This window comes from Amblyomma maculatum, chromosome 3, assembly GCF_055883805.1.
Source record: "Amblyomma maculatum isolate TAMU_Amacu chromosome 3, ASM5588380v1, whole genome shotgun sequence".
NCBI classification, from domain to species: Eukaryota; Metazoa; Arthropoda; class Arachnida; order Ixodida; family Ixodidae; genus Amblyomma; species Amblyomma maculatum.
The window spans coordinates 136,323,083-136,395,171 of NC_139346.1; positions in this window are offsets into that span (position 1 = coordinate 136,323,083).

Below are 72,089 nucleotides of genomic sequence, written 5' to 3' on the forward strand. Positions count from 1 at the left end.
ACAACATAGAAGAGCAAAGCAAAGAAAACAAGATTGAAGAGCACTTAATAAATGTGCAGTAAAGTTCGAAATCTTTAAACTTGCCACAAGTGATAACGGAGCGCAATTGTAAAGGTGAACATTTTCATATTTCTTTTTTTTGCATCAATGCAATTCATTTCCTTCAAGTTTCTCATGAACCAGATTTTAAGATTGAAATGCTCAACATCTGAGTGAACAAGTCAGTTGTACGTTTGGTTATAGAACCAATGGATGCCGCCAAGGCCATGCGAGCAGCAACAGAGATGCTTTGGGCATGCAAGAGCCATATCATCACCTTAAACGTCAACCCGGAATTTGTGAAAGTAAGCCTTCTTGCTTTGTTCTAATTATTCAGATTAAATAAACTAGCTGCAATTTATTCACGAAGAGAACCATCAGGCGACAGCATAATGTATGATTATAGAAAACCTAAGGCCTTTACTTTGACAGGCCGATTTCGCGCTTTCTTGGCAATAAACAAGCGGTATAAAATGCAAAGGTTTTCTTAGAATTCATAAGCAATAAGATTGCGTACGGAAGCCATCCTCGTGTTAATATTAAGCGCTTTCGATCTAAGTACGAAAAAGTTCTTTATTTTCCAGTTTCCCGCGGGGAATTGTGATCTCTAGGCAGCAGGTCTGTCGCTAAATGAATTAAAGTGCCATTCAAGGTGATCCTCGAAATACTGAAATAACACTGGCTGATGATTAGAATTTTGTGATGCATTTGCGATGTCATTAGAAATATACAAACAACATTAAGTTTAAAAAGAGCGTAATACAGTGCTGTGATAAAAAAATCACTAATTTGATGAAATATTTAGGCTGTGTAAAGTAAAAACATTTGTGTTCTCCATTTTTCATAGGATATATATGCCACAGGTTTCGGTATGTAAAGACAACGGGACGAAACGAAAAAAAAAAAATGGATCTCATTGGTTTCATTCCGGCAACAGAAGTTAGCAAATAATAATAGTCCAATTACATACAACCCAACTGGCATTGTGCTTAGTAACTGCCTCAAAAGCAGATGAATAGTAACAAAGCATAAAATTTTATTCACAAAGATGACCCCGAGCTACTGTACACAATGGGAGAGTGCACATAAAGCGCCCATAGATAAGTAATGCGTCGCTCAGTCTTGCAGCAATGAGAGGTTTGGGTATAGCGGAGCTTTCTTTGGCGTTTCTGGACACAAAACTCCTGCGGCACACTTCTGGAACTCTCGAAAAGCGCTCTTTCCTTTGAGTGCGATAAAACACGTGCGCGTTTAGCCTAAAATAGAGTGAATCCGCCTCGCTACCGGTATAAAAATTTAGTATTACTGGGCGGAAGAACATTTTGAGGCTTTATTGGGGAAGCTCTGGGTGTTTCGCTGCTGTTGTGGCTTCCAAAATAGCGGAAAAAAAAAAGCGTGCTATAATGTGAATTCCTAGAAGCTGAATCTCCAGTTGTTCTTGATAGCGAACATTTACAACGAACGAAAGTAGACTTACCGAACTGAAAGTTTTCAATGTCTGCGAAAAGGTGGCTAGCATTTACCGGTATATTATCCCATTGCTAGGAATGCATTGTTTTGAAGCAAACGTAACTACCACGAACAAGATAGCGCCTCGTATGGACACCGTGCAGAAACCCAGGGGGCAGCACTCGCGGCGAACAGGCAGCGCCACGAGTGGGCGCCGGAGGATTTTTGTAGTGGCCGACGCGGCCACCTGGGCAGGGCGAGCACTTGAAAGAGGCGGGCGTGGGAATGAAATCGGGGTCTGCGCAGCGAAATGGTGGCAGTTTCGGCCAGCTGAAGTGATGTAGCGAAGGACAAACAAAGCAGGAGCCACACGACACAAGACGGAGAGACCTGGATGTGCCCTGGCTGCTCACTGGACGTTAATTTCTAGGCTGGCAACACGAGAAACGGAAGACGACAGAAGAAGAAGCGCGCGCAGTTGGATAAGGCCGAGCAAAAAACTAATAAGGGGGGGAGGGCGGGTAAGGAAAACCTGGTAATGATATGGAAGAATACAAAAAACATTTGTGGCTAACACCTCTCCTCCCAGGTGTGGTGCAGCTTCACAAAGGCCAGCCTCGAACGCTCGAAGCTGGACTGGCTGAGAGGAAACAAAAAATGAAAAGCTCCGGGGAATTGAGCGGCCGAGAAGGATGGAGCGAGTATTGGAGAAGATTAGGAATGAATGAAGCTGGAGCCGAAGAGGAGAAAAAACCTAGAGAAAAAAACGCGACAAGCCTGAAACTCGAGAACGATTACCGAGGCTTGACGCATGCCACAGGCATATGCAAAAAGGTTTTGAAAAGATTTAACTCTTTTTCTGGTGAGGCTGTTGCCATGTTTCTCGACAATAAATAAAAGGATGGCAGATTTACACTGATCGCTCTGGAAACGCGGTGTTCGCACACGTGGTCTCTGATACAGCGACACAGCTATGAGAATGAAAAACTTCATTGCAGCATGCACAACAAGCGATCTACGGTTTCTAATAAACGTGATGTTTTCCTCTCTCTCAGACATCTCGGGATTGTAGCATGCCTATCTTTCTCTTTCGTTAAAAGAGCGTCCTGCCTCAAATCGCGAATTGAATGCATTTGTTTTTGTAACGATCCTTATTGCCTATTTAACGGTACTTTCAAATCTTCTGCCACAAAATTAGGTTAGGACAGGGGAAGCTTCCACAATGCGGCATAAGGCTATGACGTATGTACGACAGAGATTATTCGGTCGCGACTGGGCTTTTTTTTAGCGCCGAGCAATGCGCCCGATTGACTTGCCAATCCGGAGCTCCTCTTTTCACGTTATGTCGGATCATCTTCTTGAACCATAAACCAGATGCGCGCTGTACATGTCAAGTAGAAAATCACGTTCGCAGGCATCAGGGGTGCATCCCATTGGTTATGCTTACTGATGCGCTCATACATAGTGAGGCCGTCTTTAACGCCGACGTCATTGATGTCGCAAAATTTCCCAGATCACAAAGCTCTGCCGTGAAGATGGTGGGAGCGGTGGCTCCACTGCGGATATCTACGTTGTTGTTTGAGGCCGTGGCCAGCAAGCCTACGCCAAAATGTTACGGGGAAGTACGCAGAGGTAGCTGACAGTTTGACGTCAGCAGCAACTCGAAAGAAAACCCAGCCTAGCTTGAGCGTCGTCATTGGTCATCAAACGACACCAGGATGATGTCTCCGTCGTCTCGCGACTGTATACAGCAACAAAATGAGAGAAATTTCGGGTATCTTCTCAGAACTAAAAGCTATAGAATGCGCTGCATGTTAATTTCCCGTCTTGTTAGTGCAGCGACACATTGTGTAGTTGCTAGAACCAGGCGAAACGCTAAATAATGCGGCAATAATGAACATACCTACAGTAGGAAAATAAGGATTTTCATTCTTACCATTATCACCTCGTTGCGAAGATGATGCTGATGACGTATCTAACAGCTGCGGCCGGCATTTTTCTCACTTTAAGGCATAATTACCTGTACGTACGTCAGAGGAAGAATGACCATAGTTGGTTACTATTTTGCAGGAGGCGGACAATGTGTGCGTGGGTATCCGGTTTTGCTACAGGTACGCAGCTCAACAAACGAAGGTAAATCCACCGTTTTTTACCAGCCATCAGAGTTGCTTTCGATGTACATGTTCGTAGGTTAGAGCCCGGGCGCCTGCAACGGCATTTCCCTACAACACTGAACCCGAAACTTCGTACTAATTATGGAAAAATGACATCTTTTGCAGCCATTTCATTTTGGAACTCATTGCCTTTAACACTGAAAACTTATATGTCCTTGCCGTCATTTAAGAATAAATTGAAGGAATATTTGTTGAATTGCTGATGTTTTATATTTTTTTATGTCTGATACCTGTGTTAGTGCCTTTGTTTGTGTGTAAAAATACCGATTTGCCACGTTTTGTATATTATAACCTGTCGCTAACTTTGCTGTTATTATTTGTTTTGTTGTCGTGATCTATCGAGGGTCCCGGTGCAGTCTTATGACTATGGGACCCTCGTCTGTATCTTTATGCATTTTTAAAATATTTTCAATCTAATAAACTTTCGCTTTCAAAATGAAAAGAAAAAAAAAAGCGGCATACAAACGGCACTAATAGATAGATAAATCAGGTGAATTAATTTCAGCTGCATGTTTCGTAGATATGGGAATGTGAGGAATTGGAGGGATAACCTTGAATCGATATTGGTTTGGCAACATATTTTGTTATTATTGTTTACGCCGTTTAATTAGGACAGTAACTAACGCGAGGTGGTGTCAGATTCACATGAGAATCTGTCGTCGCCTGTCCTCACAGGTACACGTGCTTGGAGCAAAAATACATTGCAGTCATAGCATGGCGCTCTAGCTCTGTTCGGCATTTAGCAGTGATTGTCGTTCTATGTGTATTGAAGCAAGCAAGAGGGACTGACGTCACAGGCTCCGTCTGGATTTCGGTGGAGTCACAGACACGCGTGACACCACACTCGCTAGCAGCGTATCCCCCCCCCCCCCCCCCCCCACTCTACCCCATTATAAGTGCATTGACAAGGGCCGTAGTTATTATTTCCATTCGCAACCTTCGACCTGGCTTACCATGCACGAAATGGCTATATAGAACTTTGCCGCATAAAAATTATATGATCCTCGAATCCAGCGCGAGCCGAGCTGACCTGGTATAGCGGTTCCAGCCTTGGACAAACAAAGTGGAAATTGGAAGCCATCGAAACGCAACAAAATCCAAACCTGACCGTCATGCGTAGACCTATATGTAGAGCTCCGGTAGTATTGTTTTTCGAACTCCCGTTCACAAAATTGTAGTCTGTTAGTTATGATCAAAGCAATGAACCCTTAAGTGAAAGAACCTGAACAGAAACACTGCCCAAAGAAGCCAACTGTGGGCAACCCTAGAATGAATATGTAAAATTTCGCTCCACTGTTTCTGCCATCATCTACTTTTATAAATGTCCTGTAATACTGTACGGTTATAACCTGTCATTCCCAGCAGTATATGTTTCCGTCAACAATAGGGCTTTGGGAACTAAATTTATGGTGTCGCGCTCTACCTGTTCATTCAATATCTTTCAAGTATTGGCTTCATATATACATGTAGTTCTGCAACCCTTAACGTAGAAGCAAAATAATTTGCATTAAAGGTCAGCAAAACACACAGAACCGAGTTGGCACTGAGTGGCTTTCTTTTCTTGTAAGGTTGCTATAAATAATTGCGCTTGTACTTTACATGCATTGCGCAACTATACTTACGTATCCTGGACAGTAGTGGCTTCTCTCTTGAGACAAGCTAAGCGCAATCACAGAAATATGAGTTACTAAGATGCACTCAGAACTGAGTAATGAAAGCTGGTATCTTTAGTGTCTGATTATTACAACGTGTCACGCATAGCTAATAAAGGAGTTGAAGTGTGCACATTTGGTAATGAAATGTCGCGATGACCTTTCCATTTCAATTTTCACATTCTTCAAATGAGAATTAATAAACACATTGCAACCGCAATTTTTAGCGTATATCAGAAGAGAGAATGACCTTGATATGCACAAGCAAAAAACAGGAAAAATGATAGTGAATCTTACCGGTACTTATCTATGGGGTAGAAACGTAGAGGTCTGCAAAAAGGATTATACCTAAATTGAGGACAACGCAGATAGCTATCCTATGGAAGGAGAAGGGTCATATTAAGTGATGGTAAGCGTACAGAGTGGTATAGAGAACAAACTCGAAGTTAATGGTATTTTAGTCATATCATGAACAAGCGGCCATGGATAGAACATGTAATCGTTTATTTTGATTTATTTTATATGGTTCAATGCCCCAAAGTGGCTCACGCTGAGACATACGCTGTAGCTCAAAATAGTTTACAAACCGACAGTCATTACAACGAATATCGAACACAGACATTAAAATAGTACGGCAATTGCTACTGCATTCACAAACCTTTGAGCCCACAGTGCTCCATTTTTGAGCATGCTGTGCGCTGCGCAACGCCTTGAAGTGTTCTAAATCTATCTACAGTGAGAGGAATAACTTTCGTCCTCACCTGCCACGGTCATGTGACTTCCACGGATGTTGTCCAAGAGCTATCAGACTAGAAGAGCAATAACGTTGGCCTGTATAATTTTGAAGAGCCTGAACAAAAAGGTATCACAAATAGCTGCAACTTTCTTTCCATTTGAATTAAGGGGCTATGTTTAAAAAAAACACACACATAAAAACGAAGCATTTCGATACGCCTTCTCACAAACTAAATAGATAGAAACATTCACAGGCAAATTTAATGTGGGATTGTGTTCCAAATAAAGATTCTTAGCATAGAAACAAACATTTGCTATCCATTGCAAGAGGTCCATCTGTAACAAAAAGTGAGAATAAGTAGAATACGAAAAAATGGGAACAGGTTTATTAAAATATAGAGATGAAGAACACATATGAACAGCAACAGCCAAAATTTCACGGAGCACATTTAAACATTTCAGTCTTCTCTACCCTCTCTCACATTCCTTACATAAATTGTGATGGCTATTCGGCTTTATGCGATAGTAAAACAGGGGGAGAAAGTAAACAAAACATGTATAAAATGCCTTCAGAACTTCTTTCGATAAGGTATAACAGTTGCAATACCTGAAGTATGTTTTATATTGTTATGGCCGGGACTTACATTGGTATTTCAATTCAAATAAACTAATTTCCGATTACAAACAGTGAGTCAAGATGGAAATGAGAAACACGTGAAAAGCGGACAATGCCACGAGACTATTATATTTTGTTTTGAAGAGAGGCAAGACATTCAGCCTTTTCATTTATCCAGAAAAACAAAAAACAAAAAATCAGGTTGCAATGAAAAGAACTCAATCTGCAACACCACAAGAAAATGAGAACACCGGAAACTCCGGACGCGAGCGAAACGATTTCAGGCAACGCCCACGATAAAAAAAAAAAAGATTTTTTTTCGGGTATAGTCGACTATAAGTACAAGCGATCAGATAAATAAAAACATTTTAGCAACTGAGCACGCACCACTAGCCGCAAATATTACTTAAAGTGTTTTTGGATAGGCCGAACCTAAAAGAAAAGCAAGGACATTGGAGTTACTTTAGACGTAAGGATATATTGGAAGCTTACGCGAAAACCGAGTAAGAGGCAGACAGCTTACTTACTTTGCTAAATAAATAAGTGTGTTAATTATTTTTTACTTATTTGAAAAGAGGTTGTCGTATTTGCAGGCTTGGGGCTGTTCGTTTCAATATGGTAGCCAAGAGATAGAAATTACATTTAAGAAATAGCAAAGCTTTAGTCTAGTTAAATATGGTATTACGCGAAAGCTCCACAACATGATTACGCTTGGTACAAATCTTTAACTCTATACTCAGACGTTATTTCAGCATGTGGTTCTCTTTATTCATGGCTTCTACTTTCATTCTAGCTGAGTGCAATGCATACAGCTTTATCATCAGGGAAGTAGTGAGCGATAGTTTCAACTTTGATAACGATGAATTTTGACTATGGTGAAGGCTAAGTCTGTGCTGGACCCCACTCAGCAAGCGCGAAATGACATTGTTGCAGAGCGCTCAGCGTACTGCCGTGTCTGTTTTCTCCCATGGCTCAACCTTAATCAATGTGCCATTGCTCCGCGCTCATATACCCCAGCCGCAGCTCACGTCATGGCTGTTTAACGTCCCCAATCAAAAAGCTCCGCCCCATTCATCGCTCTCGCAAACCATATTTGCAAGGTCTCCCGAACGTTCAAAGTTCACTCAAAGGTCATGCAAGGTTATAGGTCAGTGGGCGCCAAAAGATCATAAGGTCATGGTTATGACATGATGTGACACCAAGGTAGTCCACAAAAGATAGGTTGAAGGACTTTGGTGTGGTGGCATGGGGAACCATCAAACAAGCATGCTGACATTTTGTGTTGGCTTCTAGGAAAGGCCCAGTATCTGTTACATTGTTTTGTGGACACCTGAACCAGATAGCAACAATTTGTCGTCCTTCCCCTTGAAGGTAAACTCAAATAGGCCAAGCGTGGCTCTCCCTGGCGTAGTGAAGCTCTCGCTTCCAAATTGTGGCGTGTGTCACGAGTGCCACAGATTTCTAGGCCGCTTTAAATCAACACAATGTGAAGGGGGAGATTTCAGTATATCGCTCCGGCTAGGTGCTTTGAGGCAGCGTGGAGAGCGAATGTGCATGCGTTGGGTGCCGGCTCCCCCCCCCCCCCCTATATACATTTCCCCCGGTCTAAATAATAAAGCCAGTTGTGGCTGCCTTAAAAAGGTTGAACCTTTCTAAAAACATCCGCAATTTTAAAATGACAAATAATTGTCAAAGAACTTACTAAAACAAAAATGCCAGAAAACTTTATCTATTGGTGACAGCAAACACTGGTTCAGATGTGTGCAGACTGCGACAGAGGTGAAGCTTTAACGCAGGCACTTTACTTATAATGCACTGAGATTGCTACGCTCGAACAGAAGCTCATGTACAAACATGAAAAAGAACGAAAGCAACATATACTTGATATTTGCACTAATATTTCGCGTTGTAGCGCAGCAGACTTCTTCCGCGCTATGGACTGACTGCATGTCGCTATTAAAATGGAGGAACCATTATAATGATGTATTAACGCTGTCTTGTCCCAGGCCATACGCAGCAAGGGGCGTTATATCTATCCTTGGGGGTTGTCGCGTCATGGCAGAAATATTCCGCAAGTCATGGGCACAGCAAGGCAAGCGCCTCTCTCTATGCGCCCATAATGGCGCCCAGTAAAAGATAAAAGAAACCCAGCACGCCGTACACAGTAACCAATCCAGTGAAATCACACGGGTAGGTGTCTTTTAGGTCGCGCTTCGGAAACGTCGCATGAACACGAGAAAACGGCGCTCGAGATATTTCTTAAATCGCAGGGGGCAGTCAATCCTTCAATCCAGCCGAGCAGCACTCTGAGACCCAATCTGAGAACCTGAGGTTTACCGCCACGCAGTGCCCTCCTCGCTTGGCGTAAGAGAAACACCTTGGCTCACCCAGACACTTAGAGCTGTCATCTGCTATGTGCATCTTGCATAGGAACCAAACCTTGCCGCTTTGTGACACAGATAAGAGAAAAGGCCAGGTAACAACCACATACCAACAAACGTTGTTTTTAAAGTATTGTTAGAATTGTGGATCTAAATCTTCGTTAGAAACGGTGGTAGAGCAACAGGAGCGGCTCTGGTGTTCATGGGGTTCTGTGCTCCATCCATCTTCTAGGCCCGATTATACGGTGCTGGAACCCGGATTACAGCCGTTAAAGTTTACCAGCTTTGTGTAATTTGTTTTTATGTATGGGGGCTAAAATTCATGAGTACGATCATGTAATTAGTTGTTACATAACTTGCATTTGTAACCAGTCACTGGATTGATGAATGTTCTGTCAAATTCACCAGATGTCAATTATAAGAGTCAGTTCTTGTATAGTCGACGTTCGACCTCGACGACAGGTGCTACATTCCATTACCAGCTGCGAAAGTTGGGCACTTCTAGATTTTTTTAGGTATAATGATTGACGAAGACCCAAATGCTCCAGGCTGTTTAAAAAGTCGCATTTAAAATGCTAATATCATTGTTGCTCGTATATCTAATACCATTTATCTACTGTGCCTTTAGGAGATCAAAAAATTTCAAGCGTTGCTGAAGGAATGTGCTTTGAAAGGCGCTAAGGTCTTGGACAAAGTTTTTCCGGTAAGTAGAATACATATAATGCCAGAAATATTAGTAACGCATTAGGTTAACATCACTAATAATTGACGTGTGTTTTTTACTAGGAAATATTGGCAATGTACATCCAGGACGGGAATGTGACCCACGTCATGCAAACTTTCTTCGTGAGTATACAACATTTATCGCACGAATCCTCAATTGGGAACCGGGTGAACGGATTGCGTTCGTTTTTGCAGGCTGATTTAGCTGTGGTTACATATACACAATAATCTTTATTAGGCGTTCAGAGGATGACGGCATATTCAATAAGATGTTATTTTTCTATCAGTGGTATCAGCATTCTTCAATGAAAAACATTATGTTGTCGTTAATAATATATATATTTAGAGAAGGCTGGGAAAGCATTTTTACGTTGTAGCATATCGGTCTTGAGCAATATGTCTCAAACACCCTTCGTATTTTCTTTTGAGCCTTGCTGCCACTTTAAGACTAGTTGTTATTTGAGACTCATTGTCCACTCCTTAGCTGGTTGCTTCATCAGGAGGGAAATAATTTAAGAAGGTGCCATTTATCCCGTGAATAAATATTTACCACGATAAATCTCTGCGGTTATTAGGTACACTGGCTTAGCATGCGCATGTGCTTTTTGAGATAATGGCTTCTTCCAAAAGTCGCGCTGAAAGCCTTTCTCTCACGCTGGTAGGATGGTCGACTTCTTTGTCCAAGGAGGCGGGATGTCATATTAGAATGTTACACAGTGATTGCACAATTATGTTCATTTGGCCAGCGAACCTTGTTTTCCGGTCCCAGCTGCGACTTGATGTGAAGCTAGAAGAAGCTTTATCAGGAAACGGAGGAAGCAAAAACTTAGCAGGAAAGCTAACGTTAAGATCACAGAACAAACCAAGAAAGCGTCATAGCACGCAGTCAACATCGCCATGCAAAACTGGCAGCTGTTCACGGGAACACTTAGAGGACGATTAGGCAGTGTCCGAACTTGTGAAATACTAGGAGCCATGATAGATCCAACGAAAAACAAAACTGAAAGCGGAGAACATGAAAACCTAATCTACAGGTTTCCCGAAAAGGAACATCAACTTACACAGGCACTGAGGGAGAAATGCTATGTCTGAGTTTCCAAAACAAGGCCAGGTATATACATAAAGTATGGCGAGGCAACCAAAATGGAAGTAGTATAATATGTTTCTGTCCGTCCCCCTGGGTATAACAAGCTCACCAAGAATATACAGGAGAACAAAACCAGGAGATGGATAGGCCGATGACCAAAGAAGTAAGGGCAGCCATAGGGGAAGCCAAAAAGAATACGGCGGCCGGAAAAGATAGAATAGACAACACAACAATTAGAAACATGGGAGACACGGCCATACCGAACTCACCAAATACCTAAACGGAATTTGGGAAAAAGAGATTGTGCCGACAGAATGGATACATGCAGATGTAATTATGACACCAAAGCCGCGCAAAAGGCTGCAAATCGATTAGCTTAAGACCAATCTCCCTAACCTCTTGCTTTGGAAGATATACGAGAGAGTAAGCCAATGGAAGAATCACAAACTACTTGGGGTACGAGGGATATTACCCTGACGCCATATTTGGCTTTAAAAGAGCACTATCCACGTAAAACGTGTTCCTTCAACTAAAGGAGGAAGTCCTAAGTGAAACACCAAGAACGGTGTTTCACTAGCACTAGCACTAGGGTTAGCACTAGCACTCGACATTAACGATGCATTCGATAGCGTGGGGCATGCGGCCATCATAGAAGGTCTTTATAATATAAACTCTGGAAACAGAGCCTTCCGTTATGTCAAAGCTTTCTTGACAGACCGAACGGCTGCGATAGGCATCGGTAACGTAAGATCGGGGAGCTTCATGGCGCCAAACAAGGGACCAACGCAAGACTCAGTAATGTCAGCGCTACTATTCAACGTAATGATGATAGTACTCACAAAAAAGTTGATGAGATAGAAAACATCGCCAACGCAATGTATGCAGACGACATAAAAAGGACGACCACAGGCTCCCTAGCAGAAAATATTACCTTCAAAGGGCGATTGACCACACTGAACAATAAGCCAGGGCTAGAGGACTATCGTGCTCAGCAGAAAAATAAGAATACATACGAATCAAGATAGGCACAAGGAAATTCATCGACAATCCCAGCATAGTATACACGGACGGAGCAAAATACCGATACCAACCCAAATCGGTCGCTGTGCTGGAGGGAAATAAATACTCAGTGCAACAATAAACATCCAATACACAGAGGCAGCTGAAGAAGATCGCTCTGGCAATAGCGCAAAGCGATGAAACAGGACAGAGCCTTAGTACAGTGATGGACTCCAAACATGCTTGCCGAAACTACACAAGGGGCAGAATTGACAGAATCGCCAGTCGTATCCTACAAACGACAAGACAAGTAACAAACACTAAACACAGTATGAGGTCGGGGACACGAGGGGATGATGGGCAACGAGGCAGCAGACGAGTTAGCTCGAGGGAACGTCAACCGAGCGGACTCAACACTGCACCACGGGCACCTTTGACTCTGTTATCTCCACTTACTCTGATGTCATCATCATCATCATCACCTGCCTGACTATACCCACTGCAGGGCGAAGGCATCTCCAATATTTCTCCAATTAACTTGGTTCTGTGCTAGCTGCATCCACTTGACCCCTGCGAACTTCTTAACCTCATCCGCCCACCTAACTTTCTGCCGCCCCCTGCTATGCTTTCTTTCCCTTGGAATCCAGTTTGTTACCCTAACTCAGATGTATTAGATCATTACAGAGGCCAACGAAAACACTATTCAGCCCCTCACAAAAAGGCTATCCGAATACTAGGCAGTAGACTGGCACAGAGTACAAACCGGCACTTATCCACACATACACCTGTTACACAAGATTTTTGCTAGGTTATATGTAGAAGAATGCGCGTGGTGTCACGGTACACCGACACTCAGGCACGTCACAGGACCTGTCCTGTGGAAGACGTGGACCCCAAAATAGACAACCCGAGTGGGACGTAATAGAAGTACTTGCTGGCTAGCGAAGACGAGAAAGATCAACGATTTCTCGTACACCGAGCCAAAATAGCAGCTGAGAAGTGCAACAGCCTGAACCGGGGACAAACACATAGCATCTATAGAAAATAAAGTGTTTTCAATCCATAGCTGGTCAGCCGGACTTGGGAGATGGCTCGGGTCCACGGCTTCCTGAACTGAGGAGGCTGCCCACATAGGGCTGAATATTTCACGCCTGCTCATAATAAATGTTTGTCTCTCTCTCTCTCAATCCATCCATCCTCAGGCCTTGGGCCCAGGAGTGGAGGTGCACGCACTATACGTCTGTTTGAAAATAAAATGTTATCCCTCTTCCTCCTAGACAGCCTGGCGCTGGCCCATGGTGAGCCCTCGCGCACCGGCAGATTATAAGAAGACGTTGAGCGCGCTCGCTGATTGAACCTTTTGTGTCGCATTTAAGTGCTGCCTCCGGATTGCACAATGCGGCAACAGTTTCTCGGGTTACATAAGTTTCACCGCTGCTGCTTGGAGAGCGAGGCCGTCACGAGCGTTAGTCGAATGCAGTGCCACGCGAAAAAAAGGGGCGCGACTTAATCTCTATGGTGGTAGCTGCGCGAGAATCTTCGTGCATCGCTAGTAAACTTCGGTCTTTCTGCCGACATTGTAGTGTAAATATTGCCCTGTAAATAATGCATAAATGTGCCTTTTGTTCATCCCATCAATGATGGCTCGGATGGATCGCTACCACCAAAAGACCAGGCAACTCTCTATCGCGAAACGGGTAACGACAGCCACGGGTCCACAATTTCCTTGGTGCGATAGGGTCAAAGCCGTGCGCTAGAATTCTCGGCAGCCAACGGAAAATTGGAATTATTAACGTTTATGAGCTTACAGACTCTCATTCTAACGGGTTCTTCTCTTCCCCAGCCTTATTTTTTCTAAGTAGCCGCCAGCTCTTGCTTATTGGTAATTTCAGTTTTGTCTCTCCATAATTGAGAGTAGAGCTTGATTAGGTAGGTGTGCCGCGGGGGACCTGATTGCTGCCTCTCGTTCTCCTCCTGTTCTCCTGAACATTCTGGAGAAATACGCTATAATCTCATCTATACATGCACAATATTAGAGATATCTGCAGTTGGTACTGCTGCTTTTGTGATTGATACTGTCTCCACGATTTGTTTTACACTACCCTGTACTTGGGCAATCATCACAATGCTGCTATTTATTTTACTTGCAGGGCTGCGCTGAAAAGTACATACCGATGGACCAGCGGTATGCTTTGCGAGCTGTTATGTTTTTCAAGGACTTCGTTACGGGTTAGAAACACGCACCGGAGATGCTAATGGTGCTTCGGTAAAGATATGACTGCGCCTCAAAAAAGCCCAGCGAGCCCATTTTACTTTACTTCTTTCGTAAAACAGTTCCAATGGAGATGCTTTGCAGGTGAACTTTAGGCCATAGTGTTGCGAAGATTTGTTTCTTTTATACGCCTCTGAACTGTACTGCCTGCAAATACCAGAGCTAATAAAATCCCCTATTAATTGTCGTGTCTTAGATTGCTTCTGATGAACAACAAATTAGTATTCAGTGTGCCTCGTAATGTTCCAAGCTCGTGAACACGGACGAGAAAAAAATGATCTAGGACAATGATAGGAACTAACACACTACCAATCAGGAAGGAAACGATACGCAGAATCCCACAGACGCTCAGCAGACAGGCGGCAGTAGCCCGGAGGAACATATAGGCTGGGACCTTCCCAAACATAGCAAAGCGCCACATCTGGCCCGAAAATTTAAATAACATCCAAATAACAGAAAAAAATTTGCCACTTTAGTCCACGGAGAATTGTATCCATGAACCGCTCGAATGTGGCAGGTGCATTATATAATCCAAAAGGCATAACGTTAAATTCATAAAGTCGGTCTGGTGTTACGAATGCCGTTTTTTCGTTATCTGCAATGTGCATGGGGATTTGCCATTAACCGGATCTCAAGTCAATAGAACAAAAGTATGAAGCTGAGTGCAGACAGTCAATTGCGTCATCTATACGTGGAAGCGGGTAGACATCTTTCTTCGTGACTGTATTTAAACGGCGGTAGTCAACACAAAACCTCCATGTGCCATCTTTCTTTCTAACGAGGATAACTGGAGCTGCCCAAGGACTACAGGACTCTCGAATAATGTCGCGCTTTAGCATGTCTTGAACATGCTGATCTATTGCCTTACATTCAGTTGCTGAGACTCGATAGGGCTTCTGACGTATTGGAGGTGTGGATCAGGTGTTGATCGTGTGATGAATACGACTAGTAGGCAGTGACATTGGGTCATCCTTAGCAACGTCGAACACTGTCATGTGTTTCAGTAGTAGTTCCACTAGAATACGGCGCTCAGTTGTAGAAAGAGACTTACTAATCATAGCCGTAACTTGGGTCTTCATGCCTGGTCGCAGCTGCTGCTCAGTGATAGAGTTGTTTAACGCCGCGACGGAACCGGATATGTCTTCCTCGAAACGGGCGAGTTTTAGGCCCCGAGGTAACACAGTTGGCTCTTCGGAGTGGTTCACTGTCCACAGCTCAGTGCGGCCTCTAGTCACGGGAACGACGCAACGAGGAACAAGGATACTTTTCTTAGAGCAGGTGAATCTCGTAGGTTCTACTATAGCTTCAAAAGATTCGCACTGGTTGCGAATAGAGAAACCCCGCACGAATGCTGCTGATAACGCTGGCACAATTGTGTCGTCTTCCACAGCAAATACTCCAAATTCAGGTGTCGAGTCATCCACAAGAACCGAAAGTAGTGAAAGATTCAAGGCGATCTCTACCGCGTACCACAGTCTAAAGTTGCACCACACTCTTGCAGAAAATCAATCTCAACAATCACATCATGTGTTGACCGAGGAAGCACTGCAAATTCTACTCTAAACTTGAGGACGCCAATAACAACATGCGAAGCACACACACCAAGAGGAACTACAATTTCACCACCGACACAACGCAATAACACTGCACAGTCACCACTGAACATTACTTTTCTACCCAAACGGTTCTTAAAACTCAAACTCATAACAGATACTGTAGCACCAGTGTCCACAAGAGCCATTGTTTTCACACCATCAACAAACATTTCCAATTCGTTCTGTAACATAAAAACGGGCAGAGGTATGGACGTCATCGACTCGCCGGCGGCCTCACCTCCATCGGCCGCGCCTCCTAGTTTCCCTGAGGCGTAGGGGAAGAACGACGTCGAGGGGAAGGTGACCTGCGCGGGCGCTGGGGTGGCGGCGTCACACTACGCTCAGATGCAGGAGATGAATTCCGCAAATATGTCGAATGGTGAGAGTCCCAAGCAGACATAGTCGGGGATCGCTGTTGTTCGGTGTGCAGTCGCCCGTGAATGTTCGCGTGGGGTCGGTAGTCTTGGACAGTTGTAAAACAGCGGCGGCAGTATCTAGCGATATGCCCCGCAATGCACACGGGTTGAGTGCGCCAGCGATTAGCATAAGAATCCTCACTAACAAAGTCGCGACATAGGTTGAAGCGAGGCTCTCGCTGCTGACAAACCGCGTTTTCAGAGTAGGCGGGCCTCCTTTCCGTCGGCTGGTGGTCATAACGTTGAGGCTTGAGAGCCTCAAATGTTCTACAATGCTTTATAACATCAGCGGTGGTGCTCAAGTTCTCTTTGCTAATAAGAAAATTATAAAAGTCTTCCGCTATTTCTTTTAGGAGGTGGCCGACTGTCTTCTTCAAGCATAGTGGGGTTGACGAGCTTGAATAGCTTTAAGATGGCTTCGACCTATGCAATACAAGTCTCTCCAGGTACTTGCGCTCGGTGAAGCAAAGTTTGTTCAGCGCGCTTCTTCTTTGCAGGTTCATCCCCAAAATTTTTCTTGATCTCGCTTGTAAAGATAGCCTATGTACTCAATGAATCCTCGTGATTATCGAACCAGTCGAAGGCAGTGGCGGCAAAGAAAAACACCGCGTTAGCCAGCTTAATAGCGGCGTTCCAGCGATAGTATTTACTCACTCGTTCGTAGTGTTTCAGCCACTCATCAACGTCCCCCTCAGGTTTTCTAGAGAATGTACGCGGCTCTCGATAATGGGGCCAGTTGTTCGCAGTGGATGATCCTGGCTGCTCAGTACTGCCGTCTTCAGTCATGTCTGATGGCACTGGTGGTAAGCCAGCAAGTCTAACGGCTTCTTCGGTAGATGAAACGCTCCGTGGTCGCCACCCCGCAGCTCCACCAAGATGTTACTTGCTTTGTACGCACGGGGGTTTATTTACAGGGATCGGTCCAAACAGGACTGCGGCGAAGCGTAAAAACGTGCCTCTTCTTTTGTTCTTCTTTTTTCTTCACCGATCTACCCGACCATTCTTCTTCATCTTCCGTCGACGTTCTGCGAAGGCGCTTGACAATATTTCTAACCGACTAAGCAAGGCAACAACTGTTATACAAATCCTATAATAGTAATTTAGGGCAACATCTAGTACAAATAAAAGTTGGGAATAATGATTGCACAATGACACGCATGCCTTCTAGCTCCATTATGGCCGATGTGGGACCTACAGCGGTTTTGTGTGGCCAGCCTCAATTGGGCTGGGTGCTGTTTTTGAACATAAAACCCTCGTGCTGTTGTACGTGCCTTCGTATTCCCCACAAGGGACCGATTTTTGGTATCATGCGGGCGCGCCCGCATTCCAGCCCCATTAAAGCCTATGTGGGACCTAAAGCGGTTTAGCTAAGGCTGCCTCATTTGGGTTTCACGAGGGCTTGCTCAAATTGGGCTCTTATTCATATTTCACCTGCCCTCAAGTAACCTACAAGGGGCCGATTAGGGCAGCATGTGGGCATGTCCGTTTTTTTTTTTTGCCCCACTGCGGCCGATGCAGATCCCAAATATTTAATGGGGGTAGCCTCATTTCGAATCTATGAGGGCTTTCCCATAAAGAGCCCACATTTAGGTATGATTGCAATCAAATATCCGACTAGGGACCCTTGTGGTCTGGATGCAGGAATGTGTTCTGCATTAGCCCAAGCAATGCCGCTGTGTGACTCATGCGGGAGGAACAGGGGCAAGCCACATTTTCCCCACCAGGGACCAATGCAGGTTTTATGATGGTTGCCCCAACCCCACTTGCCTACATCGGTCCTACTGGGGCCCCACATTCTGTGCTACCTGGGGTTCCGCGCGAGATAACCCGAGCTTCTTCTATCTCTGTTGGGCTTCTATCAGTTCTAGTGTGTTGTGAAGGCCTAGCGGCAGGATTCTTACGGTGGAAGTTTTATGGGGAGGCCTAATGCGGTTTTGTACGCCTGTCATATTAGGCCTTCGTTCTTGATTTTTGGGGTTGTATAGCTACGTTTAGAGAAGTGCATAGATCACCCTGTTGATGATGAAAGCTTCGACTAGATGGCACAGGTCGTTTCCTTTTACACTTTTCCTTTTGTTTGATATGCGGCGAATCAGTCCCAGAGTTTGGTGTGCTGGAACATTTAGCTTCCAATTTCTTTCTATGTTGTTCCAGTTCTGTATAACCAGTCCAAGAATACGGATATGCAACTGATTTCTTAATTATCTTGCTTTCAACATATACACTAATATTTGCTGACTGCAGGTTGGTGTTCTGACCTGGCCAGGGCAGCGCAGAGGGCTATGGAACAAAAAAAGGTAGGGGTAGCATTAAGAGATATGAAGCGTTCAGATTGGGCCAGAGAAATAACTCATTACTGACATTCTAGTAGAAATAAGAAGAAGAAATGGGCATGAGCAGGACATTTAGTGCGAAGAGAGGATAACCGATGGTCGCTTAGGGTAACAAACTAGATTCCAATGGAAGGTAAGCGAAGCAAGGGGCGGCAGAAAGTTGGCTAGGCGGATGAGGTCAAGAAGCTCGCAGGGTTCAAGTGGATGCAGCTAGCACAGAACCGGATTAATTGAAGAAATATGGGAGAGGCCTTCGCTCTGCGGTCGGTATAGTCAGGCTCATGATGATGATGAGTTTTACCATCAAGCCGCTTTGAAACCGAGAGACTAAGCGACCTGATGGGAGTCACAAGTGTTCCATGGATTATCACAGGAGATTTCAATACCCACCATCCTTTGTGGAGAGGTGTTAGGATGAGCCTCAGGGCAGAAAGCTCGTATCCTTTGCCTCGGACCATAATGTTCAATGCTTTAATGACGGAACCCCGACGTATATTAGAGGAGTGAATTATAGCATCTTCCTGGATTTGACTCGTTTCGGAATGCCTTAGAAGACGCGTCCGCTAGTTTTTAGATATTGAAACCCATGGAAGCGACCACATCCCGACCTACCTTAACCATTACCGGCCATGCCACATCTTCCTCAGTACCACGTATGCGCTAAATTGACTGGAAAATTTCCAAGGAATTTATGGAAGATACTTGCGTTGGAGGCTTCCACACGGGTATCGAAGGAATGATTAGGGAGGCTATGCAAAGAGCAACCCGCTTTTTCAAACCTGTGGCAAACTACACACATTTTGATCTGAATTACAGCGACTGCGATCGCTACGGCGGCGAGCAGAGCGTAGATACCGTCGCATGAAATCTCACCTAGACCTTCGGTACGCCAGAAGCATACAAATGAAGATCCAGTGCAGAATTCAGACACTTGAGACTCAACACTGGCGGACGTTTTGCGCAACACTGAATCCACGGAAGTCCTTGTCACAAGTATGAAATGTGATTCGTGTCCTACGAACATCCCCTCAACAGCGCTACTAGTTCAAATACCTCGCACTGCAACAGCGACGCAGCGAGGTTGATGTAGCCGAAGAATTCTATGCAAAGTTAACTGGCCTCTCAAACCCACCAGAAGCGGAGTATTGCTGTGATGTTTCACAATCGAGGGATTCCTGTATGGGTCTGTTATTTCATTTAGAAGACCTCGACGCCGCGCTAGCTTGTTGCAGACGGTCGTCATCTCCGGGGCCCGATGGTGTGACGTACGCCGCGCTTACCAACCTTGGTCAGGAGGCTCAGCGGGCTCTTTTGGACCTTTAGAACAAGTCATGGTGCGATGGCACATTTCCCGATGACTCGAAGACCAGCCGGCTCATTCCACTGCTGAAATCATGGAAATCACTCCTCGAGCTTTTATAGTATCCTCCGATAGCACTTGCCAGGTGTATCGGCAAAGTTATGGAACGAATGCTCATCACGCGCATTAAGTGGTACTTGGAGAGATACCAAGTGTATCCAAGCTTTATTTCCGTTTTTCGACGTGGCCGTTCGTCTATCGACAACGTGGTAGACCTGGTTACGTTAGTACAGGTGCAACAAATTTTGAAAAGATTGACTGTGGCGTTATTTTTAGACATCAAGGGCACCTACGACAACATAGCACATCAGGCTATTATGGAAGCATTGCAAACTGCTGAGATTTGAGGCCGTATGTTCTGCTGGATACGCAGCTATTTATCAGAGAGGTCGCTTTTTATTCAGACTCAGGACGGACCAACCTCTTTACACCGGTGCTCACGCGGAGTCCCACATGGTGGGGTGTATAGCCCAACCTTGTTCAACCTTGCTCCCATCGGCCTGGTCGATTTGCTGCCACAATCTGCTGAGATGTCCATCTATGCCGATGATATCTGCATTTGGGCGTCAAGTGTGACTCGTCCTCAAGTCCGTACGAGACTAGCATGGGCAGCATCAATCGTGACGTCTTACCTACATTTGCAGGGCCTTAACATTTCAAGTGAGAAATGCTCTCTTGTGGTGTTCACACGAAAACAAATTTCATACTACACCATATCTTAAACGGGAAAGCCATTCCCTAAAAAGCTATGGCTTCCTGGGAGTTGTCATTGACAGGAACCTCTCGTGGAGCACACATCTGAATAACATGAAAAAGAGACTACTTGCCATTTTCTGTTCTCTCCTTCCTCGGGAGAAAGTCCCGGGCACATCAGTGCACTCGATGCTACAACTTTATCGATTATTATTTATGTGGTACAGCCTTGTGATATTCAACAGCATCAAGAAGACGAACATTCGGACTCTCCAAAGTGTGCAAGCGCAAGCTCTCCGCATCTGCCTCGGTTTGCCTAAATGAACCACAACGGCAGCAACAGCTCTTCTAGCCGGGGAACATCCTGCCACTGCGTATGTTGCTGTCGAAACCCTGAGAACACACATTAAACACCTCTCACAAGTTCCGAATCACCATCTGGCAAATCTCCTAGCAACTAGACCATGTATTGCCGTTTCAAAACCATTGAAGTTCACCGCACTTATCTTCCCTTGCAGTTCACCCTTGCTTCAAGAACGCGCGCACACATATGTAGCCTACATGAACCTCAGATTCACCTTTCAATTCCTGGCATAAAGAAGAAAGCTGGGGTGCCAATGCTTGCCTTGCAACAAATAACGCTGGATCACCTTTATTCTAAGCACAATCGTCGAATACATGTGTACACGAATGGCTCAGTTACGTCAGCTAGCTCTGCGGGGTCAGTGGTACCCTACTGAAAAACCAAAAGTTCTGCAGGGCAATAACATCACAAAATCTCATCAAATCACACAGACTCTCATACGATGCGCATCATTATTATAAAATAGCTCCCATATTTATGATAATGAACAAGAATTTATGAGATCATATGCAAATATATGCGACTCGTATGCGATTCCTTATGTGAATACAGATAGATTGTGTGAGAAAATGTGAGGTTATTGCCTCATACAATTTTTTCAGTAGGGTAGTACCGGCAAGGTCCGTCTTGATAAGGCTAAAGACTACACACCTCACCTTTGCACTTGTGCGGAACTAGCTTCCCTACGGACTGCAGTAGAATACATCTGCCAGGAACTCCCCCAAGAATAGTCAGTTTTCACTGACAGCAGAGCACCAAAGCAGAGCTTCAAGGCATGCAAATGGCACTAAGCCATGGTTCAAATGAACAACTCATTGCAGAGATCTGCACGCTGTGCCACGCTGCACCACGCCGCAATATCCAAAGGTCACGACATCATCTATCAGTGGTTGCCAGGACACGGTAGCATTGCAAGAAATAACCAGGCGGACGACGCTGCCCTTTCTGCACACAGCGACGGACGTCCAGTCCAAATTTCGTTAACGGGAGCCGACGCAGCTAACCGGCTCCGCTGTTAGGCTGTGGAGCTGACACATTCAGCGTGGAACACCGGAGAGGTCTCCAACCGTCGCCTCAAGGCACTGTACTCCGAACTGTTCCTGCGTAACTCGTCGTGAAACAACATTACTGTGCCGCCTAATGCGTGGCGTCGCTTTCGCAAACAGATACGCCTTCCTGATCGGGATGGCTGACAGCCCTGCTTGTTGAACGATGTGGCGTTGACGAAACGATTGAATACCTCCTTTGTGAGTTCATTGTTTTTGCAACTGAAAGACATACGCTGCGTACTGCTTTGGATCGCCTGGACGCTCACCCCTTAACGGAAGGGAAGATTGGGACCATGGCCACAAGAGTCATCTGCGCTCAAAGCCTACAAGGCACGCCTTCGCTTTTTAAGATAGACTAGTCTGATTGACAGACTGTGACTTTTTCACCTCCTCTCCTCTTTTACCCTTCCCCTTTATTCCCCAAATTTTCGCTCCGCTGTGCAGGGTAGCCAACTTCAAATATTTCTGGTTGACATCTCTGGCTACCGCCTTCCTTTTTTCCTCCTCCTCCTCTTTCCATTCGTGATCATGTACCAACCAGCCCGTATTCATTCTTTGCTATTATAGCATGTTTAACTGAATTTACTCTATAAATATGTGCATATTTTAGCGGCATCTAACTACAAATTAAATCACCATCCCTTGATTTGTCCAACGACGAGAGGAAGGATGGAGATGAAGGTTTGAAAAACACTTTATCCTGCCTTTCTGTGTCCCGCAGGGTTTTTATTATCATAGGGTTCATCACAGTAGCTACTGTTCACCTTTATGGCTACTGCTCACCATTAGATTTTCATCTTCCACCACTCTGATCCCTTGTGATGCGCCGCCACGGAGACTAATCTCAGAGACTGCGACTCCTTGGTGAGGCGCGCTTGCTGAGTCCGGTTACCGCTCCGAACTGCGGACATTGCCACGCCACCAGAGCGCTACATTTTGCCATTGTACTGCTGTCGGCCGCCGGCTGCGCTATTTTGTTCGGCTTCAGCGGCATGTTCTGCGCTACCGTCGTTCATAATGAACCCGTTACGCCACGTTACGCAAGGATCGCACTAGCATGGCGCTGGTAGGAACGTGCAACTTGCCAAGGCCGTCGCAGACGACGACGGGTGCTGGCCGCAGCTTTTCCAGTGAAACCGGGACTGTCTCCGCCGCTCTGCTGACGTGAGCAGGAAACCATGCGACGAATGTTACGCATAGGTTCGCAAACCCAGCGCTGGTTTCGAATGGGCACCGCGTTGACCAGGCTGTTCGCAAACTTTTGTACTACGCAGCTTACGGCAGACATTGAACACTTCGACTATTATGTCCAGCTGAATTGTACGCCTACATAGGACAACTTCCTGACACATATTTTATTTATTTATTTGCAATACTGCCAGTCTATAGTTGAGACCATAGCAGGTGGGCATTACATTCATAATATCGACAAGATGATGATGAAAAGAATTAAAGCAGCTCTAGAAAAATACAGTCTTAGGCAATTCTTACAGCACAAAAAACTGAAAATGTGTTATCAAATTCGCACAAACAGCTCGCAAATAAAGGACACATACAACCTCAAAAACGAAACAATGGGATAACAGGCTGTCGACTGCGTTAAATAAGCGAACGAAAAAAAAAAGAAAGCGAAATTTGAATCGAATAATTTCAGCTCACACCGTGACCTGTAGTTTAGAACAAAAACTTGAAAATGAATCAACGTTAGTAACAGATGAGTGCAGGCCATTCCATTCACTTGTTGGCAACGGAAAGAAAGAATGTGTAAGTGCTTCATTGTGACATGAAAATTCGCTTAGCTTGAACGCGTGATGGTTTCTTTACTCTCGCCTATGTTATAATGAAACATACTGGGATAAGTCGATGTTAACGGCATTATGCAGTAACTGATATAGGAATTTTAATCGTGCCAACTTTGCTCTTGCTCATAGTATTTCGAGCTCGGATATTGCAGCTAGTTCGGTTGGTGAATCTGTTCGCTTGTGTTTGTTATGAATGAATCTTAGTGCTTTACGATGTATTCTTTCAAGCCTCGAAATGTTAGTAAGAGAATGGGGGAAACCAAACGGTGTTAGCATATTCTAGCACTGGTCTATTAAAAGTCTTATAAGCTAAACGTTTAGTTTGTGCAGGGGCTATGCGAAGACATCTTCTAAGAAAAAATTATTTGCGCAGTGCTGTAGCAGTGATGTTACTGCTGTGTTCGCCCCATCTAAGATCTGGAATCAGTGCGACACCAAATTATTTGTGCTAAATATTTGTGCCTCGTAGAATAACATATGTTGTTCTACGAGGCCTCCGAGACGACACGGGACCCCAGTCGAAAATCTCGTAGTAGTTCCCATTGACCTACATTTAGCTCTTTATTCTTAGTTTAAGTTCAGGGTGCCACGTGGAAGGGATTCGAGAGTGGCGGGTGGCTTCGACATTGCGCTGTCGGCTTCAGAAACGCTCTACCTTTGCTTTATCATAAACGTCTTAGACTCAACCGATTCAGCATATGCTGTTTTTGCGGCCAAGATGTTCAGCCTCTCCACAATGGCGAACACCAACTCGGCAGCAAGCAAAATAATGCAACTCGAAAACAGATTAGAACGCCTCCAAGCGGCCTCTAATGAAGAGTTCATGACGCCGCCTAGAGAGAATTATGGGAACCTCGATGCACTCTTTTTCTGTGATAACTGGGATTGGCCAATGTACTTCATTCCCTCATGGCCAGTGCGAGAGATAACATCGGCAACTACACAATAGGAGTGATGAGTGGCACAGTATTGTTTCAAAGCTGTGGCCTCATGCTTGGAGGCGCCTGGAATGCAGTCGTTGCGAAATACAGGCATACCAGGCCATAGTCGAGTTAGCGCCTGTGCTGGGAGAGGACGCAAATCACTTGCTGCAGTTCACTCACGACTATAATATCCCAGACCTATGCGAGCGACAGGCAGCGTGTCTGGTGTTAATGGAGATACAGCACTGGCATAGCTGCCAAGCTTACGCTTGGAGAGGAGTTTGCCACCACTCCGCGCAGCCACATGGACACTCAACTGGGACATCTGTTCAACGCATCCAGATATGTAACCACCGACTTGGTCGACATTGGTCGTTTCTGGCTGGACGCACTTAACAAGGATGCCACGCCACAGAAACTGCGTGCCATGCGTTTCGAGTTCCGAGCACAGTGAAACCTGTAGAGGACGAGTCCTTTGCAAAAAAAAAAAGCTTCATCTACAAGCCTTTGGGTGACTATACGACGTCTTGGAATGCTGAACACGGCAACAAAAGTAACACTTTTGAAACATTCGTTAATTCTAGAACGGCTAATTCGTGTATCAAAGGCAGGTATCAACACTTATATGGCACGGACAGGCGTGAAATAACATCCGAGACCGCAGCAAGCTGAAAAAAAAACAAAACGTTTTTGCGGCTCCTGTTCTAGAAGAACGCCCTTTGCATTGGCCTTCTTTCTGCACGTGCTTGTTTCTTGGGCTAGATAAGTCACTAGTCATTAGATACGTCACTAGAAAGCGAATAGGAGGTATGCGCCCTGTTCGCGTGTCGATATTTCTTTTTCTTGGTGTTTTTCGTCTCACTCTTTTATTTCTATATAGCATATTGAAAAGCGCGGTGCATTTTTATTGGCAGTATATCAAGAATGTTGCGCCTTCGAGAGCCACTGAAGAAGGTTTCGAGCCTTCAGGTATGTTTTAAGGTATTGTTTACGTCCGAAAGACCCGGAATTATTTTTCATTCATTAATTTTGAACTCTCTTCGGCACACACCACAGGAACTCAAGATTAAAGTCGAAGTTACTATCTACCTTTACTAACTAGTTACTAACGAGCATGTATAACAGCGCAGCTGTACAGGACAAGCAAAATTTGTAGCCTTCGGTGAAATATTTTCATTCGAAATTATAGATCATGAGACATTACAATTTTCAATGAAGACGATAACCTCAGGCGTTTGGGGGAAGGGTTGGGGGGGGGGGAGGGTGCATTAATCCAAAGAATATAGTGAAACCCGTATCCTATACATGAAATACATGAACAGGCATTTAGTTAATTTTGTTATCATCGCATTCGCCTAAGAAAAGGACAGCACTAAAAGAGAGATGAAAAGGAGAGCTAAACCGGATACGTCTTGCAAAGGTACAACAGCAGCAACCTCGGGTAGATTAGCGAAACGATTCTTGACCCACAGAATAAGCGCGCTCAGTTGAATGCGGCTATACTGGATTCCTAGTAACGTCGGATGAGAAAATGAAAGTACTCTGCGCAGTGCGTGCCTCAAAAAACTAATCAAATCGTGTGCGTGTTCTTTTTGCGTGACAGTTAATGTCATCCTCATAATACAAAGGTAAGCTTCCAATTCCTCACTAACCGTTTTGTTAGTGCCAGACATTTAGCGTGTCGATAAGAAGCACAGGAACTACAATTTTTACGCTTAATGTAAATGATGAATAGGATCAACGGAGAAGACGAAGAAAACGCTGTTGATTCCATCATGGAGAAGGCGTTCTTGGATGACACTACCACGGATGAAGCTGCCGCTAGCAAGGCCCAAGAAACTTCGCTGAGTGCAGCCGACGTCACGCTACTCGTTGGTAGAGAGGCGGCACCAGAAACGCGGTTTACAAATGAAGCGGAAGCCCTTGGTTCATCTCCTGCGTCGAGTGCGGTACGTGAAAAGTGAAGCCTGGACGAGGTTCGCGATACGCCTTTGTAGGGCTCGTTCGAAACACACGGAAACATGTACAGGCACTTTAGTTTACTCGTTTATATCGAAGAATGCACAACATCACGAATATCTACAGCTGTACTCGCAAGAATCCCTGTGTTGTCATAATTGCTCTTGTAGGTGCCCTTTAGCTGATTTGCTTAATTGCTGCTCAGTATATAATGGCATTCTTTAAACTGGTAGAAGTTGGGAGACATGAGAAGGAAGCAGCAAACAGTTACTTTTTTGTGTGTGCAGAGAGGTTGCGTGGCGCCGTTGCGATCACAGATGGAACGCTATATGGGCCGTATAGTATAGAAAGCCGAGAGAAAGTAAAACCACTTAGTCTTCTCTGTTGGAAGGTCGTCCTGGCTGGATGAACTCTGCTCAATATTGATAGCGGTGACACGTAAGATAGCGGTGCTTGTGCTGCCGCTACTTTCTTTCAGTGACCACCGTATGCGATTTTTTCTGATAGCAGCAGCGGTAGGCTTACGGATAGAAGCAATAATTGCCACCTGGCACGAATGCTGTAATGGTAGTATTGCCTGGTACATTGCGTTGTACTTGTCATGTTAAGAGACAGGAGGCCTGCAGAGTGTGTCAGTGAAATAACTCGAGTTAATGACATTCTATTGGAAATCAAGAAAAGAAATGGGCATGGGCAGGGCATTGTAGTACGAAGAGAGAATAACCGATTGTTGCTAAGAGTAACAAATTGAATTCCAAGGGCAGGAAAGCGTAGCAGTGGGCGGCAGAATGTTCGGTGGGTGGAAGAGGTTAAGGAAGTTTGCAGGGCTCAAGTGGATGCAGCTAGCACAGGACAGGGGTAATTGGAAGAATATTGGAGAGGCCTTCACCCTGATGATGTTGATAACCTTTCGTTTCAAATTCGTTGCTTCTGTTATTCTGTTTACCACTCGCGAACCAAAGGTGGAGCATGACTCTCTGCAGAACATTGCCTTTAATGATATTTTGCATGTGCTTGGTCCTTCATAATTACTTGTCTGTGCACTTACCTCTAGCGTCGACAGCAACGTATCTACAGCCAAAGTCATAATTGTGCAGCCTGGTAGTTTAGTTTCTACCGTGTGTGAGAGCTTGTGTACAACATCCGTGGATGACTTAATCTAGGACGGGTCAAGACGAAAGTTCATCTCAGCGTAGACAGATTTGGAACACTGGCGATGCGTGACTCGCCACACATCAAGGTGGTAAAATATTCTAGATTGTGTAATAACAACGTGAAAGCGTTAACGGCCCACTGTACAATAAAATCCGGCGTCATGTTGCCGGCATCTGGTATCTGGCCGGCATCTGGCCGGTGTTGTGAGCAAAAATATTGTGGGGGTTTAAGCACGACTTGAACCTACTGATACGAGCATAAGCGGTGTTACGCATGGTTATGCATGGTTGGATGTATGAATTAAGGGAACGCTTAAAATTCACCTTTAGAATAGCCATGACAGCCCCTGTAACATAGCTGTTTCAATCCGCAATGTTTCTTCATGCACTTTTTGTTAGGCGTTGAGGAAAAGGAAGACGCAGTATACTTTTGGGTAGGCACCACTGAATGATGGATACGTGCAATTAATCAGGTCAAGGTCACTCTACCTTTCTGAAGGTCAAGCGTCCAGACAGGTACACCTGGATGATACATGGCGTATTGAAGCTTTCGCTTGAAAGTCGCGGTAATGTCGCTCGGAGGTAGGCTCTCAGGGCACGGGACTGCGCACTGATTGGGCGTATAGATTGCCTGACGTTACAGTTACCAGAAGCTGCTGACTCGGACCTCTGCTTTAATATGGGAGAATCAGCCTGTCAGAGAATTTGCATTTTGAGTCATACACGTTACCCCTAGGCAACGCAGGCACACTGCAGTTTTGGTCACAAGTCCTGAAGCCAAAGGATTTTCATCTCGGCCGCAAAATAGAGCTGTGAAGGCATCACTAAACCCCGTAGGACCTTTTAATTGCTAGAACATGGTTTCTTGTCACAGCGAAAAACTATCACATAACTTTTCCGGGCCCTTTATTCTTTAAAGGTGTCATTACGGCTAAATTTTGCCGCTGAGAAGAGTCCTTTGCTTTAGGACTTCTGAGCAAAGCTGTACGTTCACAGAGCTTGGTTAGTGTGGGATTCGAGTGGTAGTCTACGCTGTCGCTTCAAATATACTCGTAAATTGGGCTCTTAAGCGTTCCGCACAATTTTTCGATGAAGAATACAGCTTATTTAGCTATCTTCGGAATATGGGACATGAATCGTGTAAACGACAACGAACAAAAAAATAAACATGCACGGAAACACGGAAAGCAATTTTCACTCTCTCACTGCAAAGCCGATCTGCCAACACCCTCGCTGCTTTCCAAGTACCGCTACAAACAAATGTAAACGGAGCACGCAATTTCCCTCTAAAATTTTTCGCGTGTTGAATAATTTAAACTGGGAGTCATGGTATGTGCCAACCTGTAGTTGACCTCAGCGCCCTTTGACTTGAGCAAATATTGTTTTCTTATCTCTGTTTTACAAGGCGTGATATTAAGTTGAACGCAAAAGCATGCTCCATTTACTTATATCTGCCCCTGTATCTCTAAACAAATATTCCGCATGCCGTTCTTCACTGTATGCAGTTTGCTGTAACGGCCATTTATCCTGGTGCACTTGCAGGGCAGCGGCCTCAGATTATCGCTCGCACTGGAGAAGAAGTCGGCCTCGAGCGAACCAATCTCCACTGCAGAGCCGCCGCTGGTCAAAAGAGAAGCTCCGGTGCTGCCCGTGCGACATCCGAAGGCCCGTGCTCCAGCTCAGTACCCGACGCCGAGGATGCCAGTCGAATATCGGGTACGCCCCGTTAGGAGCTGCACTGTCCTTTGAAGCATTGCTTTAATTGTCGTCTTGAGTGCCAGCAGGTCGAAAACATAGAGGTGTCAGCAATGGCGCCAAAACGCATGGTCAGTCAATATTTGTACAATTGTGCGACAGGTAATCTTGTGCTACTGCTCCAGTATGCTGGAAGTTTAGGATAAAGGCTTTAAAAGCATTGAGTTCTGTATTTAAACGGTCAACTGGCGGTGTAGACGCATGGATTCTGGAGTGACCACTGCACTGGCACGGCATGCAGTCGAGTAGTGTTGGCAGGCAAACTACCTCTTCTACCATCACTGCAGAGCGTAATTTCGATAATATATAACACATACGTCTACGAGCAGTGTCAGTGCTGTGTAATAACCAGTACTCTGAAAAGACGGAACAGAGTCTGCTGAAGCAAAGTTCGGACAATTTTACCACTGATTTAAAAAATTCGCTTTCGGAACTGTGTCATTCAAGGCAGAAAATTGAGGCTGCGTCAGGGAAGTGCGATCATAGCTGCTTCGCGCAGTTCTTGCTTCCATAAATTATCACGTACAATGACTGGCTTGAAAAGTGCAGTGAGGGAAACGTCAGAGCAGACGAGTTTACTGTGCTGTCCTTTCTTCTCTTGGCTGTAATAATTAAAGAAACGCTAATATATGAGTAGTTTTGATCATCATCATCATCAGCAGCAGCAGCATCCTGATTATACCCACTGCAGGGCGAAGGCCTCTCCCATATTTCTCCACTTAACCCGGTTCTGTGCTAGCTGCATCCACTTGACCCCTGCGAACTTCTTAATCTCATCCGCCCACCTAACTTTCTGCCGCCCCCTGCTACGCTTTCCTTCCCTTGGAATCCAGTTTGTTACCCTCAGCGACCATCGGTTATCCTCTCTTCGCACTACATGTCCTGCCCATGTCCATTTCTTCTTCTTAATTTCTACTAGAATGTCGGTAACTTGAGTTATTTCTCTGACCCACTCTGCACGCTTTCTATCTCTTAATGTTACCCCTACCATTTTTCGTTCCATAGCCCTCTAGGTTGTCCTCAACTTAAGTAGAACTCTCTTGGTTAGCCTCCACGTTTCAGCCCCATAGGTGAGTACAGGCAAGATGCAACTGTTGTATACTTTCCTCTTGAGCGATACAGGTAAGCTGCTAGTCATAATCTGCGAGTGCTTGCCAAATGCGCTCCATCACAATCGTATTCTTCTTGTTATTTCCTTTTCGTGGTCCGGGTCTGCGGTTACTACCTGTCCTAAGTAGACATATTCGCCTACTACTTCCAGTATTTCGCTACCTAATGTAAACTGCTGTTCCTTCCCGAGGCTGTTGAACATTACCTTAATCTTCTGCATATTGATTTTTAAGCCTACCTTTCTACTTTTCCTGTCTAGGTCATCAATCATTATTTGCAGTTCATCCACCGAGTTGCTTAGCAAGGCAATGTCATCAGCAAATCGCAGATTACTGAGGTATTCTCCATCTACCCTTATCCCTAACTGCTCCCATTCCAAGTCTCTGAATACTTCCTCTAAACAAGCTGTGAATAGTACTGGGGAGATTGTGTCTCCTTGCCTAACACCTCTCTTTATGGGAATTTTGTTACTTTCTTTATGCAGAACTATTGTTGCTGTGCAGCCGCTATATATATCTTCCAGCACTTTCACGTATGGCTCGTCTACCCCCTCATTTCGCAATGCCTGCATCACCGCCGAGGTTTCAACTGAGTCAAATGCTTTTTCGTAATCAATGAATGCTATGTATAAGGGCTGGTTATATTCCGAGCATTTTGGTATCACCTGATTGATGGTATGGATATGATCGATAGTAGAGTACCGTTTCCGAAACCCTGCTTGATCCTTTGCTTGATTGCAGTCTAAGGTTGTCCTGATTCTATTAGCGATTACCTTAGTAAATACCTTATACGTAACAGACAGTAAGCTGATTGGTCTGTAATTTTTAAGGTCCTTAGAGTCCCCGTTCTTATGAATGAGGATAATGTTTGCATTCTTCCATGGTTCCGGTACCGTCGATGACACCAGGCACTGCGTATACAGGGTGGCCAGGTTTTCTAGCACGATATCCCCCCCGTCCTTCAGCAAATCTGTAGTTATCTGATCCTCTCCAGCTGATTTCCCCCTTTTCATAGTTTCTAGTGCTTTCTTGACCTCGTCCTTCGTCACTGGTGGAACGTCTGACTGTTTTTCACTACCGCCAATCTCATTACGGTCCTGACTACTTTGGCTACTGTAGAGATCTGTATAGAACTCCTCGGCTACTTTGACTATCTTTTCCATATTAGTGATGACGTAGCCCGCCTTGTCCCTTATCGCATACATCTGGTTTTTGCCTATGCCCAATTTCTTCTTTACCGCTTTAAGGCTTCCCCCGTTCTTTACAGCATGCTCAATTTTCTCCATGTTATACTTCCTAATATCGGCCACCTTGCGCTTATTGATTAGCTTTGATATCTCGGCCAATTCGATCTGGTCTGTTGGATTGGAAGCTTTCATACTCTGGCGTTTCTTAATCAAATCTTTCGTCCCGTTAGACAGCTTACCGGTATCCTCTCTAACTATCCTACCGCCTACTTCTACCGCGCACTCAGTAATGATATCTCTGAAATTTTTGTTCCGCTTGATGTCGCTTATTAAAAATATAAAGAAACCACGCAGAACATTACGTGAATCGTGACGTGTATATAGTGTCGCGATTAAGTTCTACGTGCAAGTTATACACGGCGGCATAAGGAACATTGATTTCGTGTAACCCTCATCGACTGCGGTTTTCCTGTGAAGTGGTTGCTTCGTTGGTTGGCGGATGTATCGGGTTTAACGTCTCAAACCGACACGGGCTACGAGAGACACCGTTGTGGAAGGCTTCGGAAATTACGCCCACCGCGGGTTCTTTAGCGTGCCCTGACATTACACAGCACACAGGCACCATGATTTTGCCTCCATCGAAAAGTGACCGCCACGGCCGGCGTTCGATTCGGCATCCTTGCGCGCAGCAGTTGAGCTTCCTAACCACTGCGCCACCACGGCGGAACCTGTGAAGAAGGATTAACATAAAAATATTATGTACGTATTACGATAGGCGCCGCCGCGATGTCGCATTGGCCAGGCGCCCAACCACTGTTGTCGGGATGCCCGTGTTCGATCCCGGCCGCGGCGGCGGCTCGAGATATGTCCTAATACTTGGGGTATTCAGACTGCACTGGCATGGCATATTTACGCGGGGCTTGTGTGTCGCCTCATAGAAACGCAGCGGCCGTGCTTCTATGGAGCCGCAACACAATGCATCCGTCTACTGTGCGATGTCAGTGCATTTAAAGAACTTTAGGTCGTCGAACTTACCCAATATACTCTAGTACTGCATCCCATTGATACCCGACTTATTTTGGGATGTTAAACCCAGTTAACGAAATACATTACTTGTAGTATAACAAAACATGTTAGGTAAAGAGAAGAGCTGGCGCTAAAGTTTGGCGCGTCTTTGACAGTCGCCTGTTGATTGATTTTCTTCAGTGGACTCAAGGTCTTAACGAAAGTACGGAGAGCTGTTTAGACGCGGAAATTCGAAACAGTTTTCTTTTCATGGTATGAACTATCAAGTGTTGAGTCACGGCTAGAGAAAAATTAGAAGCTACCACTCAGCTGGCTTTTCACTACATTTCGCTCATGTTGAACGAGTGTATAAAAACGGAGGCTAGTCATGAGTGAAATTATATTTACAGAGCTAACCAGTAAAGCGTACGTAAACGCTGAAGCTTTCAATGTGCTGCATAGTCTTTATTCACTCTCCCTGCAGGTAGAGGCTGGTGACGGGAGTAATTCCGGCTGCAGGCTATCGCAGATTTGCTTCGGCGTCTGTGCCGTGTCGCTGTTCGTGCTGTCGGCGCTCATCACTGGCACGCTGACCGTGCACGCCGTGCGAAGGGTGGATATCGTCAGTCGGCTGCTGCGGGAGATCGTCAACGAAACCAGGCTCCACAGTCCCGACGTGTCTGCCCCAGCCACTATCACCACGCCACCGTCCTCTCCAGAAAAGGGCAATGTGGCCGTCGACAAATTGATTACTGCCGGTCACCCGGTGGTATATGACGACCTCCCCACCAACGGCACCCAACAGCCTCCTCGGCCACGCCTTCTGTGACACAGAGCTGATGTTCTCAGAGAAAAGGATTTTGTGTGGTAGACTATGTTGCGTATTCAACGCAGCCGATCTGAGGCCATGTGGTCGATCGGCTTGCCTTAAAATAATTGCAGTAGTATATTGACTGAGAATACGTATTTTGTTACTCTGGCAATGTATTGCTGAAAGCATACATTGAAAAAACATTAGTATTAATTGCAAAGGCCCTTACACGTTCAATGATGCAGCTGCTGGAAATTACATCCTCGGCAATAAACTCGATGGGTCTTAATCGCTCACATTCCGCCCGTCAAGAGAACAGAACTTTCTTGAGCAACTCGCTCGTGTTCTATCCGAAAACCCTTCTTTTATCTTTACATCCCCCTAGCATTGATAATGACAGAAGTATAATGAAGATGGTTGAGAACGCCATTTAAAGGAAAGTAATGCAAGAGAAGTGTAATGAAGCTGGTTGAGAACGCAATTCAACGGAAATTAATGCAAGAGCGTAGCCCCATAATTGGTTTGATGCTCCGCGGAACTTCTTCGAATTCTGTTAAAGGAAGGAAAACGCAGGGGGTGAATGCAAGAAGTAACGTCCTTTAGAACGTACTGCTTAGGCGCACATTCCTAAATTGAATGTCGTCGTACTGTCTTCACTGTCGTCGTACAAGTTTTTTGCGTGCCCCATTGGACGACGCCGCCAAGGACAACATCGAAGTTTTTAGGTCTTCTTAACGCTTTTAGTGCTGGCCAGTGACAAACAGAAGTAGCTTTGCGCACTGACCAAAATATAAGAATTGTACTTCAGCGCACGCCAGCACCCGAGCTTTTACAGGTGCGCAGTGATAGAACCTTTATCCCTCGATTTTCCTTTGTGAGCAAACTTGATGATTATGAACTTGAATGGATAATTTGAGCTTGCCGTAGGCTCAGTAAGGGCCCTAGGAAATGGGGACATCGTGAAAAAATGCACAAAGCATAGCGTGAAGATAAAACGCAAATGAGTGAAACTGTCTTACCTATAATTTTAGTGCTGGTAAAGAATAATTGTTGCTTGTCTCACTGAGGGCTTCTTGATTCAATCGTATATGGTCTGGGTAAAACATATAAATAGCAATTTGTAACAGGTGTGGTGCTACATTTTGTGGTCTACCACCCGGCTATATTTGCCGCGTGCATGACAAGCATAAACGAGATTAATATGTTTGTTTGCTTATTCATTTATGTAGTAAAGCTAAAGTGAATTTCAATAGATGGCAAAATGCAGTGGGATAATTGCAAGATATCAAAACGGGCTGTTTTATGGCTGCTAAAAATGAAGCAACAAATGGCACACACAATTTCAAGCTAAAGCTGTCCACAATAATTAAAATGCTCATGTTTGTCCCGTTTAATATGAACGCTGCAGGCAATACTGTTTTTAGTTAGCAGCGTTAGTTTTCGTATATCTATCAAAATTTTTCTCTGCTCTCGCTACAAAGCCGTAACAATATTATCCAACTTAGGCTTAACGTTGGATAACAATTTACGTAGGATAGGAATATTATCCAACTTGCACGAACAGCAGCAAAGCTGCAAACGATCGGTCACAAGAAGAGAACAACTGCCGACTGCAATTCTACTCTCTTAGCATTGCAAGGAGCTAACCATCATGGAGGAGTCTCGGCAAAAAAGGCTTCGGCGCGGTGGAGGTGCTAGGCAGCAAGACGCCACTCCAGTGGTATTCAAACTGGAAGCGAGATCAAGGAGCCACCGAACTCTCCCAAAGGGGATATACAGCTCTGCTGCGGAGGAAGCAGGCAGCGTTGGATTTGGCTCCATTCCAGATGAGCACGCTGAGCTGTCGAGACGAGTCAGCGCACAACTTGGTGCAGCTGCCAACTACCACCGAGCACACCACCACTCTCGGCCAGGTCACGGGACCATCGTATGAGCAACCGCAAACTTTGCCGTGTCGCTTAGTCTTGTGGCGTTAAGGCTGTTTCACATGATGCGATTATAGCCGCAGCAGAGCATTCCAATCGCACAGCGACAGAAAGGCACGCCGTTCCCGTCGCAGAGCGGCAGCGGCTGACTCCAAAAGAGTTGAACGCACGTCGCACAGTCGCAGCGCCCGTTCCGACAGAAGCGACTGGCAGCCAATAGAATTCCGAGATGTGACAACACAGGAAACGACATAGCGAAGACCTTCGAAACTGCTGCAGAGGTAATGCTCACTTGATTTGGATTTCCAAGTCCCGTTTTCGGCTCAACAAAATTGGTCTATCCACCAGTGCCTTGAAGTGGACGCATTCATTAGGGGCATTTCTCTTGTTTAGGAGCTAACATTACCAGAAGGCGGCGCCGTTCACGACCAAGTGCAGAATAAAATCAAGCGTCCAATTGAACGTTTTCCTCATCGGACCCACGTGTTCTTGCTTCTATAGGAACTGCCTCTTGTTTTTCGAGAAGCTCAAGGAGCAAGCTTGTAGTGCGTATGATCAATTGCGGGCGAGCTGAAGCAATCTAGAAAAGCGCACAAAACGACGCTCAGCCACAGCAAAACTATTGTACGCAGTTGCGCACGAAAGGAAAACCTCAAATATGGCTTTTTTCATACAGGGACACAAAAAGTATGAGCCAATAAAGGCTTTCGCTTAAAACTCTAAGCAGAACCAAACTCAAGAACAACTCTTCTCGTCATGATACCGCTGGCTACTCTCCTTTTTTTCTGCTCTTTGGCCGACATCCATTACTCCTTTTCGACACATCACGAATCGCTACTGACGCTGCTCTAGTACTTACGCTCGTGATGCCATCCCCAGCGCTAATGATTCCCACCATATTGCTCGCGACAGGCTCTTTGCCTGCCAAGGCTCCCACGAATACCGGCACTACGCTCCAAGCTCTCTCGTTCTACTTTGGCTCCCGTCCTGCAGAGTGGGCTTGCGTAAAAAACTTCTCCCACTCTACTCAGGCCCTTACCGTACCTTGCGTCGAGTCACCGACGTCACATACGAAATCGCGCCTCCTAATTCGAGGTCTTCTGAAGCACCAGCCACCGATATTGTCCGTGTGTCAACCCTCAAACCATATCATTTATGGTCTGCTTCACCCCAATAGAACGCACCGGCATTGCGCTTTTGCGGAAAGGGTAATATTATCCGGCGTACCGAGCAAGTGGAAGACGAATCTTCTGGCCGAACGGACGAAGACGACATAGAATATGCAGTTAATTATACATCTCAAAATTTAATATCTCTGCACCCCAATTCTTGGCCGATCCCCCTGTATGGGTATGTGTCATCAAACTAGAGGAGAACAACAGCAACAACAACGGTGCCCATCGAGTCTGGAATAGTGTTACCCCCCACTGTGTGATTTCCACTTGTAACAATATCACTGTGCGTAGACATCATTTCAGGCACTTTCGCTTTTTATACAGTCACTTCAAAATCATTCGGTGTTTCTCTACTGAAATAATATATGACTACATTTCCTTCACCATGATTGCAAGCAGACAAGAGTATAGGCTCGTCTACCAACCTCATCGTCTTGCCCAGCAGCGGCTGGCTATAGGGTGACTCGATGTCGGGGCCTAGAGGCTTTTTTAAGGCTGAATCTTCCGTTGTTGTCATGGTGCAGCGGCATCCAAACATAAAATATTTAGCATAAGACGCCTGCTTGTGAACACGTAGTGTTAGTGCCTCTTAGCATCCAAAAATCTCCATCCCAGAAGCCGTATGTATGGGCCGTCTGCAGGAGTAGAATATGGGCGCTTAATGTAGTGGAGGGACGCGCATGGTTTGGATAAATTAACTTCAGATGCCTGTTTGATGCACGTAACAGCTTTGTGGCCGCTTACTGCCCAGCTATCTTGTTTACACAGCTTGCTTACGCGTGTCGTCCGCCGGAGCAGCCTGCGCGCCCCCCTCGGTTTCTTTGGATGTGCGCCGTATCAGAAAACGCGTTACAGAACGTCGCAATAATTAAACGTTCTTCATATTATGGTCTGCACATCAGCTGCTTTGGGTGCGACTTTACGTTTTTTGTTGAATTGTTGCATCAACCACATGCAAAATTCGCACTGCAGAAATTGTCACGGTTATCTGCACGAGAAGTGCGTTCGTTGGTGTTCGTGGGTGGGAGGGGAGAAAGGACTCCTACCGAACCTAACAGCTTATACGATAAAAATGACAAGCAATCATAGGATAGCTACAAATATAGCTAGAAGCTAGAAGCTATGTCACACGAATACATCCAATCCTCATTGATCTCAATTTGCATCAGCTGTTATTATTATTTTTGTATTCATTATAAAAATACTGCAAGTCATTTCGACTCAAGCAGAAGTGACACAATATACAAACACCAGCTGCCAGCTTGATACAAGAGACACATTGCTCAAACCAAGAAACATGCAAAAGCATCCAAAACTATTGTCGATGATTATGGTGAATGAATTGACAATCATAATATAAACTAGAAAAATTACATGAGATAATCTTCGAGCTGCTTTGCAAAAGTATTTGATTCAGTTATTTTTACCGGCAATAAATTCCAATCTGCAATGGTTCTTGGAAAAAACTGTTCGAATGCTTCCGTACGTGCAAAAATTGGGGCTAAGGAAATATTGTCGCTGTATCTGGTTCTCTTCGCGGTACACCGCTTTAAGCTTACGTGCATATAATTATCTTAACTATAAGACCATGAAATATAGTTCGTGAGGGTAACATCAAGATGCTTATAGAACTCAACCTTCTTGACTAAACCATCCTGAAACCTATAAGAAAAAATGCTGGGCGTCTGTTTCTAGAAGTCCGCAATAGCACCGTTTTCTGCGCTTGTTCCCTGTCCCATATCTTGCACCAACTGTCATTTCGTGAAGTGCATTTTGCAATAGAGCATGAATCATCCGTGGATAAAATTTCTTTACATACAAGACAATCATCAGAGAATAATATGACAGATACATCGTTATTCAGCGCATCAGCACAATCATTAATATAAATTAAAAATAAAAGCGGGCCTAAGACGCTGCCCTGTGGGACACCGGAAGAAATGCTCAGTACAGCAGATGAACACCCAATTTCTATTATGCCTTTATTCACTAAATTATATCGTGCAGAGTGCCAATTGTCTCCAATTTAAACAGAGATTTGTGATGTCATTCTTTATCGAAGAGTTTGCGAAAATCCCAAAACAACACCACAATTTGGCCGGCTCCATCCAGCACTCGCAAGAATTTATGAACAGTAGATACCAGCTGGGTGACAGTCGACATGTTCCTCCTAAATTCGTGTTGGTGCATCGTCAGGAAATTATTTTGATCTAAAACTTCACGCACATAATTGGCTACAGCATGCTCCGGCAACTTCCAGCAGTTACTTGACACTGGGCAAGTAATTAGTTACTGAAAGGCGATAATCTTTTTTAAAGATCTGAACTACGCGTGCCTTGCTACAATCTTGTTGTATCTCACCTTTTGAATAGACAAATTAAAAATATGCGTCAGAAAGCCGGAAAATTGTTCCGCGTAGCGTTTTAGGAACATGTTTGGGATCTGGTCAGGCCCTGTAACCTTTTTAGGATTCAATTCTATTACCATAGCCAAAACCCCTTCTCGTGTTACTAATACCTCGCTAAGGCCGCGAGGAGCTGATACCAGAGTCTGGAACTTATCATCCGTGGAATAAATACTTTGGAATTGTTCATTAAAGCGATCAGCTAGCTCGGTTGCGTTCGTTATCTTTTCATCTTGGGGATTTATTTCCAAAACTTCTTTACTCTGACCTTGGTATCGCCAAAGAATTCATGGATCCGACGCAATGAAATCTGCAAGGGTTTCAATAAATAATTTGTGCCGAACTTGATTAACGTTTGTTAAGAGCTTATGCTCTAGCTAAAAAAATTGATGCATGCCCGTTTTTCCTTGCTTTCTTAGCCTCTTTATTTTACGTTTGGCGTGCATAACATCGCGAGTAAATTCAGTGGTTATGACGGAGGTTGTTTAATTTCTTCAGTGGGATAAAATGTGTAATACAGAACTGAACTGCATGACAAAAAGGACACTACAAGTGGGGAGAATTGAAAGGACACCACAAGTTCAAGAAGGATTGAAGCATGCGATGTAACACGGGCCTTTTAAACGACCATTGAGAAGTGTATTTCGTGTGCGTTAAAGGGGCGCCAAATGATGTGCCTAGATTATGATAGTACCTTTACATAACAAGCATAATGTTCTATCAAAGTTCTATCATACATTTCTTCGTTAATATTTGAGGTCGTATTGCTTTAGAGTGCTTTTAATTTTAGAACTGAGTGAAGACGAGGGTGTCGACGCCCGCTCTCGAGAGTGCTTGAAAGCTCAGAAGCGCTTTATTAAACCATTCAGGCTCAGGCTCGATTGCGTTGAAAGTCGTCATGCGACAATTTCGATCTGCACTGCAATTAATGCAGATCGATTTCAATGAGGATCGAAAGTGTCCATGCGACAGAGGTATAACGCATGATTCAGTGACAGCTATGGAGCGATATTTGACGCGATATATTAAGATAAAGATTTCACAGCGAGGAATATAATTCAAGAGGACTGTTTCAAATAATTTCAAGGAAACGTAGGACTGCTTCTTCTACTTCAATGACAAAAATAATAGGTCGTGGAAGCCGTAATAAACTTCTACCGTTAACATCTGCGCTCTGCTCTGTTCTCGCCGTATATTCCTCACTTCGCGGTAACTCTCGTTCTGCTCTACTCATGCTCACAACCCTCAAGATGGCTATCGTGGAGAAATGCGAAAGTCTGAGCGTTGCCGCTTCGCACGGTACATCGCGCACCACTTGTCGAGCACAACGAGCATTCCATTGAACGCATCAAAGTTCACCGGCGTTCTGTATTTGGTTTAGCGGAAAAGCTATGCGCAGTATCTGTCACTCGCGGAATCCCACTGCTATCATCATTATGGTATACAATTAAAAATATGATGCGTATTTCAAGATGTCGGGCATAGCGCAATTGGCTAAAGATAATGTGAATAATGTAAAAATATTGTAAATAATTTATCAATAACGTAACATAATGCAAGGGTGAATGTAAGGCGATAATTGCTCCATTAATCTTAACTGAAGTGGAAGACGCAATTGACTGTTTGCCACTTTCCAAAACTGCGGGTCCTGACGATCTATCAGGTGAATTTTACAAAGCATTCAGGTCAGCCCTTTCCCCAGTCTTACTCCTCGTGTTTGACGCTAGTATTGATGTCTTGTTTCTTCCGCAGTTTTTTAATCAAAAGTCATATGGTACTAATACCAAAAACAGGTGGTAAGGAACGGCAACAGGCCTATCACACTTTCAGATGTTGATTATAAGACTTTCGCTAAAATCCTGTCAAATAGGCTGCAGATTGCAATGCCTACTTTCATTGGAGCTCATCAAACATGTCTTGAGAGGCCGGTCAATACAGTCTAATCGACATGTGGCGCGCACGGTTTCGCAACATTACAGTGACGCTGACGAGCACTTGGCACTGCTGCAAATTGATCTGGCAAAAGCGTTTGATCGTGTGTCTCATTGCCATTCCTTTCTTCTCTCTTAGATCGTGCCAATCTTAGTTACGCCTTGGTTGCAAAGAATGTTCCGCACGATTGGGTGTAAATGGTTGTCTATCACAGCCTGTCGCCGTTTAGTGCTCTGTTAAACAAGGATGCCCACTGCCTTTGCTCTTTTTCGTTCTATACTTGGAGCTCCTTTGCATAAGTTTCATAAAGAGCAGAGCAGTTAGTGGTTTTCATATTATGCGCCACGAACTGAAAGGTTTAGCTTATGCAGATGACTTCGCATTTTTGTGCGCTGAAAAACCAAGCATTGCTCAGGTTATTCGTTTAACGGACGACTTCGGTTAAATGTCAGGTGCTCAAAGCAACCGATTTAACAGTTGCGGTCTCTGGTTTGGAATGTGGGTATCAATGCCTGCAGAATATGCTGGTGTGGCATGGATATTTAGGCCACCCAAATACCTTGGCGTCACTTTGAGTGCCTATAACAATAGTGTGCCTTACTGCAAAGATCGTGTACTGACTCTTCCGCGCTACGCTTAAACTTTTATCCTTTATGGTCTCTCTCTTTTAAGCAGAGCGACTCCCGTAACTTGTATCTAGACACTAAAATTTATTATTTACTCCAAATTATTCACTGTGCCAGACTTTATATCCAGCATTGCCACATTCGTGTGTGATTCATCTTTTGAAAAAACGAAACGACATAACTTTTTCTGGCCTGTAAGCGCCGGCGGCCTTGATCTAGTCCACCTGTATGCCCTGCAGGTAGTTTCACGCTTGATGCTTTTCCGTGGCGCTTCCCATCCGATAGTACGTGCATTTTTGCAAGGTAATCTAGCTGATGTTTTACCAACTCTTACAGAGTCTTCTAACGTTTCTGATCGTCCGTACATGTTGGGTGTAATGCATGAGGTGTATTCATCTCTGCGATTTCTGCTTGTTCGTTTCTCCCCAGAGTTTCGTTTTGATTATCGCGGAAGCGTTTGTACAAGCATTCAATTTATATGCTCATTCCTCCACCCATGTACGGTTCTACCTTGGTTTACCAAGACAGGATGTACTCAAAAGAGCATGAAAAATGCCGCTTTCGCGATGTACGAATACTTTCTTTTATAAGTTACACAGAGACCCTACCGTGCCTGTTAAAACGTGGCTGGGAAAAAGGGGGCATTTTTGCATCTACAGTAAATTGCCCTCCTTGTGATTCTCCAGAAACCACTGAGCACTGTTTCACCGATTGTAAAGATGCAATTTTGTTCTGCGATATTTTACAACGGACTTCCCAAAAAAAGATTTGACACCGCATTCTCTACGATATTTCACTGAATTGCCGTTTGTTGATAAACGTTTAGACATTCCTAATTGGGTTACACAACCTCTGGAAAACGCGTATGATGGACAGAAATAGTTTGGTTTGGTTTGTAGGGTTTAACGTCCCAAAGCGACTCAGGCTATGAGAGACGCCGTAGTGGAGGTCTCCGGAAATTTCGACCACCTGGGGTTGTGAATCTGTGGTTTCTACTAAAGACCATTTCTGTAGGATGATTGTTAGTTTAAGGTAATTGTATGCACAGCTTCATTTTGAACCGGAGTGGTTCTCACTCTTATTCGTGTGCTCTACTTTGCCTCTTGTTTAGAGTCATGTTGACTTGGTGTATTCTATTGTGCATAGTGTTGATTTGATGCTTCTTCTCCAAATGATTTGTACATAGTCCATTTACACAGGACATTGTTTCAGTGTATTAAATACCATGTCTAAAATATGGAATTGGGTTAAGCGCTCGGCTGGGGATGCGAGGGATAGAGGTTCGATTGCCGGTGAAGACAGGATTTCGTTTTCTGATGGCGTCATCGTGGACGCATGGTTGTAAACGCTGGCGAATCATATTCCATTAAAGTCTTTCGCCCTAATATTAGTGTTCCTGATTATAAGACACAAAAACACCAAACTGCATTGTTCTACGTTTCCAAACATGTCATCCCCGCGCTATTTTCTAAGCACTCCAAGAAAAACTCCCGCACATATCGGAATTTCTGCGCTCAAACGCGTTTACTGCACCACTATCTCACCCCATGAAATAGGGGAACACACCGCGTAGACGTGAATGCGTCTTGATTGAAATTCGCTGCTCGTTCTGAAAGCAAATATCATTGCAGAAGGTAGCGTGGTTGGAAAATTCATCTTTAGTAGTTAAGAAAATCATCGATGGTTACAGAATGCAAGCCCGTGAGAAATGCTACTATCCTATGCATTCGTTTTATTACTTTCGAAGGTCAAATACAAGCATGTATTCAGGAGTTGTTGGAGGAAAGTGTACACCTGGCCTACACGGTCCTGTTTACATAGCCCTGATTACTTTGCCTACTTCTTCTATGACCCCTTGTGCGCCGCGCTTCTAAAAGAGACAAAGAAAGGTGAGCAAACCAAGTCCGCTTTGACCCCTCGTACGTCAGCTCATCTCAGCAGATGGCAAACAATCCAAGCGTATATGAATGGCCATGATACGTCTGCGCTCAGGCTCTGACACGAAAAACAGTTTTAATAGGTTTTACGACCGCGTTGGTGGCCTCTGTAAAAACCATACCGAAAAATGCACACAGCGATATGGAGCATACAGTCGCAGAGACGGCGAACTTCCTGCTCTAACGATTGTTTTCGTTCACTTGGGGTATGCGTATTGTTCTCAGACAGTACTTTTAATCTAACTCATGAGCAGAAATTTCTTTTCACAAGGTTGCGACGAAGCTACTTTTGCTCGTGATGGTTGATCAAGCCCTTACAAGACGCTATACCACTTATCTATGCATTTTCATTGTCCTGAGCATGTCGCATGTCCATGCCTTAAGCCCTGAAGACACACGCTGGTGCGAAGCGAAACTCAGTGAGTATTATGGGATTTTTTATGAGGGAACGAAGCTGCGCTTGTTGATTTTCATCACTGTCGCGATGGTGGCTTTGCACTCTTGGTCACTTGTTCAGTTTCCTATTTCTGGAATTCATTACGGGGCCAACTATCACACGTCGGGCCCTTTAGCCTCGGCATGCCACTGCGGGGATGACGTATTAAGTAGGCATCCACATCGTCTTTCGTGTTGTGCGCCGGCCGCTCATAAACTTATGAAGTTGCATAAAGGAGGGAGGGCTAACTTAGGGGAGACACGTATCTCCCACGTGGATGTATTTCATTCATCGCCGATGGCAGCTGTTAACGTTGAGTGAGCAACTCAGACTGAGAGCATTCGGACATGGCTGTTTCACACGCGACGACAGATCCTGGTTATACCATGCAATACAGCTCACCAGCCCACGCTTTCTTGTTTTCATAAATTATTGACCATACAAAGCTAGCCCAAAATCTGATAGCCAATTTTTTTTTCACGATGGCTTCGTATCTTGAGGCAGCAAAGCCAAATGAAAAGTTTCGGTCGTGAGTGCGCGGTAGTGCCGCTGGCCAAACCAAACCTAATGCGAGCCATTTGTAGGTCAACTTGCAAGTTGTGAATTTACAGGAAAAGATGCAGTTACTGTCACACCTTTGAGCAGATAACTCAACCGCGCCATAAGGGAAGGGCAATAGGAAGGCAGTAGTGAGAAGATGAAAGATAGAAAGTGGTCTCGGAGTTGAGGGAATACAATCGTCCACCTGACATCTGTAACGTCCATTAACATCACACAGCTCATGGAGACCTTTGCGATCGGCCTCCATCAAATGCGACCGTTGATATCTGGTTCAAAACCTGATGCTCCGGTTCGGTGTGGCCGAGAAATATAAAAAACATGCTGTAGTACATCAATGAATACTACTGAAGAGACTAAGTATAATTGCATCTTTTTGTTCAACTTATTAGCAAAGGTAATTATTGCAACTCATTAGCATTCTGATAGGATACATTGTAGAGTATCGCTGGTGTTACTGGCAACCATATTACGTTACACCGTTACTTAATTATTGCTAGACCATGCGAAAATAAGCTTACATTCGATAAGCTAGGCTTCATGGTGCTGAAATCCGCCAATGTTTTTTTGTTTTCTGCATAGACGCCTGGGAACATGCCAAGGCGATGAGAGTCGCCACCAGCATCCTCTTTGCCTGCAAAGATTACGCCCACCTATTGAACATACACCCATCCTTTATAAAGGTAAGATGCCCGCAGAGGTGGTTCAGTGGATTATGGAATCATTGCTCGCAGACTCTTAGTCGAATTCTTTCTATGTCGGTCACGTATCGGCAGCGAAATGCAAATCGCTCGGGAACTCAGCGATTAGTGCGTGTAGAAAACCACTGAAGGTCGACAGTCGATCCCTCGCCCCCTCCCCTCACCCGACACATCCCACTACAGCATCCTTCATACCTCACTTGCCGCTTGCTGCTCATAAACACGGCACGTAGTGAAAGCCCATGTCACGCTGGTTGGTTCAGATAGCTTCAGTAGATTGAGTAGAGACAAATGCGAGACCTTTCGCACGAAAGGTGACTGTCGGCCTAGCGGCGTCAGTAAGGAATGTGGATGCTTAAGCTTCGCCTTAACTGTAGACGGTATAGAGCCTTTGACACCAACTTTTCCTTCCTTGCATAATCTTTTATTAGTTTCTTAGTAATATTAGGGGGCGAAACGAACGGACGTCGGTGTACTGTGCTCATGTCAGCGCACAATAAAGTACCTCCGGTGGTCAAAATTACTGCAGCCCTCCACTACGGCACTTGTTTCTTTCTTCCTGCTTTCACTCGCCCCTCCTCCCTTCTCCAACAGTGCACGTCAGCTTTCCACAGACAAAATGTGTAGCAGATACAGCGCCTTCCTTTCCGGTCATTAATGTTATTATTACTATTTCGTTAACGGGAAACGAAAGGAGCAGTATCTGGGCATGATGATTATGCAGCGATCGCGCGTGGGAATACAAGAACAGAACTACTTTTGGCCGCAATTTGGCCGCTAATCTTTGACATGCTAGAATGAGTTATGGTAATGCAACACTTGTGCATTTATTTCTTTCTGAGCACGCACTCGGTGCCCTTGACATCTAGAAGTTTAGATTGATTCGGAGTTTTAAGAAATCTGGTTTGGTTTGCTTAGTGGGGTTTATGGTTCCAAAGGGACTAAGACTATGAGAGACGCCATATTGGATGGCTCCGGAAGTTTAGACCACCTGGTGTTCTTTAACGTGTGCTGACATGGCACAACACACGGGCGCCTAGCTGTTACGGCCGCCGAGACCGGTATATAAATTCGCATCCTTGGGCATGGTAGTCGGGCGCCTTACCACTGCACCACCCCGGCTAAGCATTTAAGAATGCATTAACCACTAAAATGTTTCATTCAATGCCACGAGTGATTTCTATCTAGTTTCATGCTACAAATATATACTTGCTCCTAAACTTGTCCAATTGTGTTTCATTTTCAATACTGTATATATCCGGAATTAATATCTGTATAGAATTGTCGATCACTTACACTTAACGATTAGTGCATTGGCTACAAAGGACTCGTTAGGAACAGAGCTCCTACCTTTAACCTGATTATCAGAGATCTACTGCGTCGGAAAGAATGATCTGAATAAATAAAGCAAAAATTTGCATCATTTTTTTTTATGACTATGCCTCTCCGCATTTATTGTGCACCAGGCCACCGACATTCGAGCCTTTTCGGAGCCAAAGTCCTATTTCTGTGTTAATGCTTTTGCGAGCACTGTACCATGGAATGTTGGCAGTCGACGTTCAAGCGCCAGTCACCGGAAGTCTTGTCCGCGAAATGTTTGCACCAGAAATGATGCCATTCGTGACGCCATGTGTCGAAGGTAAATGTGCAAATGTGCATGCGCTGTAATTAAATACTAAAACAATGAATGCAGTAATTTCTCTTGATGATGAAGCAATGGCGTCATGACGAGTAGTTATTGTTAATGAAAATAAACAGTAGTAAAAATGAAATGGATAAATGTTTGATAACCGCTAAAAGTGAATAAATAGTTTTAATGAGGGTGAATAATATGTGTAAATAGAGGTGGCCTGAACTGACATGGTGCCTGCCAAAGGCATGTGACAAATGAATCACCGGATATGAATTGCCAGGATGACTTGAAAAAGGGGTGATGGCGTCATCAATCATCTAAAAGCCACGTGACTATGGTAATGCAAAAATGTAATGACATCGGGAAATTATATCACCAGGATGACTTGCAAAAAGCGATGATGTGATGAAGTCACGCGGCTAAAAAGAATGAAAAGGAGGAAAAAGATGAAAATAAGTGAAAAGCGCTTAGTCGTACCCAAAACTGTAATCGTATAAAGAAGCGTCGTCTATGTCGGAGCAGTCGGAGGAACGCGCAGCTTTCGTATTTCTCCACTCAGGTTTTGCAGCGATCTCAAAGATTTTTTCTTTCCTCTCCCATACAGCAATTAAATGCCCACCTACAAACGTGCGGTAGACATCTTGCGGCTCAAATGTGTAACCATTATTTTCAGTGACTACAAATTGATATCAGATCCTTTTGCGTAGCAGAAACAACAGGCAAATCATCAGTGCCCTGCTATGGTACCTCGCAACTACTGCCTATCAGATGAGTGCTTGCTATCTTATTACACTAATAGACAGACAGGCAGTTTTGCTCAATAGGGCTAGTACCGAACGTCAGGTGCACGACCCATCGCCTGTCACGCTGCCGCCAAAAGCACGCTTGTGAGCAGGACCGTAATGCATCCCACTCAACTTGAAAGAATCAGCAATAGGTATAAAGCCCTACTTAAACCAAGTCGTAGAGGTCGTACAGGCCTGCGTACATACCCGTCACGAATTCAAGGGTCCTGGTGGCTTCGATGGACTGGAAGTGTCACGACTGGTGAACGAGGGGAAGGGCAGACGCGGCCCGACAGGTGGATTTTGCGCTTAGTGAGGTTGATAACGATTTAGCATTTATAGTATCACGTAGCCGTTTAGGCTCGTAACGAGTAGGTTGGTTTTAATGGGGGTTGCTACAACAGCCGCAGGAGAGCAGGTCCAGAGCACCGAGAGACGGTCAGCACCAAACTTCAGCCTCTTCTAATCAAAGTCACGGAGCCACTTCTTCAAGTCAGCGCACGAGACTCGCAATGAGCAGCCGCCCAGCAGCTGCTGTTGCATACGCTACATTACCCCCCTCTCTGAAAAAAATCGACCTGATGAATTCGAAACCAGAAAAAAACAAGCAAGAAACATTCGGTAAGGCGGTGTGCAAATTTTATATAGGGCAGTTCTTGCGGAAGGCACGGCTTCATGCGCACGACGTGAACCACCTCGGGTTTCTGCTGGCGACGAGTAGTAGAAAAGCCGTGCGGAAGCACATCGTACGTGACGTTACTCAGCTGAGGGAGGGCTTTGTATGGGCAAAGTATTGTTTCAGAAGTTTCTCGGATAGTCCACGGCGTGGAATTGGTGTCCGGAGCCATACTCTGTCGTCCGGTTCGAAAGTTACTACACGGTGGCGGTGATTGTAACGTTGGGCGTCTCGGCCTTGCTGGTGCCAGATGCGCGCCCTCGCCAGCTGTCACGCTTCTGCGCGCTGAGTAAACTCCTCGGCGCAAACTTCGAGGTCACGGCCATCATGGGGCTACATGGCTTCCAGCATGGTCGAAACTTCGTGGCCATACAATAGAGAGAACGGCGTGGTTTTTGTTGTTTCCTGCTGCCCCGTGTTGTGCGCAAATGTGATATACGGCAGGACACCCTTTCAAGACCGATGTTCAACATCCACGTACATGGACATCATGTCGGCGAGAGTTTTGTTCAGACGTTCTGTCAAGTCATTAGTCTATTTATGGTAGGCGGTTCACCTGAGATGGGTAGTGCCGCTCAGCTGTATGACATATTCCAGTAGCTTGGCAGTGAAAGCAGTGTCTCGATCCGGAATTACAACTGTCGGGGCGCCGTGCCTCAGGACGATGCGCTCGATGAAAAGCTTCGCTGCCTCGATTGCCGTGCCACACTGGAGGACCGTTTTTTCAGCGTAACGGGTGAGGTAATCTCTAGCGACAATAATTCACCTGTTGCTCGAATCAGAATTTGGGAAAGGCCCAACACGATCCATGCAACCTTGTTCAAATGAGCATCATGGCAATTGAACAGGATGCAGTAAACTGGCCAGTTTCAAAGGCGGTGTTTTCCGTCGCTGGCAATCATGGCATATTCGCAAGTAATGCCGTACTGTAGCCGCAAAGTTTGGCCAGTAATAACTGTTCTTAATTCGGGCCAGATCTCGAGCATACACCAGGTGACCCGGGTGGGCTCGTCATGGCATGCCTGCAAGATTTCTTCGCAAAGAGATTCTGGCATGACGAGGACATAATTTCTTCGCATCGAAGATAATTGGGTCTTATATAACACATTGTTTCGCATGCAAAACGATGAATGCACTCTGGCGAAGAGACGGGGAATTTCTGTAGTACGCGCTTTCAGAAAATCGATGAGTGGTGCGAGAGCCGGGTCTTCACGTTGCTGCTGCGAAACAGTGAACGCGTCAACAGCTGCATTAAGAGGGAAGTCTGACTGCACCAGGTCTTGGCTTGGAGCTTGACACGGACGCTTGGTGTTCGCATCAGCTCCTCCAATTTTCGACCGTGAGTGCGGAATTCTTGACTGTTCATGTTTCGAATAGCCGCAATCGACGCATGAAGGTGTTAAGCACCTGTCCACCCTCTCTTCGGGTCCGTCTTCCCGAATTTGCGGATAAACTTTGAGATTGCTCTGGGAGCCGGCCACCGCCACATTAGGCCTAGGCCTAACCCTTCACTCCCCCGACTTCACGGCCCACCAACAGCGGCATGGTACGCACTGAAGATGGGACTACTGATACTGCATCAAGATGGGACCGAGCCATGGAGGCTCGACGTATGGCTCACCCCGATGTCCTCTCTGCCCAGCAAGCCCCCACGAGCTCGACTCATCAGCCCCCGGCCGGCACAGCCACACCAACGCAGCCTACGCAAGGCAAGTCTTCCACCGTTCTAAAGCGTCCGCCACCGTTGCCCAAGCTCCCGACACGAGACCTTAAAATCGTGTTCCGTCCCGGTGGAGGCCTCGACCTAAGTAAACACAACGGGGGCTATATGCTGTCTCTAGTCACCAGCGCTCTGCAGCTACCAATAGACGCAGTGCGAACACAAGACGCCATCCGAATCAACCCCAGGCACAATTCATTCACGATCAGCACGCCAGCCGAAGACCGTGCCCGCAGATATGTACAACTAGAATCCATAAAGATAATCGACCAAGTCTACCCAATGAAAACGTATATCGCTCCTCCGGACAACGCCATTCGAGGCATCATTTATAATGCTATCTACGACCAGACATCTGAAGAAATTTTTACAGAGCTAAAAACGTTCAACCAAAGCCCCTCCTATCTCATCACCGATGCACGCCGACTCGGCCAAACCAAATCAATTCTGGTCACCTTCATAAATACCAAATCAGTACCTAAACAGCTGCGCTTCTATGGAGCGGTCTACCACTGCCATCCATTCATCGCCAAAGCAGAAGCCTGCTTCAACTGCCGTCGTCCGGGACATCGCAGCGACGTGTGCACGGCACCCAAAAAGGACTTATGCCAACGATGTGGGGAGACCCATGTACCGACCGACCCTCCAACGTGTCCACCCCAGTGCATTCTATGCGGCGGCCCCCATTTTACGGGCTCCCGCGATTGCTCGGAGCGATTCAACAGACCGGGCAACAAGAGACTGACACGCTCGACAGCTGGTGCAGACGCCGAGCAAACAACCCGGCAATCCCGAAGCAAGCACCGGACGAGTTCCACTAACCGCGTCCGCTCCAGGTCCGCCGCGTCCGCCGCTTCGACCAACGCCAGGAACCGCTCGCCATCTTTCCCGCCCCTGACCGACCAGCCTCCGCCGGAAAATAAGGTGAGCTGGGGCCCACGATCTTCCTCCCTTGTCCGAGAAAATAAGCAACTTAAAGAAAAGCTAGAAACTCAGGGCAAGCAAATTCAACAACAGAATGATCAAATAAAAAAACTCAATGATCATATTGCAAAGCTCACTCAGCAAATGCAAACGCTAATTCACAGGCTCTCCCCCGCAGATGGAATGGAAAGTTCTTCCACTCCCCTCCCAGGTCATTCCACCCCACTTCCGCCTCCTCCTCCCACATGCAACAACACAGAATCTACAACTAAAACTCATACACCCGCCAAACGGAAGGCACCTCACCAAGACATTCCTACAGTGGTCGACTCCCAAAAGCCTGATCTGGTCGCCTCCATAGCTTTACTCGAAGAGAAGCTTGCGGAAAAATTTGAATCTATGACCACCAGCACGAACGCATGGGCAGCTGGAGTAGACGCGCGGATAGCGATGCTCGAGCAGCAGATGCAGCAGCAACAGATCCAGATTCAAACTGCTCTAGAAAAGCTACTCTCTACCACAGTATCTCAAATGATCCCACCCGAATCTCAGCCCCAAAATGGCAGGACGTCGACAGGACATTAAGGTGTGGCAGTGGAACTGCAGAGGCTTTCGTTCCAAGCGTAGTAATCTGCAGCTCTACATTCAGTCCCTTCCGGCCGATGAAACACCAGCGGTAATCGCACTGCAGGAAACAAACTCCCCTGTAAAACTGCTCAATTATACTCCTCATACACCAACAAACTGTCCTCAGTACAGAGTGGCGACGCTGGTTCACCGCAACTACACAGCAACTGATCACAACATGGACGTTGCAGATATCGACTTCCATTTGATAGAGCTGCTTCCCAAAGAGCGGAAAGGAACGAGTCTATTCATTCTGAATATCTACAGCCCCCCGAAAGGGAAAACTGCTCCTCTAATGGCGGCCATGAAAAAAGCCCTTCAGATCAGCGCTAACCAACCATTGATAGTGGCAGGAGACTTTAATGCCCGCCATATCACATGGGGATACAAAACGACTTGCAGTAAAGGCGCCCGACTCTGGACACTTCTCCAAAATGAGGGCATAACCCTTGTCAATGATACACAACAGCACACGCGCATCGGCAACAGTGTACAGAACAACACCAACCCCGATCTTACACTCACGAAAAACATAACACAATGCTACTGGACAAACACGCAAACCTCTCTTGGTAGCGATCACTATATAATTGAGACCTCTTTCTCACTATCCTCCCTAACCCCCCGTGTAAAGAGGAAACTCAAAATCACCAACTGGGATCGCTTTCGCGATCTTCGTACCGCGGCCCCGAAGCAGATAGACCACCTTACAAATTGGCTGGCTAACCTCAACAAGGACGTGAACATGGCCACATCGGAAATGCCGTGCACACAAACCTCGGAGGTGATTGACAGCCGATTACTACACATGTGGGAAGCTCACTCGAGCTTACAGAAGCGATGGCTTAAAAACAAACACAATCGCGCCCTGAAGCTACGCATCTCCGCTCTCACAAGGGAAATGGAGACGCACGCGGCACAGCTCAGTCACCAGCAATGGGGTCAAGTATGCGACCGCCTTGCTGGAAACCTAGGACTTAAGGACACGTGGCGGTTGCTACGATGCCTTCTTGAACCCGATCACACCAAGAATGTACAGCAGAAAAATGTGACGCGTCTTATCCATGGCATAGACATGGACAACGATAACATTATTCAATCCTTAAAAGATACATACCTCACAACCACACCGAAGACACCCTTACCACAGTACCTTGGAACCCAAAACCATGAGCTAGACGAAGACATCACAAAGTATGAAGTCAGAGCAGCCATGCTCCAACTCCGCACTACGTCTGCTCCAGGAGCCGATCAGGTCACGAACAAAACACTTAGAAACCTCGATGAAAACTCCATCCAGGCAATAACGGAACTCTTTAACAAACACTGGCAAGAGGGAACGCTTCCCTCAGAGTGGACGCACGCTCAGGTTACCTTTATACCTAAACCCGGCAAACCGCTCACTCTTTCAAACCTTAGGCCCATTTCGCTAACTTCATGTCTTGGTAAACTTTTTGAACACGTCGTCTTGAATCGGCTACATACACACATGCAAACCCGCGACCTTTTTCCTCACACAATGCTGGGTTTCCGCAGCCACCTATGCACCCAAGATGTTATGCTACAGATATCAGAAGAAATTCTCCATCCCCGACACTGCAAACGCACAAGAGCATTGCTGGCTCTAGACTTGCAAAAGGCATTTGACAATGTCTATCACTCCTCTATATTGGATGCACTATCCACTCTGAATGTGGGAAACCGAACACATGCTTACATTTCAGCCTTTCTCCGGGATCGCACAGCAGAAATTCGGTTCGGTCCCCTAAAATCCCCCACTTTTACCCTCGGTAATAGAGGCACCCCGCAGGGATCAGTCCTTTCCCCTTTTTTATTTAACATCACACTCATCCCCATGGCTAAAAAGCTGTCACAGATCCCAAACCTCTCCCATTCTCTGTATGCAGATGATATCACCCTGTGGACCACCACTGGGAATGTAGGTAGCATGGAAGAAACTCTTCAGGAGGGGGCAGACATGGTGTCAAGATGCGCAGCTTCAATAGGCCTTGCATGTTCCTCCACCAAATCCGAGCTCCTGATACTCCACCCAAGCCCGCGGAAACACCACCAACCCCCTATGCTCATCACCGTAGATGGTCAGCCAGTACCACAAGTTCACAAACTTCGAATACTAGGTATGTTCATACAAGACAACGGCCTTAACACGGATACACTCTCCAGACTGACTAACACAACACATCAGATCACCCGCCTAATCAAACGTATAGCCAACAAGCACTGTGGAATGCGCGAGCATGACCTCAGACGCTTAGTACAGGCATTTATTATAAGCCGCATTCTTTACTCGATTCCGTATTTATATCTAACAGAAACAGAGACAGACAAGGTGGATGCTCTCATCAGACACGCTTATAAGGCAGCTCTCGGCTTACCTAAGCGCACCCCAACCTATCGACTCTTAGGCATGGGAGTTCATAACACCCTCAGCGAACTGGTGGAAGCCCACCGCATCGCCCAACTAGGACGGCTCTCCACTACCCCAACTGGTCGCCACATTCTTTCCTTTCTCCAACTTAGACCATTAGGTCCCCCTCCAGTAGAAACTTATGAAGTTCCAAAGACAGTCCGCGATCACCTCACTGTCCACCCACTTCCGAAAAACATGCATCCCCTTCATAACCAGGCCAGACGAAAAGCGAGAGCACGTGCCCTACACAGAGCACATGCGAACGAACCCGACACGGTCTACGTGGACGCCGCAGAATATCCACAACGCTCAGCTTATGCGATATGCGCGGTATCCAACCGCTTCGAACACATCACATCAGCCTCGATCATTACCCGAACGTCCGTAGAAGCGGAAGAATCCGCTATAGCCATCGCGATAGTCTCTTCCACTGCCACCCTTATCCTCAGCGATTCTAAAACTGCCATACAAAATTTCGCCCGAGGCCAGCTACATGCTGCCTCTCACAAAATCTTAACTACCAACGTTCAAACCCCCCGACCCATAGACCTTGTCTGGGTACCAGCCCATTCGGGCAACCCCGGTAACGAAGCGGCCAATGCTGCTGCTCGAGCATACGTCGACCGAGCAACAGATACCGAGGACCTAGGCAGTGCCAGAGATCGGCTGATCACCTACAACGACATTACACTACACTACCGGTCTGAAAGACTTCACTACCCTCCCCCACACCCCTCCTTAACTAAACCACAACAAATAACATGGAGACACCTTCAAGCCCGTACCTTTCCCTCCCCAGCACTGCTGGCACTCTTCTCCCCCTCTACTCATCAGTCCGAATGTTCCCTCTGCGAGGCCCCGAGAGCTACATTCGAACATATTATGTTCAGATGCCCGGAGTTTCAACCACCGGCCGAATTGCGCCTTACGGACAACGAGGCTTGGGAGATCGCGGTCTCCAGCTCAGAACCGGCTCCACAAAGGAGACTGGTCGACTGGGCTGAAGCGGTCGCCGTCAGGCACTGCCTGCTGGCCACCACCCGTGATCAGGAGCCGGCCCAGCCCTTGTAACGAGTATTTCGCGGCTCCACTAAATAAAGTTTTTCACCACTACCACCAAGAGGGAAGTCTGGTCTTTCGTCGTCACGCGCAGCCTCGACAGGTGGAAGGGACAAGCAGTTGGCATCATTTTGCTAACGTCCAGACTTATACACGAGATCATGTCGAACTCCTGCAGCCGTAAACTCCATCGCGCAAGGCGTTCGGAGGGATCTCGCAAGTTCGTTAACCAGCACAGAAAGTGGTGGTCGCTCACGATCCGAACGTACCGGCCATAAAGATAGGTCGAAATTTTATCACCACCCATACAACAGCCAGACATACTTTTTCGGTGGTGGAATAGTTCAATTCGGCACTGAACAAAGTCCGGCTGGCGTATGCGATAACGCGCTTGGCACCGCCTTGCCAATGGACGAGTACAGCACCGAGGCCCACGTTGCTTGCATCTGTGTGGACCAGAGCTTCGGCACGCGCTTCGAAATGGGCAAGCACAGGTTTTTTCAGCAAGCGGTGCCGTCACTCGTCAAATACCTTTTGTTATTATTCTGTCCAGGTGAAGGTGACATCATCTCGGGTGAGACGTGTCAACGGAGCGGCAACGCGCGAAATGTTTTGAATAAACCTGCGATATTAAGCACCGAGGTCCAAGGAACGGTGAACTGTTTTCCTGTCGAACGAAGTAGGAAATTTTCTGATGGCTGCTGTTTTAGCCTGATCGGGCGAAACACCTCGATGGCTGACGACGTCGCGCAATAACAGGAGCTCTTCATAACCAAAGTGACACTTTTGGGGTTTTAACGTCAGGACGGCAGATATGACAAGCCCCTAGCACAGCGGGGATACGTTGCAGGTGTTCCTCGAACTTTGGCAAAAACACAACGTCGTCCAGGTAGAATAGACACATCTGGCATTTAAGACCAGATAGAACAGCGTCCATCATTCGCAAAGTGTCGCTAGATTGGAGAACAATCGGAAAGGTAGGACCTTGAATTCATAAAGTCCATCGAGCGTGACAAACGCTGTCTTCTCGCGATCACGTTATCAACTTACATCTGCCAGTAACCGCTCTTAAGATCAATCGATGAAAAGTAGCGCGCGTGGCAGCCGGTCTACGGAGTCATCAATGCGTGACAGCGGGTAGACGTCTTTTTGTGTGACCTAATTGAGCTTACGGTAGTCCACACAGAACCTTAAACTTCCGCCTTTCTTACCGAAAACAATACGTGAAGCCCAGGGACTCCTCGATAGCTGTTTGACAGCTTCGTTTAACATCTCGTCTACCTGTTGAGCAATGATTTCGCGTTCCGGCGGTGGCACTTGGTAAAGGCTCTATTCGACTGGTTGTGCACGGTCGTCGGTTATTATGCGGTGCTTGGTCAGGGGCGTCTGTTTACCCGGGGAGGCGGACGAGAAGCAGTCTTGAAACAGAGAGTAGCCCGACGAGTCTGTCCTCTGCAGGTGATAGAGCGGAATTCATATCAAGATCGAAATTGGGCGTTTGACTGGCAAAAGTGTTGGTCTCAAGAACAAAACAGTCGTGAGCTTCTTCTGCGACGCCTTCAAAGTAGGCTACCATGGTGCCTTTAGAGAAGCGTAGACGATCTCTCTCAGAGTTTGTAATTATGTACGTGAGTTAGACCTTTGGCCAGATGGACTATACCGCATTCAACACTGACGCCATGACGTAACAGAAGCTCTATGATCTGTTCGGCAACGCCACCCGCACAGTACTGGCTTTCGCACCTGATTGTGACAAGGGCGGAGGAGCGTGGTGGCATGGACACATCCGCGTCGACGATGCGTAAAGATGTGCGGCGTCGTTCGCAGTCTGCGGTCGCCGTGGCAGACTTCGAAGATGTGACAGTACGGCGAGGAACATAATAATGGCATCATGTTCGCGCAGAAAGTCCATTCGGAGTATGAGGTCCTTGCAGCAGTGCGGCAGGTTAATAAAAGCAACAAAGGTTGAGTTGGCGATGGTTACTCGAGCAGTGCGCCATCCGATCGCTGTCATAAGGTGACCGCCAGCAGTATGAATTTGCGGCTCCAGCCATTCAGTTTTCATCTTCGAGAACAAATCCGCGAATTTCTTGCTTATTTTCGAGAAGTCTTGTCTAACAAAACGGTCACTGGGTATCCGTCGACGAAAACGGGAAGGTCGGCGCTAACAACGCGATCGGTATAAGATGGATTCAAAGTTTCGGGTTCACGCTGCGGCGGCGGCATTGTAGTCAAAGCATCGGGCTGCGTCGTCACAGGTTGGCTTTCGGGACGTCGATTTCGTTCATCAGCAACCTACCCCCCTGAGGTCGCCGCCTTCAGTTTCCCCGTCGTGGGCTTGGCAACCGGCGCGTCGACGCGTCAGTAAACTCACGGCGACTGGGTGGCGAGTAGCTCACATGAGCAGACGACTGTGTACTCTCGGTCGTATAGGTTGCACGGGTTGCTAGGTATTCTTCGATTTCGGGAGGGCGTTCGCCGACCCGGGGGCGCGGAGAATCACGAGAAAACCCCCGAAGACCGAGTTCACGGTAGGGGTGACGACAGTACAAGTGGCTGGGTTCTCCACAGTAGTTGCACAGCGGCCGTTGGCGAGGAGTGCGCCAGATGTCTGCCTACCGATCCAGTGGCTACATAACAGGGCTCTGCTGGGATGGCGGCTGGTAAGAAGGTGGCAGAATGGTGGCTGAAAAGCGGGCGGCGGCTTTGGTTCGAAAAGAAACTGTTGCGCGGGAGACACCGCGGGCCGATGAAGAGCCGCTGCGTAGCTAGCAGAGAGTGGCTCTGACAGCGACTCGGGTGCTGAAAATGCTTGACGGATCTCTTCGAGCACTGCTTCAGTGACAGCAGCAGCAGTGGGATTAGCCGGTTCAAGACGGAACTTGAGGAGCTCCTCGCGAACTACCTCGCGGATGAGCTCGCGCAGAGAGTGATGTTCAGTGGACCCGTACAAAGTGGCCACACTGATGAAGGGCTGACCGCAGGCAGTTCCAGTGCGCCGACATCGTTGCTGCAGGGCTCGCTCAATGAGGGTAGCTTCATCGATGAAGTCCGCGACGATTTCAGGTGGACTGCGAACTACACAAGCGAACAGGGGTTTTTTTACGCCCTGCAACAGGTAGCGGAACTTCGCTTATTCCGTCATGTCGGGATCGGTCAGCCGCAAAAATGGGTTGCGTCCTCAGCGAACATGGCCACGCTTTCGTTAGGCAGTTGCACACGAGCTTCTAGGAGGCGGCATGCGCAACCACGGCGGTCGTGGCTGGCAGATTTATCCTGCAGCTGCTGGCGAAAGGAATCCCATGTTTGAAGACTGGCCTCCCCATTTTCATACCACTTTTAGTGCAGTCTTCAAGTGCGAAATATACATTACGCAGCTTCTGAGCAGGGCACCTCTGATTGAAGTGAGCCACTCACTCGAACTGTTCGATCCAGTCGTCGACATCTTCACCAGTATTGCCATGGAAACTGGGGGGCACGCGAGGCTGCTGAAGCAGCAAATGATGTTGACTTGCCTGGGCCATTGTAGAAATCTCGAATTGGTTGTCGGATGGCGCCGGTTCAGGTAGAGGAGGAAACTCCGGCGCCAGGTCCCGGAGGTGACGGCTGCAACGATGGTCAGGTGTAGACACGAGCAGAAGCCGGTCGGAACTCGATGAGCGGCTGCTAGAGGCTCAAGACGTGGAGTTCAAGGCCGCACCTCCACCATTGTCACGTAGCTGTTAGGACCGTAACCAGAAGGTTGGTTTTAATGAGGGTGATCCAACAGGCACAGGAGAGCAGGTCCAGAGCACCGAGAGACGGTCAGCACCAAACTTCAGCCTCTTCTGATCGAATGTCATGGGGCCACTTCTTCAAGTCAGCGCACGAGACTCGCGATTAGCAGCCACCCAGTTGTTGCTGTTGCACACGCTACTATAGCTAGCGCTGTTTAGCGTGTAAAAACTGTGGATACTATTTCCTTAGTAGTAACAGAAGAAAACTGGAATAGGAAACAAAGCTAGACATAACAGAACATACAAACATCGACAATCTATTTATGAGATTGCCGAAGTGATCTGCGTAGTCCTGTTGACACACTATACACACACTACAAACAACTGAACCCACATTTGCAAAAACAGTCACCAACTTTTACAGGTCAATAACCGCCCAGATATAGCCTGTCGGAGCTGACCAAAACTTCTACTGATATTTGCATACATAATGCGAAGGAGTAGCGCTAATCGTTAAGGACTGCCTGGCTGCTTGACATGTACTAAACTTTTACCTGTATTTCTGCCCACTTCGCAGGAGGTCCAGCGTTTATGTGCCGGCTTGTCTATCTGCTACGCGTATGCTGACAGAACAAAGGTAAACTTGCTGAGAAAACATTAGGGTACTCTGTAATTACCACTCAAATGGGGTTATTCCTGCGGTCACAGCAAGTGATGCAGAGAAGCTCCGGCATCTGGCTGAAGGTCAAAGCTTAGTGACTCTGCAGTGAAATAGAATGTCATAAAGCGGGTTGTTTTTAAAATGACAGGTCATAGCACATGGGTAAAAGAGTATATTTCGGTGGCCTGAGTATTACCATGTAGACCATGAGCACTGAACAAGGGTAGAGAGGGGGAAATCTCAGTTTGGAGGTCGAGCCAACGCGACGACAAGTGTACTTGTCTAAACGATGGCTCGACCTGCAAACTAAGGCTCCACCCCCCCCCCCCCACCCCCCTCTACCCTTGTTCAGTGCTATTTCACACCGTATAGCCATCTTCTTTCTCTCGTTATGCCTGGAACAATGCAGATCATAGCTATACTTGTCAGCAAGATCAGAATGACGTCTTTGCGATAGTAATCTACGCACGCCGTCAAGGTTTACCTTATTTGTTTAGCATTCCACGATGAGTGTTAAGAGACATAATGTGGAAGGTATCATAACTGCTGTGTTATTGTTACTGGTAATAGTGAGGACTGTTTGATTGAAATGAGCGCATGTATAGGCATCCTGAATGTGCAGCGCACGTGTGTGCTATCCTCAAACGCCATGCACAAGGACGTTTAAAGCAAAATAGAAAATATACGAGGTACTCAGTCCGAAATTGAACTACCTATCCAATCAATGTATTCTGTTTTCGTTAAGAAAGTATACAATACCAAAAATAAAAGCAGGAGCAAGTGCTGCGCAGAAGCAGCTTCGCGATTCCCAGGAAACATCGGAAACACGGAAAATGTGCTCTTTTAGCATTTTCTAAGCCAAAACTTCTGCGCCTGTTGCCAGTGCACGGAGATAATACTGCGAAGAACCGATAAGACATCAAAAAAGCGAACATGCGTGTAGTGTCCTTGGGCATTCTCTGGTGCCTAGATGCCCCCTGTCGCTGTTGTTATTCCTTTGCTCATGCTCTAGGAGCACATGCTATATAGAACGTATCCATTCCCTCAGCGTTGAATCTGAGGCGGGCAATAAAAGGAAGAAAAGTAGCTGACTTCACAAAGGACATCTCATACGTGCCATGGACACAGAGATGAACGTGCACGAACGTTTACAGAACTCTCCCATTTCTATCAGGACGACTTAAAAGCGTCGTCCCAAGCTAAACGTGAAAATGTGAATATCAGACGCCATTGAGCCCCCCCCCCCCCCCTTGCGCCTTCCTTTTCTTTCATTTTTTTTTTTGTTACATTGATGAGGTGCACTGTTTTTGATCATTTGTAAATTTAGAACGCGAAATAAACATTCCACCTCATCTGATCTTATAAGTTCTCTCTATGTTATGTTACAATATTTTTAGTTTCATTTTGACTGTTTCCTTACTTCTATGTAATGCTTTGGAAAGCCTTAATTTTCATGGAAGTGTGTGAGCTGTTCGATAGAGGTCATTGTGTCTCGGAACGCAATTTCCCACGGTAGTTGTGGGCGTTGAGGTCAAATGGAATACTGTTGGAATATATTACTGAGTAGCAGGAATGTATCTTGAGCTGTACCAATGTAGAGCTGCTCTTCACGAACTTGCACTTAGGCATATTTGCTATAGCATATTTTGGTGAGAATAGAAGATAACAAAATCATAAAATGGCATATTTTGTTCTGCTGAAACAGCTTTTTTTTTTTTTTGTAGCGTGAATCATATTGGTTAAATTTTGTTGGCGTCACAAGTAGTGCCCAGCTGGATTACAGCAACTAGTTAGTGAATTAAACCAATTCGTAAAAACTAGCTTCCTCTTTTACAAGAGTATATACATCTCATTTTAGTTTCGTGCTTTACTCTTTGTAATGCTGCGTAAGGTATTTTGCGTATGGATCACCACGTGATATCCGCCTATGACCGCTGAATAATTTATAATCAAAATTATTTTTTCACTTGTTTCGGTTGTTTTCAACTGTCGAGCGTTAGCTGGGACGTCCGAGGTAAGTCTAGGTCACGTCACTAGTGAAAACAGAAAAAGTGGTAAAGTTGCTCCTGTGCCGTCTGAATTCCCTACAATGACATAGCCAGCCTAGTTTAAGAACAGAAATTCCAATAAGTGAAGCGTGAGCGATTGTGTGGCTGTTTTTCATTCTGTGCGTGACCTGGACGTGATCGTGACCTCCCAGCCTTCTTTCGGCTGCTTAAACCGAAATTGAAGCTGGTGAGAAAAGAAAACTAATTTTAAAAAATATTTAGGGGTTGTAAGCGTTAACCGAGTCGTGATGTGAATTCAGGGATGTCTTACTCGTCATTGATAGGAACTAAATGCCACAAACATTTGGTGCGATTACTCGTTTATGCGGAAATAAATAGCGTGTTCTATTGCCGACTACATTCCATGCTTTTGTGCAAAGCCGGTCATCTATACATTCGAAGCATATACTACAAAAAGCAAGAAAGGTAATGCCAATTGTTTCCGCACATATATTTATTACTTAAAAAAATCAAAGATAATGTCTTTTGAATTGTTCTATCGGCGTACCTGGCACAAGGAAGGAAGGCAATTTAGTAAGGACTAATTTTACGAAAGCTGTTTTTATTTCAGACCATCCTCACAACTTAAACTATAACGAGGTAGAGAATGGTGTTCCTTAGAGTACACACCAAAATATTCAGCGGAGGTAAAACTTCCAGAGGATTATGACCACTTGGCAACGCGAGATCCAGATATCCCGGTAGGTATTTACATGGTCACCGTGATTATCGCACCGCAAGTCTTGATACCACCTCTTGTGATGTGTGCCGCGATAGTAATTTTCACGCATGGTTCAGCATACTCAGCTCGCGCGCTGCCAAGCCTTTCGGTACTTAAAGCTTATATCAGTGTCTGTGCACTCAGGGTGCCTGCGGCCTCCTATTCTCTATTCACGCGGGATCGGATTCACTCTCTCAGTCTGCTGACGCGCGTCTTTGGTGCAACATGCCTGCTTGCCCCCCAACCCTCCTTATAGTCTGCTACTACCCGACGCTGGCGACATCTCCTGACGCGTGCCTTCCCGTTCTCATATTTCAATAAAGAGTCAGAAGTATAGCGCCTGTATAGCTTAACAGTGGTACCACCTATAGTGTACCACCACTTGACCTTTGACCTTGACATTTTACGACAGATACCGAATCCCGTATACGATATTTTGGCTGACGGCGTCCTCGACTTCAAGGTCTCGGCAATTGAATCACAGCAAAAACATCTATGTCCATGTCCAACGCTAAGCCTAACGAAAGTAAAACCACGCTTTCACTTCGGATAACTAGATTTAGCAGGGTTAAACTTTAGCAATATTCATAACGGTAGCGCCCATATATAAGAATGAAACATATAAATTTAAAGCATACTTAAGCATAACAATGCTTTTTCTTGGATAGGCAACTTAGCGGAGATAAGCCGCTGCAGCCATTTTTATGGAGCTGTTCTCATAAAATGCTGCAATTTAGAGTTGACTTTTAGTATTTGCCCTTGGCACCCTTATAAACTTGGTAGTGTTTTTCTTGCTTTTTTGTAGGTTTTCTGGCTAACCAATACATGAGGCAACTAAACTTTTAATTTTTTTCATTAATTGTTTTTCCGGATTAAATATCGCGCCTAGTAGCCTTATCACATCAATGACGTAGAGGAAAATTTGCAACTGACCGACTAGGTTTGAATAACTACAAAGATAAGCCAGCCATACTTAACCTAATGGAACTGAATCAAATATGGCATTTTTTGGGTTTTTTATTCATGAAGCATACTATGATGCTGTTTTAGTGATTACACTAGGAGGCCTCAGCGTAGACTGTAGGTGACGGTTTAGAACACTAACAACTAAAAGCAAATAAAACATAAGTATGCGGAAAGTATATCCTTATATGTTATCGTATTGATCGGCTACTGTTTTTTGCATGCACGACTAAATGAAGGACGTCATGAGACAACACCAGCGTGACACACGAAAGACTTGAAACAAACCATCTTGCCCTTCGCCATTCACCGCCTTTCGTGCTGCACAATAGGTATAGGCTTCCGAACCGATCAGCAGGTCTAAAAGCGCTATGTAACTCTTCCTCACGCCGCGGTTTCTTTTGTACGATAATCATAAGCAGGCCTAAATGGTGTCCCAGGTCAAAAGGAAAGAATTGTGGGCTTAATCAGGCACTGTGAAACCGTGATATATTTCCAGATAAGTTCCTGAAAAGGTAATTTTTTTTTTAAAACCAATGAGTGCAGGTCAGCTACTGTAGAAACAAGTTTCTTTCTTCATCACTGCATTGGCATGATTTAAGCAATTTTTGTTCTGAGAAAGAAGGTCAACTGATTCTGCAAAAGATGGCGTTGTCGTCATTGGTAATTTTGTAAAACCCATGGACATATTGTGTACTCCACTTCAACTGTCTTCGACATTCTGCAGGGGAATTCGCAGTTTCAAGCCCTGGTGATATCTTGCATGGAGAAACTTGGCCATAATTGGGCCGCCACCCACCCCGTGAGTTATTATGCACCATCGATTATGTACAGTTTTGAAATATGATGTACTTATGAACTGGTGTTACCAAAGCAATTGTGCAGCCGTGTTGCAAGAATGGCTGCTCTACGTTATTTCACAATTTAGGACAAAAGCCTTGCTTCTGATAGAACGCCGTGCATATACATAAAAAGATTTGCTTCGCACCAAAGTTGCCTAAAATGAGCACAGCTTACAGCCACAAGTAGAAGAAATATTTCAGTGAAACAAACAACTTCGTGAAAGAACTATTTCAAAAAAAATATCAATGACTCTGGATCGAGCTCAGTCTTGATGTCCTCAGTCATAATGGTACATGCCCACGGTGAGAGATTGGCAAGGGTGCATTGCTGATACTAAATATATCTGGGCAAGAAGCGGAGTATTTAGAAAATTATGAATGTTAAACTAGAATTTCAAAAAAAAAAACTCAGAAGGCAAGAAATGGCAACGAATTCTCATTCTAGCAGAGGAATCTACCTGACAAAGTAATATAAAAGTGAACATAATTGCACACTGGTTTCAATACACATACCTTGGCGCTTGCCTGGGAGTAGACGAGAACCGGAATAGTTAGCGGAAGCCCTAATCAAGCAAGGGGGGTCTCTAAGTAAATTACGCGAAGAGAAGCACACCGCCGGCAGAGGAGAAAGAGATGATGTATGGATTCAATTTCGCTACTAGACTCACAAAGGCTGGTAAACGATAGACCCAACAGACATAATTAAAGATTTAGTTGCTGTATTTTGCTGCGCAACAGGGTCATGATCACCTCACATTGCATATAACTATACATCCGCACACTCCCAGGACATTTCAGGTGTTGGTAGTCCGCTGCAGCAAGGCTCAAGTAGTGGAGACGTTGAACGTACAGGCTCAGTCTTCTTTGACAGTTGGACACATACAAATTCTTCGTTTTTTCGCCTCATTTGATGCATACGTGTTTCTGTATGAAGTCAGCGAACTTAATCCAGTAAGCAAAGGCAATGCATCTAAGGTGTGCGCAGAATGTAACATAACTTTGATATCACGCTAATTTTTCCCTATCTGTCAAGACGTTCCCGCCCTCTGCTTATGCTATATCGACGGCTAAATGCTAATGCCCATTACAGCCTTTATTCCTAGGTATTTGTGATCGCTAAAAAGGGTAATTACAGCTAATATTTAGGCACACATTACTGCACTCCACTTCACACGCTTTAAATTATAATTCCTTGGTATTCGAGCTCATTCGGCGCGGTAGATATTTCTAAAATGCATTTTCGTTGAATTCTAAAGCAGCTTCCTTGTCTAGCAACCAAATCATTGGCCGCTGACATCACAAGGACATATCATCCCCATGTCGTCTGCTACTCACGGTCTCGGCTACACTCTTTTGTCTCCAGAATATTTTATTTGCCCATCCTCTTTTTTCTTTGAGAAGCCACAACTATAATATGCGACCTTAGTGATCCTCAGACTTGTTTTTGGCTTCCGTCTAGAGATTGTCGAGGAGGCCGAAATCGATGGGCTCATGCTGTATTATTTAAGCATACAATACGTTATGAGAGTTAGTTTGTTTTAGCAACAAGCGCTCCCGCAAATAAAAAGGTATACATGTCCGACGTTTCCTTCCGCCGTGTGCGCCGCGAAAGGGGGTAGAGATTAGCGTTATGTGGCTGATTGCTGAGCTATCGCCTGTCGGCCTTTCGGTTCAGAAAATAGCAGGAAAACCCAAACAAGCATGCGTCGACGCGAGAGCACACCTTGCGCAATTAAAGAAGCAGACAACACTAGAATGAAGCGGTACCGCTTGACTTGCTAGTATATGCGCGTGTTAGTAAACCTTGATTATTTTCGGCTGGTAACGCATTTTGCATAACTATTTAAGTCAATTGAAAAGCTTTCGCGTGGACAAAAGGAAAAGTGAGGAAAACAGCGGGAGCTCTAACCCACAACTAACGTTTATTGAAGAAGCGAGCCCAAATAGATAGGAAGAAACAACAACAACAACAAAAACAATGCTGACAAAAAGCAACAACGCGTTTTACCTAGGTTATCTTAGTGATAGGACCAAGAATCGAAATCTTTTATCAGAAAAGCAGACAGTCTTACGCACTTGTCTCCACAGATCCGCATATGGCAGGCTTCCATATTCTCGCGCACAAGTTGATCCCTGTGCCTAAATATGATTGTTGTTTTATCGAATAGTGGTTTGCATTTGAGCTTCTTTTTCTTAACATTCGTGCCGAACATTCCTCAATGCTTAGGAACGTTATCACGGGAATCTCCACCGAGTAAGCTTGCATGTTCACCCAATCTTTCATTGGTGCATCGTTCGGTTTGTCCAATGTACAATATACACCGCATGAAAGGGGCACCTTGTAGACCGCTCCCCTGGCGCAAGGAACAAAGGAGGCTGCGTGCTTGATACCACACTCACTATTTATGGGGGAAGAGAAGAAAACGAAACAAGCACACACTTTGTTTGTTCCTTGTGTGCATGTTAACCGGCTGGCCCAACTTTCCGCTCTCCTATGTCCAGCCTCCTACACGCCAAAGGAAACGACAACGTTCTAAATTTATGTGGTAGCTGCTGTGCGTGGGTGCAATCATTCCGATCAATTTTAGTGCATTTTGCGTCAAAAAGTGATAAAACAGCGTCCCGACATCATTGAGCACGAATGAACCGGAAATCATTTACCGCACTATTCATGTAGGCAGGTCTTGGGCATAATGTGGCGTATACATAACAAGGTAACGCAGCATTCTAGAACGGAAACACTGAAGACCCACTTATAAGGCACCGTGGTAGCCAAAAAGAAGGACGGTGGTATTTTTATAGCCACACATGATAACAATAGTGGTGGGAAGGCGAATACCTAGGTGAAATCGTGATGCGAAGCAAATGCAAGGAAATCTGTAGCTTACAGTATCTTATTTTCCCGACTAAAGGAAGCGAATGATTAGTGCAAGCATTCATGGTATGCAAGTATTTGCTTGAAACAACGTTTTTGAGTGATTTCTACCACCCATGCACTAAATGGCTACCACTGATTTATGAGGAACAAAGTTTCATTTTAACACAAAAGATGATCGTTTGGTTTTTGCGCGTCAGCCAAACCCGGTGTTAGGTGACTTTATTTGCGGCAGTACACGTAGCCAGATCTTACCAGTACTTTTAATGTCGGCGGTAGTTTTGTGCTAAGCAAAAAAAACTTCATTTGATCTAACCACTACTTTACTCATTTGCAATGGTATTCCATGCAACTCTTCTAGTCATGCCAGAATCTCCGTTTAAAAATCATAAAAACCAGTAATAATTTAGCCAAGAAAACATTGTCGCTGATAAATTTTGCTATTTTTAATTTCGCAATCGCAACTATTGTGTCATTAATAGTCCTAGCCAGTTTCGTTATCTCATTTAGGGGCCTTGAATCACGCGCATGATTTTTTTCCCTCTCTGACGACAGCTGAGATAACTCGCTAAGGCGATCCAAAAAAGAAACAATTTCATTCTACTAACCTTTTGCAGGAAGCTAAAGTGAAGTACAACATTGACGTCGACAAATTTGTGGCTGCATTTAATGTAAGTCGCCTTTTTCGTTTACTTAGAGGCACCACGTTTTTTGAGCAGGTGCTCGCAAGTTTCCAGAGAATACAGTGTTCTGTACTTGAAGGATTTCTTGGCTTCTATACGCTAACTGTGGTAATTTTACGAAACCCGTTAATGGCCCAGAAAGGGTTACGTGATGAGCACATATACATCATTTTAAAGTGGATATGGTAAATTTGGATCAACATCCGGTATGCGTTGAGCGACAAGGCGGGCAATGACATTACTAGCATGGACAAGATAATCAATGTAGCCGAGGAGTTCTATACGGACCTCTACAGCAGCTATAGTAGCCAGGACCAGAATGAAATTGGCTGTAATGAAGAGCGATCAGTCGTTCCGCCAGCAACGAAGGACGAGGTTAAGAAAGCATTAGAATCCATGAAAAGGGGAAAATCAGCTAGGGAGGATCAGGTAACTACAGATTTGTTGAAGGACGCAGGGGATATTGTGCTATAAATACTGGCCACCCTGTATACGCAATGTTTGAAGACATAAATGTTCCGGAATCATGGAAGAACGCCAACATTATCTTAATTCGTAAGAAAGACAACGCTAAGGACTTGACAAGCTTAGACTTTATTCAACCAAAAGATCAAGCAGGTTGTTGGAAAGGGTACTCTACGATTCATCATATCCACACTATAAACTAAGTAATAGAAAAGTGATCGGAATATAACCAGCCCCTATACATAGCGTTCATTGACTACGAGAAAGCATTTGATTTTATCGAAACTTCAGCGGTCATGCAGGCATTGAGAGATCAGGGTGTAGGTGAGCCATATGTGAACAAACTGGAAGATATCTATAGCGGCTGCACAGCAAAAATAGTTCCGCATAAAGAAAATTATAAAATTCTAATTAAGAAAGGTGTTAGGCAAGGAAAGAAAATCTCCCCAGTACTATTTAGAGCTTACTTAGACAGTGTATTCAAAGGCATGGAATGAGAGCAGTTCGCCATCAGGATCCATGAAAAATATCTCGGTATTCTGAGATTTGCTGATGAGATTGCCTTGTTAAGTAACTCAGGGGACCAACTGCAACTAATGAACAATGATCTAGACAGGAGAAGCAGAGAAGTAGGCCTATAGATTAATATGCAGAAGACTAAGGTAATGCTGAACAGCCTGGGAAAGAAGCAGCACTTTAAAATAGGTAAAGAAGCATTGGAAGTGGTAGAAGAATATATCTACTTAGGACAGGTAGTGACCGCAAGAGAGGAAAATCGATGGTCTCTAAGAGTAACCGATTGGATTCCGAAGGAAGGTGAGCGAGCAGGGGGCCGCGGAAAATTAGGTGGGTGGATGAGATTAAGAAATTTGCAGGGGTCAAGTGAATACAGCTAGCACAGCATCGGATTAATTGAAAGAATTAGGAGAGGCCTTTGCACTGCAGTGGGTATAGTCCGGCTGATGGTGATGATAATTATGATGGTAAAGTTGAGAGCGCATTGTGCACAACAGCTTTGCAGTAAAGGTCAAATTTGCACATAATGCGCAGTTACATGCACGCATCTGAGAGAAAGAAATAAACAACTTTATTTGCCCCAGATGTCGTGAATTAGGGCAAGTGGGTCCTATGTGGCCCCCAGGTTGGAGCAACATCCTGGGCCCACGAAATAAGTGCAAGTTGTGTGTTCTTGTCTGGCTTGGTAAGGAGTTGGTGCCAGCTTTCCGCAGAGGGAGCTGGCAGGAGGGTCCTCGGGGCTGGTGATTCTCACATCCCCAGAGGATGTGCGCCTGGGGGGCGGGTTCTCCGTTTTTGCAATTTGGACATGCGGTGTCGTATTCCCCGTTAGTAATTAGTGATAGCCTGGGGAGACTAAGAATTGAGTGTGTCTGTAATCAGCGGGGAGGAGCAGGGTGGCTTGTGTACGGTTCTGAAAACGATGCCGCTGTTTAACAACTAGCACTCGCTTTCGAAAGCTAATCAATACTTCTTCTTGTTGTCTCTTAAGATCAGTTGTGTGAAGTCACTGCTCACCCTGTGATGACCAGAAATAAAGCTGCGCTGCAACCTGCTGTCTATTTTGGCGCGGCCCTCAGATATGGCTTATCATCTATTCTAGCACTGCGCAGCTAAGCTTTTGCCCAGCGACGTCCGTTTTATGCATCGGACTGTCCTCTACTTCAAAGACTTTGTGACTGGCTGACCGTACAGCGTCGACTGTATTCTGACACAGAGGAAGTGAAGTTACTATAATCTTTGCTAATCAAATAAAATGCTGTTGATAGCACCCATAAATTCTTGTGAGTACTATTTGTCTCCGGAGTTGTTCTTGTGGCTGTAGGAGGAAGGAAACGAAAATGCACGCGCCTGCAACTGGCTCTGTAGCTGAGCTACCTCCGCTGCCTGATTGGTATATTTAAAAAAACTGATTGGTATTTAGGAAGGGAAAAGCGCGGTAACTGTCTCACTTGTTTTCTGTGGACACCTCAGCCGCGCCGTAAGGAAAGGAAGGTGGGAGTGGAAGTGGAAACAGAGAAAGAGGAGGTGTAGTGGAGGGCTACGGCGAAATTTCGACCGCCTGGGGATCTTTAACGTGCGCTGACGCACTCCCTTGATGGGGCTGACTCAGGTAGGTCACCGCCGCTCGCGGCGGGGGCTAGCCTGTTACCGAATTTTTATCTGTTGTAGGCCGTCATTGCACCCGGCACCGCTTCGGTGGAGGACGACGGCTGTTGCGGCGCGCGTCTTTCTCTCCCTCTTCCTTTTGCGGGGTAGGGCTCTTCTCTAATTTGCCCCGCCGGGGTGGTGCAGTGGTAAGACGCCCGACTACTGTGCCGGAGTACCCGGGTTCGAACCCGACCTCGGCGGCTGCGTTTCGATGGAGGCGAAACGAAGAGGCGTCGTGTGCTGTGCGATGTCAGCGCACGTTAAAGATCCCCAGGTGGTCGAAATTACTCCGTAGCCCTCCACTACGGCTCCTCTTTCTCTCTTTCCTCTTTCACTCCCACCTTCCTTTCTTCCCTTACGGCGCGGTTGCGGTGCCAACAGAAAACAAATGAGACATTTACCACGCCTTTTCCTTCCTATAAATAAATCTCTTAAAATCTCCTCTCTAAATTCTCTTCTGTCGCCGCCCCGCCGGGGTGGTGCAGTGGTAAGACGCCCGACTACTGTGCCGGAGTATCCGGGTTCGAACCCGACCTCGGCGGCTGCGTTTCGATGGAGGCGAAACGAAGAGGTGTCCGTATGCTGTGCGATGTCAGCACACGTTAGATTCCCAGATGGTCGAAATTACTCCGCAGCCCTCCACTCCCACAACACCAACAACGCTGACATCGCACAGCACACTGACGGCTCTTCGTTGTTTCGCCTCCATCGAAAAGCAGCCGGCTCCTCTACGGCTCCTCTTTCTCTCCACTTTCACTCCCACCTTCCTCCCTTCCCTTACGGCGTGGTTGAGGTGTCCACAGAAAACAAGTGAGACACCGCGCCTTTCCCTTCCTATAAATCAATCAGTTTTTTTTCTCTTCTGTCTGCACGAGGCAGCGGAGGAGGCTCAGCTACAGAGCCATTAGCAGACCCGTGCATTTTTCTTTTCCTTCTTCCTACAGCCACAACAACACCAACAACGCTGACATCGCACAGCACACTGACGGCTCTTCGTTGTTTCGCCTCCATCGAAAAGCAGCCGTCGCGGTCGGGTTCCAACCCGGGTACTCAGGCACAGTAGTGGGGCGTCTCACCACTGCACCACTCCAGCGAGGCACTTCCGCTGCCTCGTGCTGACAGAAGAGAAAATAGAGAAGAAAATTATTGCGAAAGCAATACGCTAGCACTTTTCTGCCGTCAGTGGAGGTCGTACCTTCGCTCCGGCGCAGCTGCGGCGCACGACCACGTGACAGCGTGACGTCACGACCAGAGGAGAGCAGGGGCCCAACTCGTCTCTTCAGCTGTAGTCGTTCCTTCACTCGGCAGCGTATTTGGGTTTGCTCGGTACGGTGGCTCCGCAAGGGACAAAACAACAGAAGAGACGAAGAAAGCGGGCTGTTCCGACTAGCATCTGCCGCCCCCAGGAGCCGAGCAGCCTAGCGATTAGCGGCGCATGCGTTTTCAATGGGCGTCATTTTGGACGTGGCACTAGCTTTAGAGAGCCTATAATAGTATTACTACTACTGCTACTACTACTACTACTACTACTAAATAATAATAATAATAATAATAATAATAATACACAGTAATATGTCTCTGCTAAATATTATTATTATTGTTATTATTATATTATTATTATTATTATTATTATTAGTAGTAGTAGTAGTAGTAGTAGTAGTAGTAGTAGTAGTAGTAGCAGCAGTAGTAGTAGTAGTAGTAGTAGTGTAGTATAGATGAAGACTCGTTTCACTAAGTTGGCACTGAATTGTCTGTAGG